This window comes from Mytilus trossulus, chromosome 9 (genome assembly GCF_036588685.1).
Source record: "Mytilus trossulus isolate FHL-02 chromosome 9, PNRI_Mtr1.1.1.hap1, whole genome shotgun sequence".
Taxonomy (NCBI): Eukaryota; Metazoa; Mollusca; class Bivalvia; order Mytilida; family Mytilidae; genus Mytilus; species Mytilus trossulus.
The window spans coordinates 11002837-11074925 of NC_086381.1; the positions used below are offsets into that span (position 1 = coordinate 11002837).

The 72089-nt window shown below is 32.0% G+C and overlaps 2 protein-coding genes across 2 annotated transcripts; one reads left to right on the forward strand and one right to left on the reverse strand.

Moving 5' to 3' along the window:
- Positions 1-15680: 15680 nt before the first annotated feature.
- LOC134683582 (uncharacterized) lies at positions 15681-31091 on the reverse strand. The gene is made up of 4 exons (XM_063542888.1): positions 31017-31091; positions 19338-19417; positions 16836-17141; positions 15681-16626 (listed from the first exon to the last, which is right to left on the reverse strand). Exons 2-4 carry the CDS (start codon positions 19405-19407, stop codon positions 16535-16537), a joined length of 468 nt encoding a protein of 155 aa, XP_063398958.1. The 5' UTR covers positions 19408-19417; positions 31017-31091; the 3' UTR covers positions 15681-16534.
- Positions 22662-24209, forward strand: LOC134684297 (THAP domain-containing protein 1-like). The gene is made up of 3 exons (XM_063543584.1): positions 22662-22844; positions 23438-23703; positions 23942-24209. Exons 1-3 carry the CDS (start codon positions 22662-22664, stop codon positions 24207-24209), a joined length of 717 nt encoding a protein of 238 aa, XP_063399654.1.
- Positions 31092-72089: the final 40998 nt, after the last annotated feature.

A 72089-nucleotide genomic window follows, 5' to 3' on the forward strand; every position in this document is an offset into this window, starting at 1 on the left:
TAGCGGCCATCTTGGTTGGTTTGCCAGGTCACAAAACACAATTTTTAAACTAGATAGCATAATTATGATTCTGGCTATGTTTGGTAAAATTTAGCCCAGTAGTTTCAGAGGAGAAGAATTTTGTAAAAGTTAACTAAGATTTACGAAAAATGGTTAAAAATTGACTATAAAGGGCAATAACTCCTAAAGGTGTCAACTGACCATTTTGGTCCTGTTGACTTATTTGTAAATCTTACTTTGCGGAAAATTTTTGCTGTTTACAGTTTAACTCTATCCATAATAATATTCAAGATAATATCCAAAAACAGCAATATTTCCTTAAAATTACCAATTCAGGGGCAGCAACCCAACAACGGGTTGTCCCATTCATCGTAAATTTCAGGGCAGATAAATCTTGACCTGATAAACAATTTTACTCAAGTCAGATTTGCTCTAAATGCTTTGGTTTTTGAGTATTAACCAAAAACTGCATTTAACCTCCATGTTCTATTTTTAGCCGTGGCGGCCATCTTGTTTTGATGCTGGGTCACCGGACACATTTTTTAAACTTAATACCCCAAAGATGATTGTGGCCAAGTTTGGATTAATTTGGGCCGGTAGTTTCAGAGGAGAATATTTTTGTAAAAGATCATGGAGATTTACGAAAAATGGTTTAAAATTGACTATAAAGGGCAATAACTCCTAAAGGGGTCAACTGACCACTTTGGTCATCTTGACTTGTTTGTAAATCTTACTTTGCTGAACATTATTGCTGTTTACAGTTTATCTTCATCTATAATAATATTCAAGATAATAATTAAACAGTAAAATTTCCTTAAAATTGCCAATTTAGGTGCAGCAACCCAACAATGGGTTGTCTGATTCATCTGAAAATTTCAGGGCAGATAGATCTTGACCTGATAAACAATTTTACCCCCATGTCAGATTTGCTCTTAATGCTTTGGTTTTTGAGTTATAAGCCAAAAACTGCATTTTACCCCTATATTCTATGTTTAGCCATGGCGGCCATCTTAATTGATTGGCCGGGTCAAGAAACACACTTTTAAACTAGATACATCAATGATGATTGTGGCCAAGTTTGGTTTAAATTTGGCCCAGTAGTTTTAGAGGAGAAGATTTTTGTAAAAGTTAACGATGACGGACGACGACGACGGACGACGACAGACGACGGACGCCAAGTGATGAGAAAAGCTCACTTGGCCTTTTAGACCAGGTGAGCTAAAAATGATATCCGACGTATTTAAATTTGAGTATATGTTTAAAACAATCATGTCGATAACCTTCAGAAGCACAAAGACTTAATGATGCAGGACCTCTTTAATAAAATCTCCATCTGAATGTAACTACAAGAAATTCTTTACTAAGTCTGGTTATTAAGACTTATAATATATAAGAATATTAATTGTGATGACACCTAAAAAAAATATTTGTCAAAAAATCCAGTGCAAATAACAAGAAACAAATATACATTTACTACTGTTTACATTTAACTTGATTCATGGTTAACAAAGCTAGAAACTATTGGTAGTATAAGTAGTATCTTTCTATTTACATTCACCAAAACCCCGCGGAAATCTCACATGCGTAGGTGCGTTCTAAAAGTCATGTACCTTCGTACAAAATTTACATAAAAAATTACATAATTGTCCCGAATAAACAGCTGTCATGGATGCAAAGAGCTATTGGAGAAACAATTATTTTAATAGAAATATAAATCTTTGTAAGATCTAGTTCAAATATTTATAGTTTTTCACTTGCTTTCCATCACGATATAATTTTCGAGACGTTTTTTTCAAACACTACCAAATCACCCACCATGACAGCATTTGGTCCAATCACAGAAAGGATTTTCGAGCATGCGTATTCTGTTGCCATGGTTAACCGTCCTTAAGTTCAAAGTACACAAACCGAAACTATACCGACTACGTCGGAAAAAGATCAACACCCAGCCTAAAAAGACTTATGAGACACTGTTATATACATAAAAAATTAGCTCAATCACACAATGTAATTTAAAAAAAAAAATAATGATATAAAGAAAAGGAAATGATAAGAAATCTCGTGTATTTATCTTGCAAACCTGATAATTTAAACGGACTAATAAAAGTTTAGAGTTTTAAAAAAATGTAAGTATGTTAAATACACCTAGTTTAAAAATTGCGTCTAACGACTAAAACAAAATCATGTGTAAAACTGCGATAAGAATAAAACCTTACTTTATTATTATAATTTAAAAGTGATAGCAAAAAGACAAAGTAAATTGAATCAACAGTACATTTAAACCACTCTCAATAATTTTCAAAAACAAAAAATATATTTAAAATGTTCTATCGACATATTACATAAACTATTACAATACATATACTTTCATGATTTTATGTACCAAAAGTTATATCCTTTAATTAATATATATTTTCTTTAAATTATCTTTTTTTTATTCTGATAAAAAGAATAGGCTTTATGGACAATAAAAAATATGTTATAAAAAACTTTTTCTCATGACATAAAATTTGTGAATAGAGTAGGACAGTGTTACTTGAATGTCATTACAAGTCATTAAAGCATTGAACTTGAGCTCTGTACTCATGTTTTCAAAATTTTCAATTCATTGACGTGCCTTTTGAAACAATTTATATCTAATGTCTTCATACAGAATGCAAACCATTAAAAAGTATGTTTCGTGTTCAATATCATTCAATTTACAAAATTTACATAGTCTATTATTCAATGAAATCTGCGGTCTGGTGTATCTCCCTGTCTATACAGCTAAGTGTAGCGATCCACTGCGGAATAATGCCATAGTTCGCGTTACGTTTCTTGGTAAAAGCGAGAGAATATACTGTTCTGTTTAAACACTATGCTTGTAAATACGGTAAGGCATAGGTTGTTACCGTTAGCATTGTTTCTGTCGTCATATAAATCTTTTTCGAAATCAGCCTGGTAAACATTTGTTAGTTTTTCACTTATAAAGGAACCACTAGTGAACGGTAAACGATATTTGGTGTGCAGTTGTAGTAACTTTGTCACTTTCAATTTCTATTGAGAATATTTGGCCCTGCCCTCTCAATTATTTACTTTTTACTTATAAACTTTTGTTACTTGGAAATTTCATAAAGCTTTTGATTAATTTACTATGAAGGAAACCAATCGTCGTAAGTCAATGATGATTGCCATGAAGGTGAAGAAGCATTAGTAAATTTCAGTTCCATCGAGCATATTTGGTCCTTACCCCCCGGTCATATGCATGTTCTATTGACTTTGAACTTTCAACTAGTTTACCTGAATATTAGTTTGTGTTTATTATAATTATGTTAGTTTAAGATACCAGTAATCTATGTGTTAAGGTTTGTTTAAGGGGGACAACTTATGAAAACTCAATGGTATAATACTATTTGATAAGCAGTTGTATAAGTGTTGGCACATCTTCCATAGGGATTGTTCAGCCCTGTACAATCAGTCATGGATCATTGTCTTTGAATATATTTAACATGTTAATGCATTTCTATTTTAATTGTATTATTTGCATTATCAAAATAACAAATAGGCAAAACATGTCTCTGTATTAAAACCTGATTATAAATAAGACATGTACAATTTAAATAAAAATAAGAAGATGTGGAATGATAGCCAATGCATTATAATGAGACAACTATATATATCCACCAAAATACAAAGGAAGAAAGTAAGCAATTATAATTGGGCAACCATACAGGCTTCATAAAATGTTGTATGCTACACAGCTACTATTTCATAGGTACTATTTCTGTACTAAAAATCTGTAGAACTACTTTTTATATTCAGTACTATTTTGTTACTTTCAAATTATTGTAATTTTTAAGTACCTGTATTTTACAGTACTTTATTTGTACTTGAAATTTAGGTACTACAGATTTTTTGTTAGTACCGTTATAATTTTCAGCATTTTCAAAGTTTTTCTATTTCAAATCTCTTAAAATTATGATTTTCAAACATGGAATATTGTAATATTTCTGTACCAAAATATTTAATACAAATCAAGTACTGTAAAATACAAGTACCTAAATATTACAATAATTCTAAAGTAAAGAAATAGTACTAAATATTAAAAGTAAATTTCCAGTACTACATATTTTTAGTACAGAAATAGTACCTATGCAAAAGTAGCTGTGTAGGCCATTATAACAACATCAGCATTTACTGTAACATAACTTGCAAGAAAATTACACCACTTCAGATAGTTTCAGCTTTGATTTGATGATTGTGCATACAATGTAGGTGCACCAGCTGATGCAACTAAAACTGCTAATATGGCATATTAATACTATACACAGCTACTTTTGCATAGGTTGAATATTGTTGAATTAAACCACACACTACTGCTAGACCCCATTATGGAAATTATTAATCTGATAAGAATATTCCTCCATGCAGCTTGTAACTATTAGCAAAACCTACAAGAATACTGCATAGTAAGCTTTAAAAGACAAGGAAATTACAAATGTAAAACAATAAAACTACAGCAGCCTGCTTTATGTACAAATCAATTATGACAAATTGATTTGATATACAGCAACACTCACCAAACTACTGAGTCCTCAATATATATGGACAGGTACACACTCTTCCCTTACATGAGACAGTTTACAGTATATACATGTATGTGCATAATCGCAGATATTAAATATTAAACAAAATAATTGGACATAACTTTTTAAGTGGCAGGATTGGATAGTGAAAACTTAAGGATACAAACATTATTCAATACTTGAGAAATAGCCGAGATAATATTTTCACCAATATTTCAACAATATTCGTCTTAACTTCTGCCAAGTTTGCCTCTGCTTTTTTTACTTAACTGCCTACAGTGCCTTTGGTGCTTTGATTTATCATTAACAGTAGGTTTTTTTGTATAATGATTCTAAATATGAAGGCTTATTGTACAGTGTGTTAAAACTTAAAATAAAATAAACAGCTGCGATAGGAGTGCACGATTGTAAGCCCTCCAAATTCTTATCAATTTTGTTTAAGTATAAAATGAAATATTGTAAAAGGCAGTAAATATTTGTAGAACATCTGATTTATCATGTTTATACATTTTTGTATGCATTTCATAACATCCATCAGTTGACAAGTGGCAAATAGTTATTGCACATTTGCTGCAAGCCAAAATAAATGTTTTTTTAAAGCATACTATTTTGTAAAATGCATAACATTAAATAGAATGGAATAAGTGCATACATATCTGTTGGAACTTTGCTAAATTGTCCTTCTAACATTGACCTGGACTTCTCCCTCTGTCATTTTCTTTTTGTTGTCAGGCATTTAAAAATAGATAATCACAACTTCATTCAAACCTGCTTAATAACTAAATAGAAAAAATAAATGCATAAATTTTCAGCCTTTCATTTACATTTACACAAACAGATATTGTCATAATCTGATAAAACTTTAAAGGAAAATTACAGGCATATTATGATAACTATAGCCGTGTTGCAATTTGGACATAACATAATTTAATTTCAACCAACATTGTGTGATAAATAGTGGGACAGTGAACGTTAATTGCTTGATAACTCAAGTGTCATTCTGTGAACAATCTTGACATACATCATCATATTTAACTGGTTAAAGAGGGTGGTAAAGAGTTATTTTCGTACAACGTGATCGCCTTTTTTTTATTTCACGTTCAACATTTTTTTACTTTTTTATTTGACGTTCATAGTACGGTGACCAGACACAATATTTTTAGATTTAATCGTCAAACATACTATATGGCTATATTATATATCATTGGATTCGAGTAATTTTGAAATATCGATGTCGTCAAAAAGAAATGTGGTAACAGTTTTGCATACAATAAAGGTAAAAGATCAAATTCTGTTATTATTTTTTTCTCCCATATTTTTCAAATTTGAAGATATATACAACAATTTTAGGTTGAATTTCAGATACAGGCTTTTTTTTCAAATTAATTAACAATGAATTATCTCCAAAATTAAAAAAATAATTAGGAAATCGAATTATTTTGAAAAATGGCGTTTTTCAAACATGTGTTCTATTATACAAGATCAACACATATTCTCACGGTTAAATTTACAGTAATTACCTTGCCGCCTGACATCCAACCTAGCTGAGAAATAAATGAGAAATATCATGTTTACAAAAATCCTTCCACCATAAAGGAGTATTTGCATAAGCTCATTCCTGCAATTAATTAAAACTAAAAACCACCAAATACCTCGAAAACAGTTACAATTTCAAAAAAAATCTAATTAAAGAGATCCACACAACAGAATTAAGCCAGGAGTATCTTCTGATTCATCTGTGTAGGAACATGATTACAAATGTCTACATAAAGGAGCAAAACTTCAAACATGTCAGGTTTTGTTGTGAACAAACATGCATGGATACTTCCCTTTACATGAAAACATAAGATACTGCAAGAGTTTGCTGAAATATGTCTTTTAAAATACACGGGATGTAATGAATCATTTTACTCTCGACAACTGTATTGTAAAGATGACGAAATAAGAGGTAAGCAATGTGTAATGCGGTCCAATTTTAAGTTTGAAACGAAGTATATAAAACATGTTGTTTCAGTGCAGCTTCACAGGGAGGTTACCCGACTAAAATTACATCTTTACTGGTGGTAAACAGTTTGCTAACCAACTCCAAACATAGACGAAGTTGTGTCGCATCAAGTAATAGCATGTACAGCAGGAAATATTTTACAAATTGTTGGGGAAAGACATGCACATACATGTAGTTGGTGAATGGGTTAAAATCTTCGCCTATCCTCAATGCTCTTCACCTTTGTACTTTTTTGGCTTTATAACTATTTTGATATGAGCGTCACTGATGAGTCTTATGAAGACGAAACGCGCGTCTGGCTTATTAAATTATAATCCTGGTACCTTTGATAATTATTTGAAAGTCTGCTACAAGGTCATCATTTTTTTTTTTACTTTTCTTAACATCAATACATTGAACTAATGCCATACCATCTCTGATGTAAGTTGTGAGTGATGGTACAAAGAAAGGTAGGGAAAGTGCGCAAGAGACTTCAGATTATAATTGCTTCATCAAATCAGACTTTCTCATGGTTTTGTCATCGTAAAAAAGGGAACTTGGAATGGAACCTTGGGTGCGACAGCACATTTTCTTTTATTACATCATCTCTACATTTTGCCAAAATCAGTGCACGTCAAAATGCAAATTATGGATTTATGTGACCTGAAATTATTTTCCCCGATTTACATTTCAGGTTTGTTTTTGCGGTCATGTTTATCGTTTTGAATTTGATATTGGACTATAGAAACTCATTGACTGACCAAAAGAAAGATTACTAGTGATGAAGTATCTAGACATGTTCAAGCTTCCTCGACAGCTGTGAGCAAATAGTCTTGAACATTTCTTGTAGCATATATTCCAGACGATATATTGATAAGACATGGAGGATAAGTTCCACATCAAAGGGATCTGTCATGGTACATTTAGAGGCTTCACAATGGCAATAACATGTTTTCCATATCTTTTCATTGAAGTTGGGTTTGTTTCCTCGTGTGAATTTGCATTATTTGCAGCACTTTCAGCCCTTTCAAGCATTACACGACTAATGGACTCGTGGAAATGTCTAAAGTAGGGGCCGATCTAACAAGCGCAGACGTTTGATTTGCTATGCCTATCAGTGACCCCTAATCCCTTTTATGCTTTTTAACGGTCTTTTATGTTGCCGTCTAGTTGGTCCATATGCCGTCTAAATGTTTAGGAGTATGTCTAATAGCAAAGTTGCCATGTATAAAAGGTAATCGAATATTCTCAGAAAGTTGAAGCATACCGAGTATGTAAACTGGCATCCACCTTCCGATTAATTAGTACGGTTGGTTACACAAAAAAATAAGGTTATAGTTGAGATGACGATCTCAAAGGAATTACAAATTACCCACTCGTTCTGCTCTAACATTTGACATCAACATTTCTACTGCTTCATAAATATCTAAGAATTTGAATGTCAGAACATCCCATTGCCATTGCGTGTGTGTATCTATAAGGGGCTTAGCGTTAGGACTTGTGGCTTAAATTGCTGAATTAATGCTTCTGAGATAAATGAATTTGATATTATTGATTAATAAAGGTATTAAATATCATATGAATGTTGATTATTTTACATTTTGCGTAAAAACAAACGATAAAATTGAATTGAAACTTAATCTATCGCATGCAAAATATTCGTAGTGTTTATCTTTTGCAAAAACTCTTTTATAACGGATTTATTTTGCAAAACTTTATTTAAAATTGTTTAAATAAGGTGAAACAACAACGTATATAATAACAGAAATCATATCATGGATGTTCTTTTACAATTTAGACCTCAAAACTGGTCAAAGTCGATTTTCCCTTCAAGTAAACTAATGTACCTCAAAGACCATTTCACAAAAAATTTCAACGTACGATTTTTGACGACAAGTCAAAATGTTAAGTTTAACCTTTGAACTACCAATACAGTGATTTGAAGCCATATAGTCCGAATGACAATTAAACTTCTTAAATAAACGACTTTTGCTTATTCGGTCACCGTACTACAAGTCTTTCAACATATACAAGTCTTTCAACAAATTCGGAAACAATTACATTCGTTAATCCTCTAAATATAAAACCACAAACTACAATGAGACAAGGACTGACGGACAAATGAATTCGACAAAGTACTTCTAAAATTACGCCATGAATTAATTTCGCTAATAAAAGAATTTCTAGCTGTTAATTCAGTAATTTTGGACATTACTATGAAACTATGTAAAAAGTACGGAAAAGCCGTATTGTGGATTATGATAAAATTATCACAATATTTCCATTTAAATTTTAATAAATGAAACTCTATCGAGAAACTAAATAATATTTTTCCAAATAACAAAATTAACTAACCTGTGAATATTACTTAAGCATTTAAGCGTCAGCATTGAAAGGCGGCTATTCAGTTAATGAAATACTAAATCTTTATATATATAAATAAGGCGTACACATATTTTCCCGCGCTCGTGCAATAATATTTTATTCTATTTAAAATTGTGCAGTGACGTATATTAGAAATGTCGCCAGTCTCAGTCAATCGTCATAATGAGTATGATTAAACACAAAACGGAATGAATTAATGAATGAAATAAATGAACTGATGAATAACCATTTAATATACAAATAAATACGACGGTGACATATCCCACCACTAAAAAAAAAATCATCCCTGAATTATCGTAGCATGTATGTCGGCAAATACAACATACAAAATATTCATAAATTCCGCACATTTTTATCAATCGTGGCTCCCATATGACGTGCCCATGAGGCACTCAGTGCCTGAGTAGGATGTACTCCATCAACTAACATTAAATAAATATAACGAATTTTACTTTTACACCTTTTAGAACAAAAGCGTGTAAAAAAGGGGTTACAACACCATTTTCTAAATTCCTCTACATACAATATATGTATTCACTGCATATAAAATTGAATTCAATCTCACCTGCATTCTCTCGTAATCAGACTCCTATTTGAGGCGGACAGTTTTTCCAACTAATTTCCTATGAGTATCCCATTTCTGGAAACTCATTGTTGTTATCGTTGCGAAAACAACTTAACATCCTATATTTTTCATACGTTTCTCAACATCTGACATAGTTTCTTTTATAAGTGCAACATGATCCTTCTCTAAGTAAATATATGATTCATCATATTTTTCGTTCTTGATACGCACCAAAGATCATATATATGGAATCCTGGCACCAAAACATACTATCTTAGGATGAACGACACTATGAAGTCGCTTTTCGGCCAAACTACACAACCTATCATAAGTATCACTAATAATAATGTTAACCTGCTTACAAACTACCTGACTCATGCTACTACCACGACTTGACGCAAAAATATAAGAACTACTATACATACCTGTAATGTAAAACAATACTTCTATATACTAACACTTTTAAAATATTAAACTTTCCGTTCGACCTCTCAATATGTTCAGGTGGCCACAACCTCTCTGTGCATATCAAGATTATCGAGTCAGAAAATTCAAGGAAAACAGCAATATATAAAGACATGTACAAACAAACAAAAATTAAAAAAAAAAGTATTTTCCCTAAAAATGCACATAATCACCATTACGATCTGGAATCCTAGAACGTAAAACCGTTTCATTGAACTGTTCCACAGATACATGTGTTCTTTCTAGAACGCTTCTTACCTCGTTGGAAATATCTGAATTCTGAGTATTTAATGGGAATTGCTCATGCGTTAATCTACTACTAGTATCAAGTGTCTCATCAATATGTCTACTAGAGAGACCCGAATGTTTTTCAGGTGTAGAACTAGCATTACCTGTACCTTTACTCAAATTTAGAATATCTGAGCTTTGAGATTGATTCCCTTGGGATCCCGAAACTATTGAACTCAATGGACTAAACTCTTCAGCCAAAGAATTTAAAGTACTTGTAATGGCCTTGTACCGACCTGGTTGAACAAAGGGCATTAGAGCATAATCAGAATCAGAATCGGACTCATATGAATTCTCATGAACACTTCCTGTACATTCAGTATCTTTTACAGATTCTACAATCTGTATCTCATCGTCGACTCTCTGGTTTCCCTTGTGCACGTACTGTTTCTTTCTTTCTTACTATGAGGTACCAATTCTTCGGTTGGCAAAGAATAAATGGGTAACAGTAGATTCCTATGCACTGTCTTAGTTTTCGTCTTACCTTTACCGTACTCGGTTTTTATCACATAAACGACGATATTTGTATCTGGTTTAGATACTACAATGAAGGGCTCTCTATTCCAACGGTTTGCAATCTTTTGTCTACCTCTTATGTGTATGTTCTTGAGAAGAACTATATCTCCCTTCTGCAAAACTGAATTTCTCACCTTTAAATCATACCTGGTTTTATGTCTCCTGCTAGCTTTCTCTGCAACTTGTCTTGTAAGCATACCTCAATCTCTTTTCTAACTGACTAGCATACGATTCATGACTCTTACCTTGAGATACATCTCTAGATCTGTCAACTCATAGAAAAGCGTCGATCGGTAGACGAGGATGCCACCCAAACATTTAAAAATGAGGCCTGATCTAGTACTCTCGTGCTTTGTAGCATTATAGGCATGTACTGAAGGCGGGACGTACAGTAACTCTTCCAATCTAACTTCTGTTCGTCGTTCAAGGTTCCAATATAAGTTATATGGTTCGCTACTGACCCCATACGGATCCATAGAGGGTTAGTAAAATCCATAGGGGGTGAGGCCGGAGGCCGAGTCCCCTATGAATTTTATTCACCCTCTATGGATCCGTAGGGGGTCAGTAGTTAACCGTATAACGAATTTATCGGACGCTGGACTTTTTCTGCGTCGTTTTGTTGAAAAATCAACAACAAAACGCAACAACATTAATAGATGACGTCGCCATTAACGCGTCATGAACCCCCTATGAAACCTACTAACCCCCTACGGTCTCATAGGGGATCACCACGTGACGGCGTTTAACCAATCACAACGTGATATTTCATCTATGGTCCGATAAGCATGCTTAAAAGTGTGGAGTTAAACCTTTCGCACTGACCGTTTCCACTTGGGTGAGCTGGGGTTGTCCTTTATTTCTTTATACCGGCAATTTTACAAAGCTCACTAATGACTCTGGATTGAAAGTTTCTGCCTTGGTCGCTATGTATACGTGCGGGAAAGGAATAATGTTGAATAAAGAACTCCCAAAGGCATCAAGCCGTAGTCTGTGCCGTCTGATTCCGTGTAGGAATTGCCTGAGCATACCTTGTAAAGTAATCAGTTATCACCAGTATATTTTCATAACCACCCTTAGATTGTTCTAAGCAAAGAAAATCTATACAAATCATCTCCAATGGTTGACTTGTCTGTATACCCACTAGTTCTGCAAATCTAATAGATAGACAATGGTGAATTAAACTATGTACCTGAGTGGACCGTACATTTGTATCAAGTGAAATTCAACTGTTTGTTAACTTTTTCATCTTTTGCAGGCCGGACGAAAATACGTGCACTGCACAATCCAGTTAAGTTGTGAATTTTACATTTGAATTCTGTTTATCTAGGGCATGCTATGCTTTAAAACTTTTCCATATGCACAGGTTTATCTGTACTCAGATTACCTTTTAAGGTGAAAATACAGCCATTTTAGCCACAGGGTTTACATGAACCTTAGAGATAACATTCAATGACGAATTGCAGTTTATTTGAATCTAGGCATTTTATTCATATCTCATTTATTCCTTTGACATGTCGAAGTTAAAGCGAGCGACTAAACATATACCTACAATTTTGTTTTATTTATTATACCAAGGATTTTAGCACAGAAATGTTTTAAATTCTGACGAGCATGGCGAGGGAGAATTTCATTAAATCTCTTTTCGTTGAGACTTTCCCGTGATATAGTCATACTTTTTATAAATTCAAAACTGGTTAGTCATTGTAGTTGTATAACGGGGTCTTTTTTTTGTTGGTTATAAACAATATTGATAATATGTAAACGTGAAATATTTTGGTGGTTAAAAGGTGTGGTTCCGTTATTTTATATAAAGAAAATTAATGGGGGTCATTTCATTGAAAGTGTTCACAGTAACTACGACAGTCAGTTTGCAGTTTATTGTCACATAATTATGTGTGATTACAATATCAAGTTTGATTTCAGTCCATTTAAATGTATTTGACTATTTTGTTTGAATTTTTAATATTGTTCTTATAATATTTTGATTTATAATGTTATCAAACATTGTTTGCTAGAATAGAGAGAAAAAAATACTGCAAGCGACTAAATCTATACCTAGAGTTTTGTTTTAATTATTATTCCAAGACTTTTAACAAAGAAATTATTTGAATTCGGACGAACATGGCGAAGGAGAATTAAACACGCAGTTTATATTTTAACAGATAAGAATTGTCATATAAATAAACTTATCATAGATATCAGGACTAAATAATGTATTTACAAATCGCGCATTCCTTCCACAAAAGACTCATCAGTGACGCTCGAATCCATAAAAAAAATAAGGTAAAATAAAGTACGAAGTTGAAGAGCATTGAAAACCAAAATAAAAGCAAAATATTGTTTACGTTTGATCGATACTGTGTATGTCGCGCTTGACCATAAAAGTTAGCTGATACGAATATTAGAGTTCAATCATTATTATATTCTCAGGAAATGAAAAAAAAACCAGTAATACATGTGGAAACTTAATGTGGTTGATTTCTTTAGAATAACGAAGGTTTAGAGAGATAAGAAGATTGTTTTCCACTCTCGAAAAGTAATATTTGTTTTAATTTTATTTTGTTGGAACATGATCAACAATATATGATATCAGAGTAAAATATCCTCGCTTATCTTGTTATTTGATTACCGTGACAGTAACAGAGGGGAAATACATGCCTTTATCCGGATACTCCTTTATAATACAGTCTCATATGTAGGGTGCATTTCTTTCTAACACAAACAATGCAAAAGGCTTAGCGCGCACATGGTTTGATCACTTCTTTCAAACATACGTTTGCAAAGTTTACAGAAACTTTGACAAACTAAGCAAATGATAAAAATGCGTCTGCAGTTTGTCGTTTGTTAGTACAAGCGCTACATTTGTTTCTTAAGTCGGGCATGTCGAGCGTAGCTTGTAACCAAATCAAAAGTCCGATTTCAAAAATGGAAGGTCGCAGACCTCGGACAACCGCTAATTTGAACCCCTGCCTCCAAATTGAAAAGATACAAAAATTTCGTCTTTTAAATCAAAATTGCCGCCAACAGCATGAACAGTGGAACTTATTTGAAGACTACTGACGTAGTTAACTACGTATTGAAGACAAACAATATTCCTACGACTTTTGCCATTTGAGAAATTTTAAGCTACTTGTCTTTAGAGATTTTCGGCGATTAAATATTTCATACATTATTTCTTCGATAGCTTAGCCAAAATATCGGGAGATAATAAACTACATAACGATTCCTAATGTGCCCTACGTCCTATGTGCAACTTCAAAACTTTTGGATAAATCGTTTTTCTGGTCATACTTTTGTAATCAAGAATTAAAAGTATGAAAAAACAATCCAATTAGTTATAAATAACATAACATGCAGCAAAATAATAACAATGGCACATATTATAGCATTTATTGAGTAGAACACAAATCTAGGGTGCCTGCATAAGGCAGATTAACTGCCTAAAAATGATTAATAGCAAAGCAATAATTTAACGAAGTAATGTTCCCTTTTCTCTATAAAGTAGAATATCTTTGTTTCATGTTTAAAACACTGTTAATGGTTATATATTTCTTCTAAAATCGTCTGTGTTCTTTACTGTTTGGTAGTCAAGCTTTCAAGCTGCGATAATTTGAGGTTCAGAAGTTGATCGTTTGTATTGTTGTGTTATAATTCTCCGCTGTATAAAAAACTCAAAACATCATGTTTATTTTCGTTCCTTTAGTGTTTGGTTTGTACAAATCACCATAAATGTATAATTTGTCTCTTACCATACGTACTTTTCTTTTTTTTCTTTTCTTGTCTGTTTTGCAACTGGGTATAAAGTTTTTCGTTGTTGTTCGATTTCCTTTGGAAACTTCTTTAACTCCGAATTGTGTCTCTTTTAATTTGTATCCGTTTTTTTAGCACAATGTCTTTGTCCTTAACTGATACAAGTTTTGCTAATATCGGACGATTACCTCTGTGACCTCTTTTTTCGAATCGATGGACGCATACACAGTTTACTCTTTTGCCAATTTTCATCTTTTGTTTGATAAAAAAATTAAGTTTATCCTCAGTTTTTTTTTCTGGGTGAAATTGGATGCCAGTAAAATGAGGTTGGTTTTCATTGAGCGCCTCTTGAGCTGTATCGCATTATCTTCCATGTTACGCAACTTGAATCTTTTTTTTCACTATTTTTTTCTGTATGTTGTACTACTGCAGTTTCCAAGCTTGTTATGTTTAAAAATGTTCTTTTTACATCGATGTACTACATTATGCATCACATGGCCAATATTTTCAATGCTTCCCTCAATTTATTGCTTCTATTCATTGTACATTCGAGGTGCTTTGCAACATAGTAAACTTTTTCGGCGAGTAAATTCACCGTGAATTGCATAACAGTTATCTTCTCCATTTGCTGTTCAAATTTGACAAATTGATGCTGAAGATCTTGCACAACTTGTAATAAACTGTCAAGTATCGTAGCAGTTTTGGTTTCAAAACAGTATTCAGACATATTTTTTTATGAAAAGTCTCAAATTCAACTAAACAGCAAGTATATGTATATATTTAAATCTGACGCAGCTAACCATCTTTTCCAATTGGACTGAACAATTTATTAAAATATTATAATTTGTGACTTTGTAAATAAACTTTTGTGACTTTTGGTGTAGATAAAAAAAAGATTTATTTAGAAACTAATGAATTATAAAGACACTTTTATAACTGAATGTCATTGTTTTGTCATTGTACCTATATGTTAAATAAATCAATTGGATTGATATTAAATTTAAAAAAAAAATGTTTTTATAATTATAAACCTAAGTTGGAACAGTATATTAAATTGTATGCACATTAAACTTTTTTTCTTCTTTTTTTTCTTTTTTTTTTAATAATTATAGATAATAGCTCAGACATGACATAAGCAAATAAAATGATACTGTGACAAATATCAGACGAGAACGGATTGTAACATTTGATTTATAATCTTTTAGAATTTGAGTGTTGTATTGTATTTGACAAAGTATTTTTTCATATTGTGCTGTATCGATTTCATTGTTTATTGTGTTACTTTTGTGTATAATAATAAACTACCAATAGATCAATTTAAATTTTACGCGAGTTGTAAATATGTGCTGAATTGCATTGTTTACAAAGTTAACCAAAAGGTTTTCAACTTAGTGCTCGGGACAAGTCCCTCGCTCCTAATTTTATAGTTTACGTATTTTCGTAGACTAACCTAGACGCATATGTTGTGCAATTTAGTGATCGCAGCAAGCACTTCGCTCTAATGTCATAGTACATTTCTTTTTGTAGGCTACACGATACATAAAATTTTCTTTATCTTTACAGGTAGCTCTGCTGGGAACATAGTCGGACAAGTAGGATAATTTGCAAACTTTAACCAATGATTTCTTGATTAGTATTAATCAAGAATTTGTTTCATTTTCAATTGCATGGCTTCCTATTTTAGGTATTCTATATACGGATAAGTCTTGGTGTTGTGAGGACTTGCATATGATTTGGGAATTTTTAATAATAGTCTGTTATAGACCTTACATGACACAATGATTCATTGGAATGGTAGAAATATATAATTTCAAAAAGGAATTAAGTTTTCTGTTTTAATTTTTGAAATGAGTATTAGTTTTAAAAATGGATATATTAACATGAGTTTTGGTAAGCGTATTCGCTAAATATTAGGATATATTTTTATTAATCCTTTTTTCATATTCCTCTTTTTTGCATTGATTTTTTCATATATGTTGTTCGTTTTTCTGATAAACATAAATCAGAACATGCAGTTTAAAGACAATAGAAAATAATAATTATCAAACCGATGATTGCAGAAATGGATGAATTATAAATCCTTTTTTCCGTAATTCCTGTGTTGGTACCTGAAAAAAGAAAATGATACAAATATAATATTATTTTTTACGAAGCACAGTATCTTTGATTTTTTTACTTGATATTTGCCCGATAAACATGATTGACATTAACATTATAAACTGTTAAGATCAAATGTAATGTACTATGCTTGATATTCTGTCGAATCAAATAATATTGTAATTTTGCATTTAAAGGCCGAGTAACAAAAAATACCTACAGTAAATACTGTTTCTCTCTTTCAACGTTTGATTTGATGTGTGGAAACCATAAGCACAGGTATATATAAAACTGATGTCACTTTTGTTCAATTTCCTTAAAATCAGCCTGAACCCATCAGAATGCACAATTTCTGTGAACTTTTCAGGAAAGGCAGATACTCCTTCTAAAATCAACACAGTTTCTGTCTTATTTACTGTGCGAGACCATCGTCTAGTGTTGTAACAACAATCATTAAATTCTGATGCATTGCAGAACATATTGACATCATATCCCAAGAACACTGGTGTAACTGCTTCCAAAGACACTGTAATAAAAAAAAATGGGTAAATGTCACCAACAAAATTAGATTCATTTGCTAGTTCTGATAACGTAACGATTGCTCTCCTTTTATTCTTATTATTCTGTGCCCGTGGCACATTTTGAAAAGTCCTGATGTGTTCAATCAATATAAGTGCTTTGAAAAAGTGTCCAAATCATTTGGACAATCCAAGGCTTTAATTTGATCCCAATAAGCTCTTTCAAATTAAAATTCCGAATGTGTCATTGTTAAAAACTGATTTTCAACGTATCAAAAATTGTCGTTACAGTTTTAAATAAACTAAAGTTAGTCAAAATATTGTCAACTTGCCACTGACAATCATGTCTTACATATATGATAATCAAAACTGTATTCATAATACATGCAATTACGATATAACTAATTCAACTTAATTCATTTATAAGATAAACCAAGGAGGTTATATTAGAAGGAGAGTGAACACTCTGCTTGATACAAAATTAGCATCCCCAGGATAGCAGTTCGATCAGAGAAAAATGATAAAATTATAAAGAAACCGACATGTTTATCACCCACTTGACATGGCCCTCTGATGTACCGGGCTGTTACCGCGAGTAGTTCGGACTATTAGATAAATCACATGTGTCACGTGATTGTTATCAGTGACTGGGTCATTAAAGTTCAGGTGTATTTTTAGTTACAGTGCAGTGCATAGGTGTTTATGATTTTGAAAAAGATTTGACGGGCAATTTAAAAATCAACCGTCTGTCTACGGTGAAAAAAGATAAAGAAATGACAAAGTTATGAGGGTTTAAAGGAAAGTTAGTGAGCGATTTTTATTCAACACTACATTGCTTTAAACAAAGATATTTGCTTCACCGGTCAATTCCTGCTTATGAGAATTGGCAGGTAATAATCATAGAAAATATACGAATATGCAAAGTACTTTAGTTACGGTGACCGGTAACGACCGGAAGGGATATTTGCAATTGAAACATAGAGAAATTTATCGGAAACAACGTAAAAGTGACTTTCTGTTATGACTGTTGATATTAACATTGACGTCAATGAGACGGATATTCGTTTTATTTCTATTGGTAATAAGTATACTTTTAACATAAAATTTTAATTTTTAATTACTTAATAAAAAATATCACAAAAAACTGATTAACATTTCAATAATTGTATATCCGGTCAGTTTATGACACCTCGGGTGTTTCCGTTCTTACTCGGGTATGTAATTAGGACAAAATCTCCCTCTGTGACAGAGTCGATCTCAACTAATTAACACCCACTTACAGAAAAGTCGGTAACATTTTATGTGTAATTATCGTCTTTCGTCCTCTCTCCTTCTAATATAACCTCCTTGGATAAACCAATATAATGAAACAGATGTGATTATTTATCTATTTTCCATAAAAGAATTATTGCATCAGTCGGACCCGTATCTTGCTTCCGGCTAAATAACATCACGTGACTCTTCAGTCTGACATTTAACTAGCAGCTCGTGTTGATTAGTCACGCCTGGTAAACCATCTAATCTCAACCAAAATGTTGCCATCTAATCTCAACCAAAATGTTGAGACGGAAAAAAAGTATTCTGGCACTTCTAGTTGAGCTTTACTGGTTCAAAATAATAGAGCATGAAATGAAAGAATTATTTCGACTCTAATAGGACAAATACATAATTTTTATAGGTCGAAGCGCACGAAAATATCGTTAAAATGTTTGGCTTTTCCCGTTTCCTCCCTGAGGAGTATGTGCATTATATTTTATAAAAACTACGAGCAGGGTAAATATATGTTGTCTTATAAAAATATACGATAAAAGTTTATTTTAGCTGCTTAAATGTATATATTTAAAAGGATAACGGTGAGATTAGCGTTAATATACACAGTAAGTTCATGCGCATGTGTCAAACATATTTTGTGCTCATTAGAACACGACTTTGTTTACAAAGCGTAATAAGGACGTCATATAAGAATTTACATTCCAGCGGCGATAAGTACCTGTCAGATTTGCTTTTACAGTTACAGGTTTCAGATATATGCCAAAAACTGTAAGTTTTTAAAATTAGACTCCCTTACTAAATGTCACAGTAGTTCTATCTAGATATAGATTGTGTAAAACGTTTACGATTACAAATGACACCGAGTAAGGAAAAATACTCACATTGCCGTGCTTTTTTGAGGGCTAAAAATGCATATTATACACCTAAATTACCTGTTTGAAAACAGCCCACAGAAAATTTCAAAGCAAAAATGAATAACGGTATAGTCAACCAACTTGTCATTTCTTTAAATCTGTAAAACAAAATATAGATATTAAAATTTTGACATTTTTAATTATCATTTTTCTCAAATATCTACAGTATCATGAGTATTTAAATAATATGCAACAAGCATGCCATCAGTTCACTCTACGAAATATTTTCGAACAATAATGTCAAATGTATAAATGAAAAAAGTAAAAAAAAAGGTCTTTCCACCAAAATCAATGTATTTTAATATGAAAGTTTTAAAATTAAGTTTAAAATGTCATTTCAATCGTCAAATGATAGTTTGGTGTACGCTGATTTCAAAAATATAAGTTTCTAAACAATATTTTTTAAATAAGGGAGATAATTTGTTACTTCCGGTTTGAAAAATGTTACTTCCGATATAATTTGAATATTTAATTGACACTGATTCCCAAAATATCTGGTTCTATATACATTTATATTAATAAAGTACAAAAAAATAACTACTTCCGGTTTACACAAGGTCACTTCAGGGTTTTTTTCAAGGTTAAATGGTTTGATACCTTTTGCCAAAAGTCTCATGGCTTTATCATGTATACATATGAGGTAAAAGCAAAGGTCAAAATCTAGAACGTCAAATTAAGCTATGACCTTGAGATCAATTTCAAGGTCATAAACCAAAGACCTCAAATAAAAAGACCATAGGTCTTAATTATATTTGGTTAATGGGTTATATCACCATACGCGTATTTTTAAATACAAGAGGGGAGAACACTCCCTTTTACGTTCAACGTACCCTTGTTTTCAAAATTTACGTGTTACGACATGTCGCAACTAACAATTAAGAAAATTTAATTTGTCAATATCTTATACTGTTTCTGGAAATGAGTGGAAAATACCAAATTAAAAAACTAGAATATAACCTTGACTTTTGACCTTGACTTAATTTTCATTTTTTTTTTGGACCAAGAGCCTCAAATCAAAAGATACTAGGTCTCTATCACTTATGGTTTACAAAATAAAAATGCATATCACTCATATCAAATGCATAAGGGGAAATAACTCTCATATGGAGCGTTCATATCGCTTAGGTCAAAATAGGACAATTATTGCGAAGGACATAACGATCAATTTTATAAAATAAATTTGTCGTAATCTTTTACAGTTGCGAAGGAGTAGTGGACACATCGAAAACATTGTTTGGGGAGATAACTCCTACAAAGAATAGTATTCGGTTACGCAGGGTAAATTTGAAAAGCGCATAAACTGTTCGATATCATATACCAAATATCTAAGCGACATATTGCGAAACAAATATTTATCGCACGAACAAAATTAGGCGAAAAAAAAAATAATAATCAGAAGAAAAACAATAAGTCTTTCTACAGAAAAGTGGAAAGACCTAATAATCAGAAAAAAAACAATAGGTCTTTCCACAGAAAAGTGGAAAGACCTAATAAATATCAATAATTAAATTTTGGATGTAACGCGTTTACTTATCGACTAACGTCTTTTTATTTATCATATTGAAATAACTGGAACAAATATAGACTCTCCTGACAAGAGCTCGATAATTTAAAAATAATAATTAATGTTTACCGACATTTTCGTGCAAACTTATTTCTGACCTCTTTTTTTTTTTTTTTTTATCAAAGTTGACATTATTGGAAATAATTTGAAAAAAAAGAACCTGATTGGTTGTTTAATTCCTTTTATGACGTCACCTTGGGTCATGCTTGATTCACATTAAAAAAATATGCCAAATTTAAATACAACTTGACCAGTTCTCGATAATGTTAATAAAACCTCAGAATAAAAAGTAAAATTAAAATTAAAAACCAATTGTTCAGCGAACAATTGAAGGTCTTTCCACCAAAAACAGTATTTTCATATGAAAACTGTAAAATTAAGTTTAAAATGTCATTTCAATCGTCAAGCGATAGCTTATTGTACGCTGATCCCAAAAATATATGGTTTCTAAAAAATATTTTTTGAAAAAGGGTGATAATTTGTTACTTCCGGTTTGAAAAATGTTACTTCCGATATTATTGGAATATTTAATTGACACTGATTCCAAAAATATCTGGTTCTATATAATTTCATTTTAATAAAGTACAAAAAGTAGCTACTTTCGGTTTACACAAGGTCATTTCAGGTTTTTTCAAGGTTAAATGGTTTGATACCTTTTGCAAAAAGTCTCATGGCTTTATCATGTATACATATGAGGTAAAAGCAAAGGTCAAAATCTAGAACGTCAAATTAAGCTATGACCTTGAGATCAATTTCAAGGTCATAAACCAAAGACCTCAAATAAAAAGACCATAGGTCTTAATTATATTTGGTTAATGGGTTATATCACCATACGCGTATTTTTAAATACAAGAGGGGAGAACACTCCCTTTTACGTTCAACGTACCCTTGTTTTAAAAATTTACGTGTTACGACATGTCGCAACTAACAATTAAGAAAATTTAATTTGTCAATATCTTATACTGTTTCTGGAAATGAGTGGAAAATACCAAATTAAAAAACTAGAATATAACCTTGACTTTTGACCTTGACTTAATTTTCATTTTTTTTCTGGACCAATAACCTCAAATCAAAAGATACTAGGTCTCTATCACTTATGGTTTACAAAATAAAAATGCATATCACTCATATCAAATGCATAAGGGGAAATAACTCTCATATGGAGCGTTCATATCGCTTAGGTCAAAATAGGACAAATATTGCGAAGGACATAACGATCAATTTTATAAAATAAATTTGTCGTAATCTTTTACGGTTGCGGAGGAGTAGTGGCTACAAGGAAAACAGTGTTTGTGTAGATAACTCTTGCAAAGAAAAGTATTAAGTTACACAGGATAAATTTCAAAAGCACATAAACTGTTGGATATCATATACCAAATATCTAAGCGACATTTTGCAAACCAAATATTTATTACAAGATCAAAATAAGGCGGAAGAAGAAAAAAAATATAAGAAGAAAAACGATAGGTCTTTCCACAGAAAAGTGAAAAGACCTAATTATGATGTCTAATAAATAAACTAAACTTTTTACTGATGATTGGTATCATTTTTTTTTTACTGAAATGGTAGTTTCTTCACAGAAATTTATCATGATTTGTAATGTTTGGAAAATTGTTTTTTTTTTCGTAAAAATGTTCAAAATTCCTTATTTGTTAGACTGTACAAAAACATTGCAGTACCATGGCTTATGAACGGTTCTTAAAAGTTATTCATGTATGCATTGACCCAGAGTTTAATTTTCGAAAATGAGGTTAAGCTAGGCACCGGTTTTATCAATAATGGCTTCTCCAGCATCATCAACAAGTAAACAAAGAGATGAATACTGTTGTGTACCATTTTGTAATGGCAATGTCAGAACTAATAAAGAGCTGAGTTTTCATCAGATACCTTCCGAAAAGAAAATGCTAACAAGAAAACAGTCGATTGTTGCAATCCGTAGAGATGAAGGTGAATTTTTCAAGGTAAATACTAGAAACACGTGCATTTGTTTACACTTTTCATAAAAGCCGATAATGTTGTTTTATATGTAATACCTGTCCCAATTTTCAATAATTAGTTTCAGACAGACTATAAGATTATGTTCAACAATATTTTTTTTAACAATACTTTTATTTTAGCCGTAAAACATATGTTTAAGTGTTCGATGTCAAACTGTTACCACATGTTGATAGAGATTTTTCCTTCATCACATATCTGTAGATATGTGTAATTAATTTATCCATGTTGTTTTTATCACTGTGTGTATGAGACTATTATATAAAAATAATATGCATTTTGAACTTCAAACACGTCTGTCTTCAGGGTCATAGAGAATGAAAATAATGTGATGTATTCGTAAACAACACCAACAATTTCATTATCAACATTCTTTTAAAATTGTAATTTACTTATAAACACATTTGTAAATTGCAAATACTTTTATTTAATAATAAAAAGAATTAACTTCTTATTTTTTTTATAAATATGTTACTGGTCTACATTATAAATATGATAAGTGGAGAACAGTGTTATATAAATACAAGAACGAAACCTATTCATTTGTGTTTGTTTTCAGATTGGAGGAAATACAGTGGTTTGTTCCAAACATTTCAAGAAGGAAGATTACCGCTGGACTCCTAACAGAAAATGTCTCAAACCAGAAGCTGTTCCATCTTTCTTTGATTGGAAATTAACTGAAAGCAGCAGAAATGCCCCCACATCAAGACAGTCCCTTTTCAAGAAGATGAAACTTGACGATCCTGAAGATGAAGATGAAATGGTTGTAGACGAGAGTGTCTGTGAAGTTCACAATTCACAAAGTGTTGATCATGAAAATGACATGTAATTTAAGTTATCAGAATGAATTAATTCAAAAACAAAATATTAATGTACACACCCAAATTTGAATTAAACTTGCATGTTTTTTTTTATGTATATAATTATTTTCAAAATAATTAAAAAGAAACATAAAAATATTTTATAAAATCAAAAGGAACACAGTGTGCTTCAAAAATATTTCCCCCTTTTTAATATTAAGGATATTATACCATTACTTAATACATTTATTTTATTTTGACAGGAGTTGTGATTCCAACATTCATGCTGGCTGTCTTGAGAAAATTGAGAACCTGGAACATGTGGTACAGCAAAAGGACTCTAAACTTAAAGACAAGACCTATGAGCTGGCACGTTTAAACCAGAAATTACAAATGGAACGGTTCGGAGTAACAAGATTTTCTTACGACCATGAAATGATAGAGTTTTTTACTGGATTTCCAACTTTTGAGTTATTTTTAATTTTCTATTCTGCTATCAAGCCTACTGCAACAAGAATGAAAACTGTGTAGTATAAGTCTTCTGAGGAACCCAGCAATAGAGGACGTCCAAAGTCAATGGATCCTATTGATGAACTGTTTATGTTTTTGTGTAGGTTAAGGTTTGGTTTTTTAATTGAGGACTTGTCAGTAAGATTTAACATTCATGCATCAACAGTAAGCAAACAAATATTAACTTGGACAAATTATTTATATTTCATATTGGGTGGCATTAATATCTGGCCTAGTAGGGGTACAATAATAGAGTATATGCCACAGGACTTCAAACTTATGTACCCTAACACGCGTGTGATAATAGACTGTACCGGAATTTTTACAGAAAGACCTTCTTCTTTAGCATTGGCGTCAAAAACCTTTTCATCATACAAAAGTCACAACACCTGGAAAGGACTGGTCGGAATATCGCCACATGGTGCTATCACTTTCATTTCTGCATTATATTCTGGATGTATGTCTGACATAGAAATTACCAAGCATAGTGGAGTTATTGACTTATTAGAACCAGGAGACCAAATAATGGCGGATAAAGGGTTTATTTTAAATAAATTACTTAAAGATACAAGTGTGTCAATAGCTACGCCACACTTTCTTTGCAGTGATGGACAGTTTACACCGTCACAAATTGAAAACAATCAAAAAATTGCATCCTTATACATGTTGAGCGGCATATAAAGCGGGCTAAAGAATATAGACTTTTACAGTATACAGTCCCACTTTCATTAGCTGGATCTGTGAATCAGTTATGGACTGTTGCTAATCTATTGACTCTGTTCAGAAGACCATAAATTAAACAAAAAAACTAAATCATCACTAATTAAAAGTTGACATAGTGTTTCATTTATACATGCATACAGTGACATAATTTAGTTAAAAAAATAAGTGTTGAAAAACATATCAAGTATGTCTTATGTAGCTTCCCAAAATTCACTATCAAAATAAACTGTTTCCAAATGTGAATCATTTTCAAGCCAAACAAAAAAGTCACACCAGTCTAATCCTGTAACGACCATTTGCATTTGTATTATAGTTATCATTTTTTTTTTTCAATTTTAGCTCCCCGTCGATTAAATGAAGACATTTGACGCTTGATAATTGGTCAGTGTTTGGACATTTTATTTCCAACAAACCATGTGGTTGATTTCTATCAGGTGCATATACTTTTCTGTCTGGGGTAGCTGCAAGCCAGTGACACCAACAATTTACAATCACACCACATGGATATAAGTTGACATTGTCATTCATCACCTTGCTACAGACTTGTGCTGCAGTAGCCTCACATTCTATACCACATTTCATAGCTGCTGTCTGAACATGTCTAGTTGACTGCAAGCGTTCAGCAAGTTTAGCCCCATCAGCTCTTCTCTTGGCTATTTCTCCTGCATGTGATGTCTAATTTTATGCCATTTAGGATCATTGGATTGAAGACGTGTTCCTTCCTCAATCTCTTTACCAGCAATGTAACCTTCAAGGAGTCATACTTTTTTAACTGATCTTTCATGAGAACAGTTTCAAAATTGTTAATCATGACATTTTTCAATGGTAATTCTGGAAATGAATTATTATCCATTAAGTTAAGGAGGTAGTCATTTGCCATTTTTTGTTGATTACTGAGAATGCTTCCTTTAGGGAATTTTCCAAATTTTTGAAATTCACTTTGAAATAATTCTGTCCTGTGTTCTGTCACCACAGTGTCAAACAAAATGTCCATATCTTTAACCTGGACCAATAAGTCATTGACATGAATATTCAATATGCCCTCCATTTATCATGATCTGTGAAAGAATTTGAGATGTATTAGTTGAATATTTTGTTAATAATTTTATTATATTCATATATTGATTTATATGTAAAGTTCTTTATTATTGTATGAAATTGTTAATTTGCAAAATATTTTTTTAGGAGCATATATAGTTAATATTTATATTCTATGTTTAGTACAACAAGTGAAATAAAATGTATGCCTACCTTGACATCATGTGGATACTCATTTTTTCTTTGTGATATAAAACATTTTCCTTTGACCAAACACCCAGTATCATCAGGATGCACTGTAAAAAAAAACATACATCTTTTTATACTAAACACCATTGAAATTTAACATATAAAACTATGTAAACAAATTCAATTATCTGTTACTAATAACAAGAGGCTCTCAAGAGCCTGAATCGCTCACCTTATTTTTTGTTGTTAAATCTCTTATCAATGATTATTTTGGCTTTTCAATTTATTTAAATGTTCTTTGAATCGTCTTATTTTCCTCAAAAGCAAAAAAAATCATTTTCACCTTTGCTCTATTTTAGCCATAGGAGCAATGTTTCTTGACATACAAGGAAATAAAATATAAAATTTATACTAGATACTCTGAAACTCATTTAGCCTAAGTTTGGCTGAAATTAATACAGCAGTTGCAATGGAGAAGATGTTTTAAAGTAAGTCAACATGATGAACAAATTGTGAAAAAAGTCTTTAAAGGGCAATAACTCCTTAAGGGGTCAATTGACAATTTTGGTCAAATTGACTTATTTGTAGATTTTACTTTGCTTAACATTTTTGCTATTAACAGTTTATCTATATCTATAATAATATTCAAGATAATAACCAAAAAATGCAAAATGTCTTTAAAATCATCGATTATGGGGCATTATACCTGAAAAACCAGTTACCCAATTCGGCTGAAAATTTCAGGACAGGTAGACCTTGACCTAATAAATACTTTAACTTCTTGTCTTATTTGCTCTAAATGCTTGAGTTTTTGAGATATAAGCCAAAAAATGCATTTTCCCTGTGTTCTATTTTTAGCCATGACGGCCATGTTTTTGACGAAATAGAAAATAAAACACAAACTTTATTGTATACACCCTACTGATCATTCAGTTGAAGTTTGGTTGAATTTGGTTGAGTAGTTTTAGAGGAGAAGATTTTTTAAAGTTAGCAAATATGATGAACAAATTGTGAAAAATTGTCATTAAAGGACAATAACACCTTAAGGGGTCAATTGACAATTTTGGTCATATAAAACTCATTTGTAGATCTTACTTTGTTGATCATTTTTTCTTTTTACAATTTATCTTTATCTATAATAATATTGAAGATAATGACCAAAAACTGCAAAATTTCCTTAAAATTACCAATTAAGTGGCAGCAACCCAACAATGGATTGTTTGATTCATCTGAAAATTTCAGGGCTGATAGATCCTGACCTAATGAACATTTTTATTCATGTCAGATTTGCTCTAAATGCTTTCGTTTTTAAACATAAGCCAAAAACTGCATTTGACCCCTATGTTCTATTATTAGCAATGGCGACCATGTTTGTTGATAGATCAAAACTTCGGATGCAATTTATAAACTAGACACCCTAAGGAACATTATGTTAAAGTTTGGAAGTATTTGGCCTACTAGTTTCAGAGGAGAAGATTCTTGAAATAGTTTACGACGACAGACGACGACAGACGACGACATACGACGACGACGACAGACAACATACGACAGACGACGGACAACGGACGACGACGGACGCCAAGTGATAAATTCAAAAGTTATAATTTGCTGATAAAATAATGGTTTGTGTAAAGACAATATTTCTTACGTGCACCTCGTAAACAAACATAACAAGTGACCTTACCTGACACAGAATGTACGTATTCCTCGCTGTAGTATTTGAATCCTTTTGTCATTTGTTCTTTTCCTGAACTCTGGCTGTGTTTTCTTATAAATTCGTCCACAAAAGCAAATGATATATCTGGTAAATATGAAAGATCTTTTGATGAGGTACTGTTTGTTGTTGATGCTGCCATATTGTTTACAAGTAATTGCCTAGCTTAGCCTCGATTTCGAATTTATATGAATATTCATTACAATCTTATTAGGAACGGTCGACATAAAGCTGGAGGCACAGGTCATTTTTTCCCTTAAGAGATTATTGGGTGCTTTCCTCTTTATGCACATCATTTAAAATCCATGTAGTCATTCAGATGCGTTAATCAGGAAGTTTAAGTTCAACTTTCTCCCTTTAAATCTATTTTATTCTGAATAGTATGTAATTTATATGTATGAAGTGTCATGTTTTGTAAGAGTTGCTCTTACAAGGTCACGGTATCAGTCCAATTATCTCTCTTTGCATCCATATCATCATTATATCTTTTTGTACGTATCTATACAATGCTTTCCTTTGTGTAAAATATCATTGAGATGAATCCAAACATTTGATCTTTTTGAATTTTTTGAAATACTAAGGCTTTTCTACCTCAGGCATAGATTAACTTAGCTGTATTTGGCAAAACTTTTCCGAATTTTGGTTCTCAATGCTCTTCAACTTCGTACTTTATTTGGCATTTCTAACTTTTTGGGATTCGAGCGTCACTGATGAGTCTTTAGTAGACGAAACGCGCGTCTGGCGTATATACTAAATTTAGTCCTGGTATCTATGATGAGTTTATTTAATTGAGAAAAAACACTGCCAACAGACGTATTTGTAAGTAGTAAAGCATGATGCAATAAGGGCAATGTGCAATGCAGTAAATCCCCTTAACATATCCTCATTAAGACAGTCTTAAAACTTGGAAGTCCAAATATGACCTTGCATATCAATAAGCGTCCAATTCTCTACATTTATTTTCTATGTACCAAGTAAGGACAAATTCAATATACATGTAAGCATATGGACTATAGTGTTTTCACAAGAACGTACAACCTCTAAATTGCTTAAGTGCTAATGTGACTTTGACTTTTTCCTTGAAAATCGATAGTTGTTCAGATCTTGCAATGTATCAAAATTGGTCGAAATTTAAAGGATATTGACTGTAGAGTGTTCACAGGAATGGACAACCACTAACCCCTAAACTGTCTAAGTCTTATTGACACAAAGAAATTTAACCTTTGACCTTTATCTGATATTAACTTTAAGGTGTTGACAAGACAAGTTACGAAGGGTTGCAAGTGCATTGGCAAGGGGTTAAAAAAAGTCGGCAACTGATTCTGATGATGCGAACTGGGATGTCATTCCGAAATTCTGTCACCAGGCGCCGAAGAATAAAGAAATTAATCAACGCTTCCGTATTCATAATTAACAGACAACAACTAAATTAAAAAGGACTTTTTAATTTTCTCATTATATCATCAAAAAACAAACTAACGTTTCAACAAAATTATAAATATCCGACATTTATTTAATTCTATATTTAACCCATATAGTGCCTCATATTTACACAAACTTTAAACAAAGTGACGCACCTAGTTAAAATTACTTGATGCAAGCTATTAATATCTACACGCTAGCTCTGTATCTGTAATTAATAAATGCAGACGACAAAATCAAATATATGATAAGTGTGTGATAACATTGTGTGAGGGAATTCGACGTTTGAAGTACCACTGTTCACTCCAGTGTAATTTATGACAATACCACTGCATCAATCAGAATTTTTTTTTTTTGCTTGTTTTTAAAAATGATTTTGCTTTGTTGTCGCGTATTATTTGTGAAACATTCAATGTTTTAAAAAGACGAATTTTCTGTATAAAGTCCATGATTATATTGACTTTTGAAGGCCAAACTTTCGACAGCCTTAAATACGCTAATGAAAGATCCAAAAACTATACCAATACATAACGACATGTTTATGAAATTATTACAAATCTATTGGTTAACAAATTTTTATTCGTTATTGCAAAATAATGAAATTAATATGTCTGACATTTTCTCCCTACCCAGTTTACTCCTATACATTTGTTTGATGTGGACTGGACATTGTTATTGAATCGTATGCAATTTGATTGGATTAAGTTGTTATTAGTTTACCTTCAAATTTGTTTATGCTTTCCATACGTGACTATTGATTAATAAGATCGTGCATGAATGTGTATGGTAACTAAAATGACCTTCAGACTGGACGCTGGACGAGTCAATATTATGTTTTATCAATGAAAGTTAAGGTATGAAAGGTAAGAATTGCCACTTATTCTATTTTCACCAAATTTTCGGAATATACAGTTGAAAGGTTATTTTTTAAAAGCCTACTGTGAAGATTAAAGAGAAAGTTTACAAATAATACGTATTGTTCCATTAAACAATTCATTTTCGTAGGAGAAATGCCAACATATATTTAACGCACGACTACGGCAGGTAAAATTATTATTTATCATAATAAAAAAAAGCATTTTTCAGTCTCATTGGAATATGTTGATAACCATTAATCCCAAACTTAAGAAGTAAGTCAATAAAGTCAAAATATGTCCGATCTGCCTAATTCTGCAAATCAAAAGTCAATACGATCGTTTAAAAGTTAATTTCGTCTACCTCACAAAATCTTGGTAGGCACTTTTTTTTTTATAGCGACCGAGATTACTATAACATGTGTTTAATCTCAGATATCCAGATGTAAACAATGTGTAAAGAGCAAAATACGCTCTTTATTAACATAATGTTATTAGGATCTCTATTTCAAAACTATTTATTTTTAAATTATTTAAATGTATAAATTTTGTTTCCTCTTAGACATGCGCATTGTTTCTTTTCTTATCACATAGCATTCGGATATCACATTTTGAATCTCGCCAATATACTGAAGTCTGCAGGCAAAAATGAGGGAGAAAAATCTCACAAGTATGCATTATTTTTGCTGCAACTACACTGTTTTGGTTAACCCATGTTACGTAGAAAACGAGAAAACGAAAGTAAACAATCGATTAAAAATAATTCCGCTTGCAGCCATTGTTATTAATACTCAATCAATGATATAAATTTACTACTGTTTACTACTAAGATCAATATCATTATGTACACAAAAAATATTATCAATTGAAAAGTTATATGATACTTACTAACAAATACACAATGAACACGTAGTATAGAGTACATGTAATTGCGAAAACGGAAATCTGTAAGAGATTACATATGCATCATCCATTATAAAAAAAAGCATTTTTCAGTCTCATTGGAATATGTTGATAACCATTAATCCCAAACTTAAGAAGTAAGTAAATAAAGTCAAAATATGTCCGATCTGCCTATTTCTGCACATCAAAAGTCAATACGATCGTTTAAAAGTTAATTTCGTCTACCTCACAAAATCTTGGTAGGCACTTTTTTTTTTTATATATAGATAGATATATAATTATAGGAAATAAAATTGATCAGGAGTTGTCTCCCATAGACGTAGTACTATAAAGAATTATGTTATTTCTCCAGGTCACAGTGGCATCCATAACAACTATGTTTTGTCAATAACTTGGTTTATATCAGGTTAATTGGTCCGAGACCACAATTGTCGTCCCTTGATTTTCGTTGTTCATGAATATAGTCCCCAGTGTTAACAGTGGGTTACTTGCCAATAATTTTTATACCCCTTCCAAATTTATTTCTCCATGTTTAATGCCTCAAATTGTAAGTAGGGGGATGAAATTACACTGTAAAAAAATTTGGGTCCAGAATTTTACAGGAAAGTAGTGATTCGGTCCAGCTGAAAAAGGTTAAAAATTAGCACTTCGGAAGCTGTCAAAAGATTTCAAGACACCCTTAACACAAAATTGTCCATATTTTGAGTTTGAGGCGATGAAGTTTTCTATAATTTTGATATAATTTGTCCCAAAAGTAGTACAACACACTGTAAAAATTTCATTGAGAAAGCGCAGGTGGGATTTTTTTAATTTTCATTTATGTTCTAAAAGAAATGCACTACGAATTAATTGTGTTCTCGGACCAATTAGTGTAAATGTGTATTCATGTGTTGTTTTTGTTTTTTGTTGTCTTAATGTACTTTAATCATTCTAATCATTTTCTGTGCTTTATTTTGTAATTCATTCATTTGATTGTATAGCTCAAATTTTGGGCACCATGATTGGTTAAATAAAAATTATCTTATCTTATCTTATCCATGTCATCATCACTTACACTATTATTATGTTGTAGGGGTCTGCATTTGGGGTTTATGCTTTTCTTAATTTTAACTTTCACTGATACTTCTCTGTTGCCACTATATGAAAGAAAAAAATGTTTTCCCGGAAGGCGAAAACAAATAAAATTAAAAACCAATTGTTCAAAGAACAATTGAAGGTCTTTCAACCAATAAGGATCTATTTTGATATGAAAATATTAAGATTCAGTTGAAAATGTCAGTTGCTATGGCTTTGTGATATAAAAATATGAATTTCGAGCAAAGGTCAAAATCTAGAAGTCCAATTAACCTATGAGCTTGACCTCAATTTCAAGGTCATAAACCAAGGATCCCAAATCAAAAGACGTTAGGTCTGTATTATGTATGGTTCATGAGTAATATCACTTTACGCATAATTCTAAATATATGAGGGGCTAAAACTCCCATTTATTGTCTACGCACCCTTCCAATCAAAATTCATAAGTTACGACATGTCGCAACTAACAATTTAGTAAAACAAATTGTTGAAATCTTATAAAGTTAATGAAAATAAGTGAAAATAAGCCAAAATCAAAATTTAGAATTTGACCAGTGTTTGGGGGGATAACTCTTACAACGTAAAGTATTTTGTTACGCAGTTGTAAATTTTTAAAAGCGTATAAACTATACGACATCATATTCCAAATATGTAAGCGACATCTTTTGAAACATCAATACTATGCAAGTAAAAAATTTAGGCGGAAGAAAAAAAAAATAAAATAATAATAATAATAATAATAATCAGAACAAATACAATAGGTTTTTCACCTGAAAGGTTGAAAGACCTAAATATTGACCAAATCAAGTACACCTTTCATGGTGCGCTCGACTTTAGTGGCTCACCACGAGGTATTTTGGAATTAACAAAGTGGTTAGAACTTTTTGTAAACAAAAAATGTACAAAATGACCTATCTCAATTATTCTTTATACATGTAGTTTAGAAACAACTAAAGTTTTAAAAGTTCGTACAAAAATGGCTACAGAAGGGGTCATAAACCTTAACTATTTAATGTCCCTTACAAAGTTTAAGAAATACATACTCCAAATAAAAAATCACAAAATGTATCTGCCTCTAACAAAGCGCAATAAACTGTCATTAAAATATTTCTATAGTTCATCTAAGGTTTTCTTCCTCCTGGTTTTATATTCAAGTTATTTTTCCCTTTTAGGATAGTGATGTGTACTACGGAAGCCGATAAGGGCCATTCAAAAAAAAATATGTCGTAATTACGTAATTTCGATATAACATGTCGGTATTACGACATCGCTATGTCGTAATTTCGACATATTAAGTCGTGATTACGACATCGCTATGTCGTAGTTTCGACATAACATGTCGTTATAACGACATCGCTATGTCGTAATTTCGACATATCATGTCGTAATAACGACATCACTATGTCGTAATTTCGACATATCATGTCGTAATAAAGACATCACTATATAAAAGAGTATGTATTATGATTAGTGTTGTCAACGATTAACCGGTTAACCGGTTAATCGGTCGAACGACCGAATACCGAATACCAAAATCGTTAACCGGTTAACCGGACATTTTTCAATTTGACAGATTTTAAATAAAATTGTATTGAAATCATTAAATAGTTAGGTTTTATTTAATAATTGTCGTCTTGGTAATTAATTTGACAGATCAATTGTCCAGTAAATTGATTGCTACTGTTAATCCTATACACTTGGTTTACATCTTACAGAATTTTTAAATTATGATTTAATGGCAAAAGCTATTGCCAAGTCGGCAAGTAGAGCTCTTGGGTTATTGATCGCAAAATGTAAATCAAATGGTGGTTTTTGTTACTCTACTTATACAAAGCTTTTTGACACACTTGTATGGTCAGTCATCGATTATGGTGCTTCAATATGGGGAACAAGAGAATTCTCTTGCATAAATGCTGTTAAAAACAGAGCGATGAGATTTTGTATGGGTGTAAGAAAGTATACACCAAACTTATCTCTGTATGGTGATATGGGCTGGATTCCATGCAATGTAAAGCAATGGACAGCTGTTTTTAGATTATGGTCCAGATTTTGTAAAATGGACAATGATAGATTGAACAAAAGAGTATTTATATGGTCATATAAGTATGGAAATAAGCCAATTAAAAACTGGTGCTTCAGAGTGATGACTAAGTTTAAAGAGTATAATCTTGAACCATATTGTAACTGTGATATATTGTTAACTAAAAATGTAATTAAGGATATAGAATGCTTATCTATTGATTTATATAAAACTGAATGGCATAATAAGTTGGTTTCGAATGAATATGCCAAACTTCGTACTTATAAATTATTTAAGGTGGTATGGGTGTCTTTCGCCATCTTGGATTGTAAAAAACAGAGAATCTAAGGTCCACATTTTCTATCAAGTTAGCAAAATTTCATGCAGGAATGCAGATATTTAATGTGAATTTTCATTTAAAAGAACCAATTTATAAGAATATAACTTAGAAATATTAATATTTTTACAAGTGTAGATTATTTCCGGTTGTTTTTGAATATTTTCAAAAGGTAATTTAAGGGGAGGTAATTCTAAAACAGTGCATATTCTGAAGGACTCTACATGAAATTTTCCTATTTTGTCTTTTAGTCGGAAAAAACGTACGGTGACCCTATCTTTTCTTTTGATATTCTCAAAGCATTGTCTGAAAGCAATCTTTTCCTAATTTATTTTACAATTCTATCATTTTGTTTAGTTTCTATTCACAAAATGTTGTTTTTTCCTGTATAGTCCATACAAAATTTGTCATTTTGTCACAACCTGTAGCTTGAGAAAATGCGCGGTGACCTATCATTTTCATAATATTTTTGAACATGTATCAATAGATACTACATTTTGACAAAGTATGAACAAATTCTATCATTTTTATTTTAGACTCCCATACCACCTTAAAACAGAATTTAAGGTAGAAAATTACATTTGTATATCTATTAATGAACGAATATGTTACTAAACATCTTTCTAAAGTGTTGACTACTATTCTTTCTACAGTTAAAGATGGGCTGCACAAATATTGTGAGGAGATATATTCTACCAGTGGTGTTAACCAGATGTGGATTCTCAAAAATTCGAAAGATCTACTGCTTAACCTTCGATCACAATCTTTGCAATTTTGCAGCAACATAAAAACTTTTGATTTTTCTACGCTATACACTACTATTCCCCATGCTCAGTTGAAAGATCGACTTCACCATCTCATAAAACAGAGCTTTTTCTATAAAAATGGGAATCGTAGATATAAATTTCTTGTTTTGGGATACAATAATTCATATTTTGTAAAGAATCACACTGAATCTTCCAGAAAATATACTGAAGATGATATTATTAAAATGCTGGACTTTTTGATCGACAATATATTTGTTGAGTTTGGAGGATTTATATTTCAACAGACAGTCGGTATTCAAATGGGTACTAATTGTGCACCCCTGCTGGCTGATTTGTTTTTGTATTCGTATGAAGCAGAATTTATTCAGAACCTTCTAAAAGACAAAAAGAAAAAGCACCTTGCGAAATTCTTTAATTTTACTTTCCGATATATTGATGATGTTTTATCATTGAACAACCCATACTTCAGCCAATACTTACATCTCATATATCCTAGTGAACTTGAAATTAAGGATACTACTTATACTAGAAGGACTGCTTCATACCTTGATCTTTTCCTAAATATTGACGTAGATGGACGACTTCACACGAAAATCTATGATAAACGGGACGATTTCAACTTCCCAATTATCAATTTCCCATTTCTTAGCAGTAACATACCCTCTGCCCCTTCGTATGGTGTTTACATATCACAATTGATACGTTATTCACGTGCTTGTTCACACTATACGGACTTCATATACAGGAGTGTGCTCCTTACGCAGAAACTGCTCCAACAAAGTTATGAGGAGGACAGATTAAAATTGACACTCCGTAAATTTTATGGACACCATCACGAATTGGTGGATACATATGATGTCTCTTTAACCAAACTAGCTAAGGACATTTTTACCACATGGTAGATTGTGGTTTGTCATTATGTCGTCTTATCTTTTAATTACTAAACGTGACTTATTCCCGATTGTGACTGTTTTGCTGAATGTGAATTCGTATTACTATAAGACGTGTTTCTGTACTTGTTTATCCCAAATCCATGTATTTAGTTTATATGTTTAATGTTATATTTGTAATTCTCATCTTCTCATTTTGTCAAATGTGTTGACGTCTTTTTATTATTAGGTGTTACGGATAGAAAAATTAATCACCGCCTTTATTAATTATATTTAATTTTGTACGATTAATTACGTTTGAAGTTGGATTCATAAAAAAACTGGACATATATATATTACAGTTAATTGCCATTAATAAGTATTGCAATATGCATTTTGTTTTAATGAATTATCAGTATTTAGTTCTAATATAATCTTAAAACAATCCTAATTCTAGATCACTTTTAAATTATAGTTTTTCATAGTTATGAAAATTGCCAGGATTCATGTGTGACGTCATGCTGTTTCTAAATTTCATAAATTCAAATGTAGCATAACGTTTGCCTTTTCGCCATCGTACGTGACGTCATTTTTTTAATTGCGTTGACACCTGGACTGATTCTGGTGTGTCTATGCTGTATTGAACTTGGCATCATGTATTCGGGTTAAGTTTTCTGTAATAAGTTAATACTTCAGTTTCATTATGAATATGAAAGATATTCACATTCATTTGTTAAAATTTACTGTTTGCAATAGCATGAATCGTTCTATATAAAATAGTGTTCTTATCCCGGGCATAAAAACAATGCCGTATTTGGCAAAACCTTTTCAACTTTTGATCTTCAGTGCTGTACAACTTTGTACTTTTTTCACTTTCGATCTTGTATATCTGGGCGTTATGTATTCGGGTTTAGTTTTCTGTAATTAGTTAATACTTCAGTTTCGTAATGTATATTTCTTTCATATTCATTTGTTAAAATTTACTGTTTGCAATAGCGTGAATTGTTCTATATAATATGAATGTTCTTATCCTGGGCATACAAACAATGCCGTATTTGGCAAAACCTTTTCAACTTTTGATCTTCAGTGCTATACAATCTTGTATTTTTTTCACTTTCGATCTTTTATATCTGGGCGTCACTGGTGAGTCTCGTGTGGACTAGACGCGTTTTTGGCGTATTGAATTTTAAACCTGATGCTTTTTGTTATCTATTAATTATGCTTTTCTTTGTCTTATATGTTCTCCTTTTTATTTGTATTGTAGTCCTGTAATATTTTGTTTTCATTTCAATGTTATATTTAACTGTGCCATTAAAGTGCGAGGTTTGGCATGCCATAAAACCAGGTTCAACCCACCACTTTTATTCCCCTTTAAAAGTGTCCTGTACCAAGTCAGGAAGATGGCCATTGTTATAATATTGTTCGTTTCTGTGTGTGTGTTGCATGTTAACGTTGAGTCGTTTGTGTTTTCTCTTATTTTTGAGATAAGACGTGGCACGGTACTTGTCTATCCCAAATTCATATATTTGGTTTTGATGTTATATTTGTTATTCTCGTGGTGTTTTGTCTGTTGCTTGGTCCGTTTCTGTGTGCTGTTGCGTTTCGGTGTTGTGTCGTTGTTCTCCTCTTATATTTAATGCGTTTCCCTCGGTTTTAGTTTGTTACCCCGATTTTGTTTTTTGTCCATGGATTTATGAGTTTTGAACAGCGGTATACTACTGTTGCCTTTATTTAGTTGTAATGAAACCATAGAAGATGAGAAACATGTAATTTTGAAATGTCCACTATATGCAGATTTTCGTGCTGTGTTGTTTAGTCATGCTAATTCTTTTTGTCATGATTTTAATAGTATGTCAGATGATGATAAATTTGTATTTTTATTTAGTGATGAAAATGTTTATTTTTACACTGCCAAAATCTGCTATGATATTTTACTGAAAAGAAAATGTTTATTATATTCTTAACATTTGTTTACTTTTAAACTGTTTTATGTTATTCTTAACATTTGTATACTTTTAATTTGTTTTATGTTTTATGTATGTATATATATATGTAAATGTATATACCATTTTTTATAGTCTCTCATAACTCTTTTTAGAGTGGCTCTTGTTTTATATTGTAATATGTAAATTGTAATATTATGTAAATGTTTTAGAAGAGGTGAGACTCAAATAAAATATTGTCTTGTCTTGTCTTGTCATAAAAATAAAATTAATTAATTAATTAGAACTTGTCTCTCAGCTCGGGTCAGGATCTTAAAGAAACATAATTCGTATATTTGTTTTTTTAACAGTAACTCTAAATCAGTAATGCGATTAAATTTTACGATTTACTTCATTACTTCGCTACTGATCTAATAGTGTGTAAACCTACACCTGAATGTACAACATCCGTTCTGTGTCATTTCAATCTCTTTGTGGAGAATTGTCTCATTGGCAATCATCTTCTTTTTTATAATTAATCATTTTAATTGATACACTCCACATTATTTTCGGAGTCAACAAGTGAAAAGAAAAGAATAATCAGTTTCAGACATATTCAATTCTACGAGATCAAGAAGGTTTTTCTATTTTCAATCTGAAGTTGGTACAAACGCTATAGTTGATACGGTGTAGTTGATTATTAAAAGTCAAACTTCGACAGGAATCCTCACACACAAGCCTTATAACAAAGAGGACAAACTTCAATTATAAAAGCGTAAATTTATGACTTGGATGAAAGGTTGTCAAATTGACACTCATATCACATGTGTAGGGTACTATTGATAAGGCTTTCCAGCACAAACTCAAACTACCGGTTAACCGGTTAATCGGTCGAACGATTATCCGAGTAACCGGTTAGGCAAAAGTGTACGATTTGACAACACTAATTATGATTGGCAAGAGACTAAATGACACAGAAATTAACAACTACAGGTCATTATAATGCCCCCAATAATTAGAAAAGCCCCGCATAGTCAGCTATAAAAGAGGGAGGAAAGATACCAGAGGGAGACTCAGAGTCCCCGAAATTTTGTGTGGTAGACAGTGTTATTATTAATTTGATTATTAGCTCCCTTGGTAAAACTCCAAGTGTCATATTTAATGTATTTTATTGTTAAATAATTTACATGAAGCTTAATAAGTAAATATTTGTTAATTGCATAGCTTTTGCTATTTGAATTCATAAGTCAAAGATTTCTATTTATATTGTAAAGTTTGATATTTGCATCGTTGCGAAATTTTCTGTTACCTTCTTTGGATACCTTCAGTGAGAAACTTATATATCCTAACATTTATAAAAATCGTGTAAGGGCTGTATAGCCAGTCAAGGTCATACCGCAATAGATATTTGTTGCAAGTTATGATAGAAATAATTTAGATATATTGGAAGAATGATATGTGAAATTATTAGAGAACTGAACTTGTGAACTTGAACCTACCAAGGCAAGCCAAAGGGTAAATTGAAGTATTGTTTGCTCTATTTCTACTTTCAAACGTTGGCCACGATGTTCCTACAACCCCTATGATTTAAAACAGAATGTTCACAATTTCGTCAGCAAAACAAAATAAAAATGTTAGAAAACACGAACCAATATTTAAACAAATTCAATATATGTTTTGAATTATGTTTTTACAGCTCTTGGTCATATCCTTAGTAATATCTACTATATTTGAGGATTAAAATAAGAAAGCTATGTGAAAAACGGATGTCCAACGTTACATTTATGAAAAACTGTTTTAACTATTATGTATATATATATAGTGATCCTATTTCTTATTCTCTGATCTTCTTCTTGGCAGGAACAACGACATGCGTCGATTCTTTGTGGCGTTAAAGGCGTTATTTTACGAAATTTTATTTGACCTGCACATTGAGCTGGAATAAAAACTGTCCGACGTTTTTCGTTAACTCAACGACTGAAAGTAGATATAGCAGAAAATGAATAAAAAGAGTAGAGACAATTATAATAATATCTTCCAAAAGTACAAATGTTTGCCTGATGTGAGTAGGGGCATTAATGCCTAGTTTTGGCCCAAGAAAATAAAATGTTTGATAACCATTTCAAATTGGCACATAATGTTTAGAAATGCATAGGGTAAAAAAATATAAATTAAAAAGAGATAGATTTTTATCTGATGACGTCACAATTACGTCATAATATGTATTGGTTTCACAAAAACGATGAAAAATACAGAATTAATGCAGTTTTCTATCATTATTTCCGTCGAGGAAACATCCTGCGCACCCGAGAAACAACAAAATAATTTAACAGAAGCTTTATTATAACTATTGGCATGATCTCACCAAATATAAAGTTGTTTCTTGGGTGCGCACATACTTTTTCAATCTAAAATATACTTAAAATTTGATGAAAAAACAAGGAAAATCACGAAATTAAACAAAATATGCAAATTAGGTCATGATTCGTTGCCATGGTTACTTGTTTGATGTCAAATTTGTTTTGTTTTTCTAAGCACCTTATACCTTAGTCAAGTTTTCAGTAATTTAAAAACATGTATGATAACTTTTAAATTTGCAGTATTTTTTGGGCCAAATAAGGGCCTTATTGCCCTTACTCCTTTGCTGATTCAATAAAATCTTCTTTACACAGTCGCTTTTCAAACGGTAGCCATTTTGTCCAAGTTGATATTTCATTTTCAAAGCAGTTAATGCGTTTTTTTTTTTTTAATTGATCAAAACAAAAGTTAGATACACGAAGATTAAAAAATGCCACGATTATTTTCTTATTAACTACATATTTGGGTCTTAAAGTAATAAAATGCTTCCATACATTACAAAACGGTAGCCAAATTGTCCAAACGTCTGAAAACGTCTAAAATTCTAAAGACGCTAGTTTCAATCATATGTTCATGATAATTAAAACAAATCGTGTTATGAAATTGGAAAAAGAGGTTGATGACTGCTGCCGAAAAAAAAGAATAGTGCATGTTGCTATAGACTCCGCCCGGGAACACAGGTTAAATTTTTATTAATCGTATATAGCTTTTAACGAGTCATTTAAAAGAATTTGGACATGTTGGAAATGGGGAAAAAATCCCATTACATGAACTTCGTCCAATTTTTGCAAAGACAAATTGGAGACACCAAGACAGTCCTCTAAATGTAAAATGCGAATTGAAATTTATGTTACGGAAGTACTCCGAAATAGATCATTTAAAGTCGTCACTTCAGTAACTTAAAGGTGCAATCACCAATATTAAAAGACTTAATACCAGTTCACGGAATGTTTTACTTCACGATTTGTCCTGCTATTCATGTTATAACTGTCGTGATGAAAATAATTCCTGTACTAGCGAAGCCGGAACTTTTTGTCAATATAAACTTGTGCATGAAATGGCTGTAATTGAAAGACGAATCCCAAACAGCGGCGACGAAACCCGTTTCATCCAATTAATAAAAACTCGGAATTATATTTGCCGTTTTCGCGAACGATCCAAGAGTAGATCATTATATTTTAAAATGTATATATCTGAAGATGACTTGGTATATGATTCTCAAGCTAAGGCCCAAGTAATTGAAGGGGTGTATCTCGACAACATGTGTGCCAGGGAATATACAATGCTAATTAAATTTAACTAAGGGTTTATATGTCCACAGAACATTATTTAACAAGTAGAAATTAATACAACCATGTTAAACTGTACAGTTCTTATAGATATTGCCCAAAAAATGTTAATATTCATTTAACATTATGTGGAATCTATAAAATATATAATTTTCTCACTGAAGTTATCCAAAGAAGGTAACCAAATATTTTGCGACGATGTAAATATTAAACTTTACAATATAAATAGAAATCTTTAACCAATGAATTTAAATAGAAAAGCGATGCAATTAACAAATATATACTAATTATTAAGCGTCATGTTTATCATTTAACAATAGAATACATTAAATATGAAATTTCGAGTTTTACCAAGGGAGCTAATGATTAAATAATAACACTGTCTGCCACACAGCATTTCGGGGACTCTCCTTGAGGCTTCTGGTATCTGTCCTCCCTCTTTTTAGCTGACTATACGGGGGCTTTTCTAATTATTATGGGCATTATGCTGACTTATAGTTGTTCATTTTTGTGTCATTTAGTCTCTTGCCAATCATAATACATATTCTTTTTACAAAAAGCGATGTCGTTATTACGACATGATATGTCGAAATTACGACATAGTGATGGCGTTTTAACGACATGTTTTGTCGTAATAACGACATGTTATGTCAAAACTACGACATGCTATGTCGTAATTACGACAGATTTTTTTTTTGAATGGCCCTTATCGGCTTCCGTAGTGATGTTCCTTTTACACCGTGTTTATATATCACAACTCTTTCGCTATGCCTATTTCTGTTGTGAGGTAATGACACATACAGTTTACATGTAAAATGAAGGGGTCGTATCTGATACAGAAACGGTCTGCTAATCACTATGACGTTACGCACGGTATTCGGTCTATGTTTTATTTGACCATTAAATGATGCATAATTATACTATGACAAAAACAAATCAATTCTGCGTATTATGAAATAATTGGTTGTCTTAATTCATCATTTGAATCGAAATTGAATAAAATCTTATTTTAATCAATTTAATGTAATGTATATATTATAACTTATTTAAGCAATAATGTAAGGCGTAACAACAATATCTAACCATCCAAATATAAACGAAGAAAAAATAAAAACTACTGAATGGATTTTGATGAATTGTGTACAGGAGGGATGTAATATGATCATATTCATGGCTTGAAACGGTTACGATAAAAATCATGTCAGTTCAAAATCTAGCGGCCATTTTCAAAATTCCAAAGGGTTGCAAGATTTGAAAATTCGAATATACAAAAGTGAAAGCAAGCATTACGATTTTACAATATTTTCACAAATATTAAAGAAAAGGTTCGCCACCACTACATGCAAATGTGATTTTATTGAATTTTACGAAGACATTTTTATTTCTAACACATCTTCTCTCATTTTTTTCAGTATTTTCTATAAGAGCCACGGTTCAAGATTTTTCAGTATCATGATAATTTAGGGTATTTTAAAGATGCTAATTATAGTACATGATCATACGTCACATTATTTATTTTTATACCTTGAACAGGTATTCCTACCAAAACAAGGCCAATACTATTGACTTTTTCATACTAGTATTGCATTTGTTTAATTGTTAAACCCCTTTATGCGCATAAGGTACCTATCACGTAACTTGTCAACAAGCTAAATAATATCGAACAAATTCAAATTGGATGCTGTTTTTCTCATTTTGAATATATAAATATCTGTATGTGTCTTTTAATGTTTAATCGTCTATAAGATAAGATAAAATAATATAATAGTTTAGTTTAATCGGTGAACATCCTACATCAGTTGGTCATAGAACACCTTGTGTACTAAAACATGTTATATAGCCTTTTATGGCATTTTAACAAACCACCCCTTCGTTGTGATACAGATGCAAAAGCTTCTTGATGCTTTACCTACAATCACGATTTGTAGTGTAGTTGATTTGTTCTGTGGTGTTGTTTTATTTTCTGATGACTTTTAGACCGGTGCAAGGACGGTGGTATAAATGTCATTACTACCGTATCTACATGTACACAGACTGACAGTTCGTGAATTTGTGACAAAACTGCTGTTAACTGCAGCATTTGTTACACATAATACTATATTCAAAAAAGGTTTAGAATATTGTTTGTGTTGTTTTGAAACTTGTATGCAATTGCCTCATTTTAAGTTGTGTGTATATTACACACGCAGCATTTGGGCTTCATTGCTATATAATAAAGTATCGTGTTATTGGTTATGTATGAAGAGTATGAACAGTCATGCATGGGAATGCACACAGTTACGATCACAATCACGAGTTACATCATAGTGGGTATGCATTTTGCAACAAGTGACATGATTGGGCAGTGACACATATTAGAAATATAAAATTGCAATAATTTCAGATTATGAGGAAATAAAGTTAATTTGTCAAAAATATACAATCAGTCATGTTTACGGTCTATTAAGCAATTACACCTCAAAACGCCAGCTGTTTTAAAAATAGTTCCAAGCGTTAACGTTTTTTATCATATACTTAGCATTGGTATGATAGCTTTTGCATATGTGTGATGAGCGGAAGTACACAGGCCATAATTTCCCACCCGGGCTGATAACCCATATCAGGTGCATCTCCTGCAAAAAAAACATAATAGTGCCTCTCGTGCAAGTTACTTCCGGTGTTTCCGGTATCGGTTGTTTACTTTTCCATTTTAACGTCAGTTTTTTTTTTTATGACGACGTCAAAATTTACCGGAACTTTTGTGGGGATAGTTTAGTACTTCCTAACAAATGCCATTGACAATTATGAGTCGTCAGGGTAAATGTTGAGTTTCCAAATGAATTGTCAATGCCTAATTCATTTATTAAGCAGTTTATGTAATGAGATTTACACACCAAAACGATGTTGTTTGGGGCTTCATCTGCGAGGACAACAAAATATATGTCATGGGGGTAGGACAAGTATTTTGCAACATTTGAGTCTTTAAAGATTGACTTAGCATGATTATTGAAAGTCCCATTTAGTGTCTGAATTCGGATTTGTAGCAACGACCTAACAGCCTTAATCCATTCGGAAAGAGTATTTCTCGCGTTTAGCCCATTGCCTGTTATAATCCTCGACTGCATCCATCAGTATTTTGAAGTTGTATTTCCAATTGATGATTTAGGCTTACGATATTTCGGGTCTTTAAATAACAAATTTCGCAAGGAGGTGTTTTTGACAAGGTTGAGGTCTCCGGTAATAACGTGGACAGCCAGATAATATGTGAATTGGGAACGAGGACAGGTGCAATCAGGAGGCTTAGACTTGAAGTGTCAATGTTGAGATCCTGCAAAACGTGTTTGTAATTTTAATTGCAATTGGTTTGAAGCCATCGAGACCTCTGTTGGCAAAGGAGAGTTTAAGAAAAGATCCTTTCTCTTTTCCTACATTTTCAATGCAAACTGGTGTGACTTGTTATATCCGAAATGATAGTTAGAAGTTTGTATTGGTTTGCATGAGGGTTTGTTACAGTGGGTTCCAAACATAAATTAAACAGAGAATGCAGTTTTATGCGAATGTAATGAATACCTAATGGCTTTTGTATAAATGGCAGCAAGTCTTTAATACAGACGTAATGCAAAGTATAGGGGATGTATAATGACGATTTCCATGACTGCGTCTACGTCGAGGAAAAGAGTGGAATATACTAGTATTCATCACATCGACGAGCTACAAAAAGGACTTGATAGAATATCTATACCATAAATTTTGTCATTGCCACTTTAATATGGTGTCGCATTTCCCAACTGTCGAATCCAGTAGTCTTATTTTTGTGTACGGAGAGTCGTTGTAAGTTGAGGATTGTTAGTCTTGTGGTATATTATTTTATAGAAACGATGGAATGATCTGGCTGATTAAAATGCTGGTACAGAATGTCGGTTGCATTGAGATTGATATCTGATCTATGACCGCACATACGTTTGTTTAGCTTTCCTTTCGTTTCACCGACGTATACCAATCCGCAAAGGTTACACTATGATCTGTAGACGTTTTGTTGACATGAATATCAATAATGTGGTCATTTTTTATAAATTTAATGTTTACAAAACTTTTAATTTTTTCGAAAAACTAAGGGTTTTCTTATCCCAGCATAGATTACCTTAGCCGTATTTGACACAACGTTTTAAAATTTTGGATCCTCAATGCTCGTCAAATTAGTTCTTGTTTGGTTTTATAAATATTTTGATATGAGCGTCACTTATGAGTCTTCTGGAGACTAAACGCGCGTCTGAAGTACTAAATTCAAATCCTGGTACCTTTGGTAACTATTAACACCACTGGGTCGATGCCACTGCTGGTGGACGTTTCGTCCGCGAGGGTATCACCAGCCCAGTAGTCAACACTTCGGTGTTGACATGAATATCAATAATGTGGTGACGTCATTTTTATAAATTCCCTGTTTACAAAACTTTTAATTTATCGAACAACTAAGGATTTTCTTATCCCAGACATAGATTACCTAAGCCGTATTTGGCACAACTTTTTGAAATTTTGGATCCTCAATGCACTTCAATTTTGTAAAGAATCATTCCTAATGGTATTATATATGTATTGTAATAGAAAAATGTAGTTTATTTTAATTCATATGGTTTATTAGTTAATGTATATAAGTTCTACTTTGTAAACTATTTTACATAAAATTATTGTTTAAATGTTCTATACATTTTTCAAGCGTAGGATACTTCAAATATGTCAAATAAGCACTTTTATAAACTATAGAAATTGTCTGGACAATGAGACTGCAGCAGTTACCAAATTATATATATGTCTAGTAAAGTTATAAAGAGCATCTTAAAGGTTCGGACAACGGTCAAGCGACGTCAGCAACTTTATTTGTGTATTATACATTTTGTCGATAACTCATAAACCACACATTCTTTTGTTTGTTACAGTCAGTTAAGGGTTACTAGGACATTCAGAACTTAGTATATAAACTGATCAAGCCGCTATAATATCAATAGAGAGTTTCTTGATATTCTAGGTGTCAGTCGATCCCGGCCTGTCTCTATATCGGCAGCAATGCCATGTACCATCATTGGCATTGTCACAGCTAGTTTCCCCCACACTATGTAAAGATAACAACACCAGCTCTCACACATGTAGTTCGTGTGTAGAGAGGCTAAGGGAAAGGAACAGTTAGCTAACCAAGATACCGTACACGGATATCAATCCAATTTCATGTTATAATATATGATTATTTTACTCATGATGTTGTTAAATTATATGATCATGTTATGGGTAATTAGTTCCATTCAGATGCTTAGCAGCCAAAAAACAATCACTACTATAGAAACAACTATATATCAAAGATATTTGATATTTTTCAAGGGCATTATTTGGAATATATACACGTATTTTAATTGTATACCCTACAATTTATTTACCTACACGTAACTAACATAAATTGCTATTGCTAAACTTCAACAGCTACATTTATGTCTCCATAATATATACACATGTGTGAATTTAAACGAAATTTTACGAAAATAATCAAAATGATACTAAACCAAAGTGAAAAAGAAAGTTGAGTATGGCATAGACTGTACTATAACCCAGATACATCAAAGTATATGCATAAGAACATATTTCTCCTTCTTTTTCTTTAAAATTACCTTGTTTAGACATGTAAATAAATTTGTAAATTGCACAATTCAAAGGATAATTATACTGCTCGCTCCAATTTTAGAGCACCCACCTCCAAGGTTGGCAAAAACCCGGGTTTTATGAGTATTGCCCAGCCCAGTGGGAAATACTAGGAAAACCCGGGTTTAACTGGGCAATACTGGGTAATATAAAAAAAAAAATCTAAATTTTATAGAGGATTTAGTGATCAAACACAAATGTAGTACATTTAAGATATTTATAACTTGTGTTGTTTGTCTAGATTTGTCAAACTGTAAATATAAAGCAAAAATTATTTTTTTTCAAATAAGTACAACTAACATTAAGAATTAACAATTACATGTAAGAAAAATTACATTTAAATAGGGTATATGTGCTGTCACTAATTAAAATAAGTAATTATTCAGATTAGAACAAAGATTTGTTTATGTAACAATAATTAGTCCTTTCAATTCTATAAATGTTATGACATGACCCCTTAAGATGTTTATTTAGCAATATGAATGTATAACAATTAGAATAACAATTTTCTTGAAAACAATGCATTTTTTTCAAGGTTGGGATTATTGAAATCATGATAATTAATAGAGTATCCTGACATGTGCAAATTTTGTATTTTGCCTACATAGAAAATTGATGAAGAACAGAATGAAATTGAATTTTTTATTCTTCTAGAAATGACTCAATGGTTATCTGCTAAAAAGTATATACTTAGTTGTAATACTATGAAACTACACCAAGTCTTAACTATTTTGAGTCAAAATAAGCTTAAAAAATCATATTGCCCAGTAATGCCTAGTATAACCCATTTTTGGGAGTACTGCCCAGCCCGGGAAAACACCCGGGAATTCCCGGACGGATAATACTTTGCCAACTCTGCCCATCTCACCAAAACTCATTTTCAAGAAATATATACAATCAAAAACATTTCGCTCGCTCGCCCCATATTTTTTTGACCTTATATCCAAAGAAACTATAAATCAAATTGTTGTGGCCTTTAAAGGGGTGTTTTGGTGATCACTATGAACTCAAAATTAGAAAAAGGGTGTATCCTTATGATATCATATTGACAACCATTCAAAAATAGAAGAAACAGAAATACCACTCTTTTATGCGTTTTACAACAGACTGAATGGTAAGGAAATAAATAGCGATGACTATGTACATGTACAACATATGTTTAACACATTTAACTGTAACAGTAAGCAAAACTTCCACAATTAATATTTAGTTTAAACAATATTGGCATTGGCTACGGTTACATCGAAATGTAACAATAATAAAAATATTATTGTTACATTGGAGTCTAATTGCGGGAATGGAAAGTTGGGTAAGGAACCGATTAATTACGGATGTAACAATAATTATTGAGGCTACGGTTACATTGAGTTGTTGTTACATGAAAAACAGCAAGATTCAGATTCAATATTTTATTAAAGTCTCACCACATACAATTACATATATTTACACAATAAAATATTCATACAGGTACATAAAACATACATGTATAACAACAAACTTTAAATTCACATTGTATGTGCCAATCTTAAAAGGTTTACGAGAGACTGTATAATCAATATTAATTAAAGAACAATAAAATTTTGTACATATTATATATAATATATATTTGCTTATGAATATCATTAAAATACAGCATAATCAATTATATAAAAAAAACATTCCTTCTGATTAAAATACTATAGCAGGTTCTGGCGACACTGTCAAAAACTTTATTTTATTGAATAAAAAAATGAACTTTTCATTATCTGATAAAATGTTAAAATCCACATTAAAATTTGAAACTTCATAAAACAATATATGTCTAAGATCTTAAGATAGTGGACATTTCAATAAAACATGTAGTTCATCTTCAATACTATCATTACAATAAAAACATGTTCTTTCGTGTATTTCTTTTCTTTCATATCTACCCGTTTCTATTCTAAGGGAAGCAACTCCACATCTAAACTTAGCAAAAGAACTTCTAAATTTAAGTGGCATTTTATACTTTAAGAAAGGTTCAGTTCAATAATCATGTTTAATAACTTATAAGTTCTTAATTTATTACCTTGAGCATACGCAGATACTCTATTACTCCATTCTATTTTATATTTTTCAAACATTATTGTTTCTAATTGTACAATAAAACTCTTATTTAATACATTAGTTTCATAGTTACAATAATTATCAAAATTATGATTATTAAACATTTCAGCAATGTACGTACGCTAGATTAATCAAACTTAAATCTATAATTGTATTACTTAATTCTTTCATATGTACTAAATAATACTGGTAATAATCATGATAATGATACATAATACATATTATTTTTCAACAAATGGTGTGTAAATAGTTTTACGTATTTATGGTTTTACCTACGCGTCGCCAGGTAAACTAAATTTGCGATGTGGTAAAGTTACCGATGGATGTCATTAAAGATTCAAAAACAATACAGTTATCCCTTAAATGGTTTCACTTCTTTCACTTAGTATTTAACTGCACACATACTCTTATTACTGTCATTATACTTTTAACAATGGATGAAGAGATTCCTATTACCAATTTTGTTTAGGGTGAAAAATTTAAAACTTGGGATGCGTTTGAAACGAAACTGAAACAATACCAAGACACAAACTTCACACAGCTATACAAACGCAGTTCTAAAAAAATATACATTAAAAGCAAAGTTTGCTAACTGTGAACTTCAATACTGGGAATTTCTGTATACATGTGTCCATGGAGGACGTGAGTTCGTTCATAAAAAATGTGTAGGACTTAAACATGCTTTAAAAACCACTTACTGGATACATATGAAGAAACTGTCATTTTAAATAAAAATAAATGTCTTACACTTTTATTATTTAGTACATATCGTACATTGCTGTTTTTCATGTAACATTAACGCAATTTATCGGTAATACGTATGTTTTCCCTTTGATCTTACTGCCTAATATATTCGAGTATCAACGTACTGGCTGTATCACTGAAAATATTATGCAATACATTGTGTGACGTCATAATTACAGATAAACAGAATAATAGGTAGTTTCGTTTTTGATACTGACTATATAATGTGGAATATCTTAAATCTCCCCAACGGGCTCGTCTAGATATTCCACATGATAAAGTCAGTATCAAAAACGAAACTACCTATTATTCTTTATGTAACCGTAGCCTGAATAGTTATTCAATGTGTTACATTCGTAATTAATCAGGTCCTTACCCAACCATGCATTTCGGTAATTAGTCTTCAATGTAACAATAATATGTTTATTATTGTTACATTTCCATGTAACCGTAGCCAGTGCCAACAATATTTATACATTATGATACAATTGAAATTGAAATAATAATCAAGATTCAGAAATAAGAAAATTTGCTTTTACCAATCTGTCTCCTTTTACACAAATACTACACTAATTGAACAATACATACATTTACTAACCTGTCCGTACATTGTTTTTACTGTTATTCAATGTAAAATAAGACACCTGGGACAATCTCTCGTTTCATACAGAATTTCTTTTGTTCACTTAATGTGCCTCTAACTTATTTACAAAGTGCTGATCTTTAAATTGAAGTTCAATTGAGTGAAAGTTAATCGGGTATAACTTTATTAGATACGCCCTCTTAAAATCAGGGGGTCCGAAATAGGCTCCGGAAAAAACACCCAGCGAAATAATATAATTTACATTTTAGAAAATCTTTGATCCAAAGTGCTTTTGATTGCTTTAATATTTCTAGTCAATAATCAAACGTTATTTTAGTGGAAATAATAGCTGTACCAATCCGGGAAATGCTGGCTGCAATACGAATTTATGTACAAAAAAAACTTTATCTCATTTATTTATAAATGCCGTTATTGATTGTTAATTCATGACGTTTTGTTTTTTGCATTAGTCTTCCGTCGAGAAAAGAGGGGAAGTGATAAAATAACTGACGACTCGATCATGGTTCAACTAAGGTATACGTTTTTATATTAGATACACATACAATGGAAATAGCTGAAGATTTTGATGAAAATCAAAGTTGCTTTGAAATAGTTAAAAACATTTAAAGATGACTCTGAATTCAGTCCGACCTGCAAATTCTAGCTTGCCTTTTTTTACCTTGATTAATTAAATCCATAAATTTGACAGCAATACATCAACCTTGCAAACAACCTGATATCCTGTATGATCAATGTAAAATTTAGATAGCTGTAGAGTTGCAAGAAAATACAAGTTGATTTGTTTTTATCCCTTAAATGGTTTCACTTTTTTCACTTAGTATTTAACTGCACACATACTCTTATTATTGTCATTATACTAAGTTATAGAAATAATTAAAGATGAAGATCTGAATTAAATCAAAACTGATTTTGTTTGCTTTTATTTTTACCTATTAGTTAATTTTGTTTGATTTCACAGTAATGAACCAAACTACCAAAAAATGGAATTACGTACGATAAATATTTTAATTAGTAAGATGGGCTGGTTCAGATTAGTGAAGACTTAATTTGAAGGTCAAGACTAATCGAGACATGAGACATGTAGAGACTGGTCGCGACTAGGTCATGACGGAGTTGAACTGTTCGAGACGGAGTCCAGACTGGTCGAAACTGATTCGGGACTGGTCAAGACTGATCGAGCCTTTGTCGAGACCATATTAGACTACAACAAGATTATGAAGTACTGTATCAAACTTATTAGTTAGTCGAGACCAAAGTCGTGTACAGTCAATTACAGTTACGTGTAAGAACTGTCAAGATGATGTCGAATCTAGTCGAGTAAATTCTGTGCTTGACTTTACTGGTCGAGAACAAAATATGGTCGTTTTGAGACCCTGAGCAGTTTGTATCGATGTAAATATGACGTGCAAGTTCACAGGATATCAGTTCGGAGGAAGATACATTACCATATCCAAAACCTAAATCAAACAACAATCAATGGTGTCTTCTGGCTATTCCTACATTTTGTATTTTACTATTCTGGCTATTCCTACATTTTGTATTTTACTATTCTGGCTATTCCTACATTTTGTATTTTACTATTCTGGCTATTCCTTCATTTTGTATTTTACTATTCTGGCTATTCCTAAATTTTGTATTTTACTATTCTGGCTATTCCTACATTTTGTATTTTACTATTCAGGCTATTCCTACATTTTGTATTTTACTAATCTAGCTATTCCTACATTTTGTATTTTACTATTCTGGCTATTCCTACATTTTGTATTTTACTATTCTGGCTATTCCTACATTTTGTATTTTACTATTCTGGCTATTCCTACATTTTGTATTTTACTATTCAGGCTATTCCTACATTTTGTATTTTACTATTCTGGCTATTCCTACATTTTGTATTTTACTATTCTGGCTATTCCTACATTTTGTATTTTACTATTCTGGCTATTCCTACATTTTGTATTTTACTATTCAGGCTATTCCTACATTTTGTATTTTACTATTCTGGCTATTCTTACATGGGGAATTAGTGGAAGAACAATACATGTTATTGCAAAATTTGTTGTTTTAGTCATTTGCGTTTATTTTGGTCAAAGGTAAATTTATCTGTGGAAATTAAATAAAAATTATTATTTATATGTAAAAAACGAGATTTTTGTGTTTCAAAACATGCATAAAGTAATACATTTAAGTATTTTAATACCATGGAATCTCTAAAAAAAATAAAACTAATTGAAGAAAAGGAGGTAAAAGCATTGGAAAAAAAAGAAAAAGTAGTAAAAGCATTTTTAATGTCTGGAAAGTCTGAAAACTTCAACTTTCAACTTCAGCCTCAAAGAATTTGTTAATTTCATTGTTTTAACAAATTATGATTTTTAAAAATGAATATGATATCAAAAGTACTTAAAAATATCATAGATAAGTGTATAAATTGGCCTAATAGATTAAGTAGACCCAATGTCTTTGAACATTGATTAGCTTTGAACTCTATTAACTCGTGCTCAGTGTCAGTATCCAGTACTGCCACTTTTACCACCCTATACAATTGAAGATGATTGGTTTAATGCACTTGAAGACATCGATGATTCAGATACTACTACACCAACACTTAATTTTACTGACGATGCAACCAGCTACTGGGTAGAGAAAACCCAAAGTCTGTGGAATCACTATACAACAGAAGGTCCAAAAACAACATACCATTTAGAAGGTTTGGCATAGTAAGATAAAGAAGTAAGTAAAGGCAGCTCATCCAAACATTTTTAGTATGATTAGTTTGTTAAGACAAGAAGAAGCCTTCCATGCTCTTACATTGATCCAGTGCAGAGCTGGCGGGAAACGAATCCCAAGAAAGTGGAAATACAGGGAAATAGATAAAAGACTCCAAACACTTAAAATAAGGTTATAGAATGATGAATAGAAATAACTTGTATATTTTTTCAGGATCTCGAGGCAGATGGTAACAGACAGTGATGTTTCAAGTTACATGTGACCAGCATAACAAAGAGTTTTACTAGATTGAGCTCTCTGTCTAAGTGTACTTTAAAGGTTATTTGCACTGAGTTCAGTTTATTGATATTCGTTTACCTTCTCTGTGCATGTTTAAGGTGTAAAAACAAGCTATTCATACCTACATGTCTATAAAATAAAATCTAAGGTAAAATGATTGAACATTTTGCATTATGTATCACAACTGGCAGCACATGGTGCTACTGAAGCAGTAAATGTTCTCTCTAATTTTTCACGGAAATTAAAGGATTAAGTTTTCATTTTTCAAAATTGACAATTTAATCACTGTCAGCTTTGATCTAAATGCTTTGGTTTTTGAGTTATAAGCCAAATACTGCATTTTACCCCTGTATTCTATTTTTATCCGTGGCTGCAATCTTGGTTGGATGACCAGGTCACCAGACACATTTTTTAAACTAGATACCCAAAGGATGATTGCGGCCAAGTTTGGATTTATTTGGCCAAGTAGTTTCAGAGGTGAAGATTTTTGTAAAAGATAACTAAGATTTACGAAAAATGGTTAACAATTGACTATAAAGGGCAATAACTCCTAAAGGGGTCAAATGACCATGTTGGTCATGTTGAATTATTTGTAAATCTTACTTTGCTGAACATTTCTGCTGTTACAGTTTATCTCTATCTGTAATAATATCCATGATAATAACCAAAAACAGCAAAATTTCCTTAAAATTACAAATTCAGGGGCAGCAACCTTACAACGGGTTGTCCGAATCATCTGAAAATTTCAGGGCAGATAGATCTGGTTGAAAATTAGCACTTCGGAAGCTGTCAAAAGATTTCAAGACGCCCTAAACATAAAATTGTCCATATTTTGAGTTAGAGGCGATGAAGTTTTCTATAATTTTGATATAATTTGTCCAAAAAGTAGTACAACACACTGTAAAAGTTTCTTTGAGAAAGCACAGGTGGGATTTTTTTTATTTTCATTTATGTTCTAAAAGAAATGCACTACGAATTAATTGTGTTCTCGGACCTAAGAGGTGAAATCTGTAAATATAGAATTTGTACTCTGGCAACTTCCCTAAATTCTTTGATGGTGTCAACTTGTCAAATAGCATGAAACTAAAGGATTTAAACTTTTATTTTATAGAATTTCTGCAAAAATTACAAATTTTGGCATTTTATGGTCAAAATAGGCATTTTATAACTATTTCAATATTGATGCATAAATGGCATCCTGACTTTCTATCTGGCAGGTTTTCATGTGTTAATATTTGTGTTTCTATGCCTTTATCTACTTCTGTTACTTATTTATGAACTCTGAATCTACAGAAAAGAAGTTTATCTCAGACAAAATGTGCAAAATGTGTTATATAAATGACCCTTGTCTAACGCCTTGTTTGGATGAAGTCAATAGTGGGGAGCTTGGTACATAAAATTTGATGTCCATATTGAAGACCTCACTAAATTTGTATCAAATGCACTTTACAATGTATATTGTACCTGTTCCATTTCACATAATATCTTTCTTTTCTTCTGTAGGATAGCAAGTGGTTTAAATATAAGCCTGTTGAGAATAAATTGCATGCAAGTTTTTCCCTAAAAAGGCAAAAATCTTTGTATCAGCCCATACTGCTTTTAAGAAAAGTTAATTGCAAGAGTCTTTTTGTGTTCAGATTTGTTGTATCATGTCACATGAGTATAGAAATGATAAAAAAGACACAAATGTTTATTTCTTATAGTCTCAATATGCATTTTTTAATGTAAATATGTGGCACGGCCTAAATTGACCCTAAATTTTTTCCACTCTTAGTTAGCCCATGACCCTTTTAAACTAATATGATATGTTATTTGTAACTTTTCTTTCCATTTAAAGTACTTTCAATACATATGTAAGGATTATTTTTAACCAAAAAGCTTCACAAATTTAAAATTGGTGGAAAATATTACATCTTCATGTAAGGCCCCCCTTCATTGAAAAACCTCAATTTTTAGGCGCAGGCTCATATAAATTTGACTTTTGAATAATTATGCCAAGTCTTATAAATCAAATGAGTACTCTATTGCTTTAAGTACACGATAAGTTATATATTAAGTCATTTAAAAAGTATTTTTTTGCAATATTTGAATTTTTAAAGCCCCAAATGTTGATAGTTGAAATTTTTCAATTTTAACGTCAAAATTTTACACGCAAAGAGGAGTAAAGAATTTTACTTAATGTCTATAATATACATCCTATTGTCATGAAACTTTGTAAGCAGTGTTATAATTCATTAAGCTTTGGTCATACCAAGTCTTTTTAAGATTTGTCAACTCTTTATACCCTATTAGGTCCGAGACCACCATTGTCGTCCCTTGATTTTCGTTGTTCACAAATATAGTCCCTAGTGTTGACAGTGGGTTACTTGCCATTAATTTTTATACCTCTTCCAAATTTGTTTCTCCGTGTTTAATGCCTCAAATTGCAAGTAGGGGGATAAAATTACACTGTAAATAAATTTGGGTCCAGAATTTTAAAGGAAAGTAGTGATTTGGTCCAGCTGAAAAAGGTTGAAAATGAGCACTTCGGAAGCTGTCAAAAGATTTCAAGACGCCCTAAACATAAAATTGTCCATATTTTGAGTTAGAGGCGATGAAGTTTTCTATAATTTTGATATAATTTGTCCAAAAAGTAGTACAACACACTGTAAAAGTTTCTTTGAGAAAGCGCAGGTGGGATTTTTTTTATTTTCATTTATGTTCTAAAAGAAATGCACTACGAATCAATTGTGTTCTCGGACCAACTAGAGAAATTCTTAGTGAAATATAAGTTTAAGAAATATTTAAGTTAAGATGTCTTATGCATACGGACTCAGATTCATACAATGTTGATCTGAGGTGCTTATAACCCTGCAACACATTTTAGTAGCTGCTGTGTAATTACCATTGAGGCAATGACATTTGAGATTTTTGTTTTAAGCCATTTATTTGATAAACTAGTAGTCATATCATGTGTTAAAAAACGACACATTGTTAATTATAGGTCAATCTTAAAGAATCATACTGCCCCAGGAATAAAGTGTGGGGATAAAAAGTTCTGGATCCGCCACTGCATTTTTAAGCATCAAGAAAGGACAAATGTTATTTAAATCATTTTGTATTTGGCAAAACTTTTAGGAACTTTGGTCCTCAATGCTCTTCAACTTCGTTCTTTATTTGGACTTTCAAACTTTTTTGGATTCGAACGTCACTGATGTAGACAAAACACGCGTCTGGCGTATATACTTAATTTAGTCCTGGTATCTATGATGAGTTTATTTACAACCACTGGGTCGATGTCACTGCTGATGGAGATTTATTTCCCCGAGGGTATCACAAGCCCAGTAGTCAGCACTTGTTGTGCTTGTGCTGACATGAATTGTCATTGATATGGTTATGTTTATAAATTTACTGTTTAGAAATTTTAGAATTTTTTAAAAAAAATAGGGTTTTTCTACCTCAGGCATAGATTACTTTAGCTGTATTTGGCAAAACTTATAGGAATTTTGGTCCTCAATGCTCTTCAACTTCGTACTTTATTTGGCCTTTTTAACTTTTTTGGATTCGAGCGTCACTGATGAGTCTTTTGAAGACGAAACGCGCGTCTGGCGTATATACTAAATTTAGTCCTGGTATCTTTGATGAGTTTATTTAATAATTTCTACAGCACTTGTCTTTTGCTTGATCTCGGTCTTAATACACTGAGCAATATAATATTCTAAGAAGTAGATGATGACTCGATTGCTTTTAAATTATACGGATGCTGTTGTCAGTTTGATCTACTTGAGAATGCTGAGCGTCGAGTGAAGGTCCTTATATCCACACATGAATAGGAAACAGTTAGTATTTTAATACCGGAATTAAAAGTTTTTAAATGATTTTTGGCATCAAAATTTTCAGATCGATGTCAGTTTGACAAAAACAATGCATTTTTCTATTAAAGCCGGTATTTACCTTTACTCGTTCTTGGCATGAGACATAAGCCATATAATTCGATTATTTCCGTATCACCATGGTGATACCGTATCACCATAAGTCAGAGGCTGGACGTCAGGATCGGGTAAATCTGTTAACGGTATTTCATTGGTTATAAATACTATTTAATTGATTATTTAGAAACAACTGGTCAATGTGCTGGATAAAAATTGCAATATGTTATGTTTTTAAAGTATAACATCAGAAAAATAATGTTAATTTCAATTCTAACTATAGATAGTCCAAATGTCATATATATATCTCTGTACAGATTGTATAATCATAATTTATTATTCATGTATTAATAAACTACAAACAAAATTATCACTTCCTATATATTTGATTGTATTAAAAAAGAGAATATTTAATCAATTGTTCTATCCGGAAAGCATAAACCAATTAATCATAGTAAACACATGCACGTTTAAAATGTCAATTGTTTTATCAATTTGTTATATTCAATACGGAAATTATCATCAATTGTGACATTTTTTCTGGACAAAACTGCGAACTTTTCATTTAGAGGTAAGAAAAAATTCCAAAACATAAGATAAAGGTTAAGTGACCAGCTGCTTATTTTTTTTTAACTACAATTCCATCTGTATATATTATATAAACATATGTATCCGTCGAATTCCCTGAATCCTGGAGTCGATTTCACAACAAAAAAAACTTAAGACTTAAATTGATCGAAAGTCATGAACAATTCAGTATACTTACGACCAATCTTAGTCGTAAGTTTTTTTTTGTGAAATCGACTCATGATCTTTTGTAAAGCATATAGTTTCGCGCGACCTATTGATGCTTGTGAAACCGTGGTAGATAGAAATTTGACGTGATTTTCCCTATGAACTGTAGTCTGACTACAAATGTAATGAACTTATAGTTGTAAGTTGATACAACTTTGGGAATCAAAAGTTGTAATTTAAAAGACTGATTCGCGATACCAAAAATATACAACGAATGATAGTGCAAAGGTCGGAGAATCAACAGTTTTTTCTTTGAGGAGCCGATAAAGTAGTGATTTTTTCCTTTGAAAAAATATAGAGAATCTTTAAAAACATTTTAAATAGCTGAGATAATATATTAACTTTAAGAAGAACATAGTGATTGAACTTTAAGTGTGGTAAAATTAACAGGATTGAAGTGAATTCTACAGATCGGTGATTTTTGTTGACATTGCCGCCATTTTTTAACTTTTGCAAAATATGTCACTAGCAGGTAAGAATAACAATATAGCAACTTGACCCCAACAAAACTCGACCTAAAGTATGTCAAACAATGAAAACGAAAATTGGAAATGCAATATGTAAACATAGCTTTACAGATAACAAGGATAAAATTGTCCAATGCGAGTATTGCAGTGAATGTTTCTGCAGCAAATGTTTGAGTTTGTCCAAAAACCGAGTATGACACGTTTAAAAACCCATTCTTACATTGGTTTTGTCCTAATTGCGAGGAAAAGGTTTTGAAAAATTTGAAATCAGATCGAGAAATTGAAGTAAGATGCGCTAAATTTATGGAAAAAATGGAATGCAGACTAGTAAACCTTGAAACGGAAATGAAATCCAAGGTAAACACTGAGCAAGTAAATGACATTGTAAAATCTTTGATAGGTACATGTGGTACAGGCAATGAGACTGTTAGTGTTGATATAGAAAAATCAGTTGAAATGAAAATGTCTGAAATAAGAGATAGTTCAAGCAGAGAAAAAAACATTATTATCCATGGGGTAAAAGAAAGTACAGAAAAACTTCCTTCTGATCGTAAGGAAGCAGGCAAACACTTCTACTCAGAACTTTTATAGTATCTGCATGCAGATAGTAATTGTTTTAGCAAAGTTGTTAGAATTGGAAAGAAAACGGACGATAATGAAAGTAAAAAGAGTGTAATGAAAAACCTTTCAAGATTAAAAAACACAGGAACTGAAAGTCAATTTCACAACATAAGTGTGACCCATGACATGACTAAAACAGAGAGGGAACAAAACAAAGCAAAACTAAATGAGGCGAAAGAGAAAACAGAAAATGACAAATCGGGGCATTACCACTTCATAGTACCACTCCCAACCCCTGGGCAAGAAGAATAGTAAGGGTATTAAAGGAAGAGTAATACCAAAAGATGACAATGTAAATAATTTTAATTCTTTTAAAGTTATTGGTGAACAGCATTTTAACGGCCAAAAACACGCAAGTGTTTTATCTGAACTTAAGTGTGTTTATACTAACGCAGATAGTTTTATAAACAAATTTGATGAGTTTAAAACAAGATTTATTAATGGAATTCAGATCCTGACATCATAATTATAACTGAATTTCTTCCAAAGAATAGTAGATATCGTATTTTAAAGGCAGAATTATCAATTGATGGATATGATATCTTTCCTAAGAATTTTCCAACAAATAGTGTTCGTGGAATTATTATTAATGTAAAACAGGAACTTCTAGCAATTTCACAACACAAGTGTGACCCATGACATGACTAAAACAGAGAGGGAACAAAACAAAGCAAAACTAAATGAGGCGAAAGAGAAAACAGAAAATGACAAATCGGGGCATTACCACTTCATAGTACCACTACCAACCCCTGGGCAAGAAGAATAGTAAGGGTATTAAAGGAAGAGTAATACCAAAAGATGACAATGTAAATAATTTTAATTCTTTTAAAGTTATTGGTGAACAGCATTTTAACGGCCAAAAACACGCAAGTGTTTTATCTGAACTTAAGTGTGTTTATACTAACGCAGATAGTTTTATAAACAAATTTGATGAGTTTAAAACAAGATTTATTAATGGAATTCAGATCCTGACATCATAATTATAACTGAATTTCTTCCAAAGAATAGTAGATATCGTAATTTAAAGGCAGAATTATCAATTGATGGATATGATATCTTTCCTAAGAATTTTCCAACAAATAGTGTTCGTGGAATTATTATTAATGTAAAACAGGAACTTCTAGCAATTTCACAACATAAGTGTGACCCATGACATGACTAAAACAGAGAGGGAACAAAATAAAGCAAAACTAAATGAGGCGAAAGAGAATAACAATATAGCAATTTCACCCCAACAAAACTCGACCTAAAGTATGTCAAACAATGAAAACGAAAATTGGAAATGCAATATATGTAAAAATAGCTTTACAGATAACAAGGATAAAATTGTCCAATGCGAGTATTGCAGTGAATGTTTCTGCAGCAAATGTTTGAGTTTGTCCAAAAACCGAGTATGACACGTTTAAAAACCCATTCTTACATTGGTTTTGTCCTAATTGCGAGGAAAAGGTTTTGAAAAATTTGAAATCAGATCGAGAAATTGAAGTAAGATGCGCTAAATTTATGGAAAAAATGGAATGCAGACTAGTAAACCTTGAAACGGAAATGAAATCCAAGGTAAACACTGAGCAAGTAAATGACATTGTAAAATCTTTGATAGGTACATGTGGTACAGGCAATGAGACTGTTAGTGTTGATATAGAAAAATCAGTTGAAATGAAAATGTCTGAAATAAGAGATAGTTCAAGCAGAGAAAAAAACATTATTATCCATGGGGTAAAAGAAAGTACAGAAAAACTTCCTTCTGATCGTAAGGAAGCAGGCAAACACTTCTACTCAGAACTTTTATAGTATCTGCATGCAGATAGTAATTGTTTTAGCAAAGTTGTTAGAATTGGAAAGAAAACGGACGATAATGAAAGTAAAAAGAGTGTAATGAAAAACCTTTCAAGATTAAAAAACACAGGAACTGAAAGTCAATTTCACAACATAAGTGTGACCCATGACATGACTAAAACAGAGAGGGAACAAAACAAAGCAAAACTAAATGAGGCGAAAGAGAAAACAGAAAATGACAAATCGGGGCATTACCACTTCATAGTACCACTCCCAACCCCTGGGCAAGAAGAATAGTAAGGGTATTAAAGGAAGAGTAATACCAAAAGATGACAATGTAAATAATTTTAATTCTTTAAAAGTTATTGGTGACCAGCATTTTAACGGCCAAAAACACGCAAGTGTTTTATCTGAACTTAAGTGTGTTTATACTAAACGCAGATAGTTTTATAAACAAATGTGATGAGTTTAAAACAAGATTTATTAATGGAATTCAGATCCTGAAATCATAATTATAACTGAATTTCTTCCAAAGAATAGTAGATATCGTATTTTAAAGGCAGAATTATCAATTGATGGATATGATATCTTTCCTGAGAATTTTCCAACAAATAGTGTTCGTGGAATTATTATTAATGTAAAACAGGAACTTCAAGCAATTGAGAACGACATTAAGCATGAATTTAAGGAATATGTAGTGTTTGCTCAAAGATAAACCTAGTGAATAACGATTAATTATCCGTAGGTTGTATTTATAGGAGTCCATCTTCATCTGAAGAACAAAACAAGGCATTAAAGGGGCACTAGCTGTCAAATTCATGTTCACCGATTTGACTCAAATGTTCATATTTTATTCATAACAATGTAAAACATTTATCCAAACTTTCAAAAGTGTGAAATAAGCAGATTACAGAGCATAGGATCAATAATATGTAGTTTCGTTTCGTGTATATTTAGTCTAGACTTCATCTAATTAGATATTGAGTTGACCTCAGATGACCATATAAGTGATGTACACATAAATATACTAAAGATTAGTTATAAATAGATTATGCCAACACGTGCATTTGAATTTTTATGAGTCTGTTCAATTTATTTTATAGATTAAAATATATATGTTTCTCGTCGTTTTTACATGTAGAAGAAAAAAATTTAGTGGATCGAATAAGTCATCAAATGATTTACCTTTGTTTCACTTTCAATGTAGACATTCCTTTCCTTTAAATAAACAGTACACGTACAAAGCATGCGTTGTCCATCTCTAACAAGGGGTTAAATTGAAGTTCACATGAATACGGATTTAATGAGGTCGACTATTTCACTTGCAAGTTTGACAAAATTGAACCATTTTGGCTGCTAAAAGCGAATTATCATTTCACTTTTTCACTTTTATTATTGATTAAACAAAAACATATCATACTTTAATTTTGTATGCATCTCGTAGCTAGTGCCCCTTTAAACGATTTACTTGTGAAAATTAGCAAATTAAAAGACTCATATTCACATGTGCTCTTGACAGGCGATTTTAATTTTCCTGATATAAACTGGGAAACGTAGTCTGCTGAAGATAATATTAGTACTAACTTTTTAGAATGTATACGATTGTTATTATTAACAGATGGTAGATAAACCAACACGATATCGTATAAAATAAAATAAAAAATCACTGCTTATATTAGTAAATGATAAGAACTTTATCCAGAATATTGAATATCAAGACCCGTTTGGACACAGTGACCATAATGTTTTAGTTTTTAAGTGCCAGTCTTTGTAAGAATCAGGCAATTTAGGGAAAAATCAAAACATGATCAGAAAAAACCCACCGAGCTAATCATGCTATTTAATACTAACCATCGTCCTGAGTTAAAAATAATTGGTCTTTCGTTTGTGTGTGTCTGGTAATATCAAATAACTTGGTTAGAAAATTGGTTAGAATGATAGCAAATTATAGCAAATTACAGAGTTATCTCCCCTTATTCGTTAATTGCTAGTGCATTTCAACCAAATTGTATCTTCTATTACCAGAACAGATAATGGAAATAAATGTTATTTTTGTGCATAACTACATTTTATGAACTGAAATCAATGTCAAATTGGGTGGGGTTTTTTGGTCATGTTTTCACCACTGCCTGATTCTTAGGCAGACTGACACTTAACTTTAAATGTTATTTAACATATGAGAACTCGAAAAGCGTAAAATATAACTATTCTAAGGCCAATTACGACGAGTTAAAGGATATATGAATGTTAACTTGGAAGAATTACTAACTAATAAAGATACAGAAGATATGGTTAGCATGTTTATGGACAAATTATCGGATGCTATGAATTTACATATACCGAAAAAACATATATCAAAGAAGAAATTTAAAACACCTCTTAGTGCTGAGGCTAGATTGTCAATCAGGGAAAAACACAGAGCATGGGGAAAATGTAGAAACAATAGAGATATTGAAAGCTAGAGGGGGTATACAAAAGCTCGAAATAAAGCAAAAGCAACATTTGCTAAAGAAAGGAAAAATCGGGAGAGGTCTATAGCAGAGTCTGCAAAAACAAACTGTAAAACTTTTGGTCTTATGTTAATGTAAAGCAAAAATCTAAAAGTAGCGTATCAGAACTTGAGGTAAAAAAAAGATGGTAAAAACTTTATTGCAAGTACAGATACAGATAAGGCTGAGGTACTGGCTGAATTTTTCACTTGTGTATTTACTGTAGAGGACGATAATGATGATACATTTATTGAAAATAAACCATATATTGAAGAATCTACTAATGATATTAACTTTAAAACTAAAGAAATCAACAAATTTCAAAATTTTAAAAAATACTTCAAAATCACCAGGACCCGATCAGGCACATCAAAAAGTAGTATTTGAACTGGCTTAATTTTCAATAGCTCATTCAAAACCGGTGGGGTACCTAAAGATTGGAAAATATGCCAAATTACAGCTGTCTTTAAGAAAGGTGACAAAAAATAAGCTTGAAACTACAGACCCGAAAGCCTGATTACCATTATATGCAAGCTGATGGAGAAACTTTTAAGAAAGAAAATCGTAGACATATGAACCGGTATATCCTTTTTAGTGATAGACAATTTGGTTTTATTGGAGGTAGATCAACCTCATTACAACTATTGAAAGTCCTAGATCACTGGACCAGTATTTTAGATAGTGGTGGGTCAATAGATGCAGGTTATACCGATTTTATTAAGGCTTTTGACAAAGTCACGCATATACGACTTATCAACAAACTTATATCATATGGTATGAGTGTACAAACATGTAATTGGATCAAGAACTTTCTGAGTGACCGCCAACAAATAGTACAAATAAATGGAAATTTTTCAAAATGGCATGCTGTTACTAGTGGTATTCCTCAAGGATCAGTTTTGGGCCCAATTCTGTTTGTTATCTTTATCAACGATTTGCCGTCGTGTACAGAGTCTGATGTATACATGTTTGTCGATGATACTAAACTATATAGAGCTATAAACAACGAAATTGACAACACCGTAATGCAAAATGACATAAATAGTATGTTTAAGTGGAGCGATAAATGGCTATTATGTTTTCATCTGGACAAATTTAAAGTACTTCCAATTTCTATCAAATCCAATTATGGACATGATAGCACTTATATTTAGATTATAAAAGCTTCTGTCTACTTTTTAATGCATTAGCCCGTCCCCATCTTGAATATGCTAGTAGTGTATGGAACCCCCACAAAAAAAAGATATCGAGACAATTGAAAATGTCCAACGTAGAGCAATAAAAATGTTACCCAACCTTAAAGATTTGTCATACGAAGAACGCTTAAAAATTCTAAAAATTCCAACTTTAAAATTTAGAAGGCGACATGATAGAAACATACAAGATAACAACAGGTGTATATGACTCAAAAGAGACAGAAGGTATGTTTACTCATAATACCAGCTCGACAACAAGAGGCAACTCTATGAAATTGGTAAAATATAGAAGCAGACTAGACATTAGAAAATACTACTTTACTGAGTAGTGGAAGTATGGAACAGCCTACCAGACATCGTAGTGACCGCAAAGAATGTAAAGATTTTTGGAAATCGCCTAGACAAGCATTGGAAAGAACACCCAATGATTTGTAACTTTGACACTGAATACACCTATAACACCGGAAGTAGCACAGGTGTAGTTAGTGACGATGAACCAAAGCCAAATATAGAGGTGCAAATTGATCTCCTGCGTTTGGAAACACTTAGGTAGACTTAAGTAAAGGTATTGCTGCGTAGCCCGCTACATGAAGGCTGGCTGATTTGGTGCAGAGGAGGGAATTATTTTGGTTAGAAATAGTAATTATTTTTACGGCTATGATCTGACTGCTTAGCTATAAATTCCTCGCAATGCAGAGAAACAAAAAAAAAACTCGAAATTTGTTATAGATCATAAAGAAAAGACAATTCTGCCGAACAAAAACCAATTCAGATGTCGAAACAGTTATAAACCAAATTATATATAGGATATATATACACATAATTTTAAATATTCGACATCAAAATTAAAGTTTGTAGAAATCTTATTTACAGCTGGAGACATTTACTTGTATAAATGTATTCTATCAAGTTTGTTGTTGTGTTAGTAATTTCAATAAACAGCAATATAGACCATCTTATTTGTCATTATTATAACTCTTAAAATACTCGGTAAATTTCTATGATTTACAATAACAGATTTTTTTTTATCGTCGTTTAGGTGAAAGGCAGGTTAGGACAAGAACCAACTTTCACACTGCAATATGAACTTTTAATTTCAGATTTACATGTTTCATTCTTTTTAATCAGATTTCTTTTATTCTATTTTATTTTAAGTTGAGATAATACAATATTTAGGAAACAAATATATACTGCCAATGACGTCCATGTCTAAAAATAGCAACACTCAACATTCAATCTATTTAAGCGTGGATCAGTTCGTGAAAATAAACTGATACAATTACTGAGTTGAATTTATATATATATATATACAACTCGTCTAAACATCAACCCAACAATGTTAGATCTGTAAATTTGCTTTCGCAACGACCACACGACCACCTGGGCTTCACTAAAATAAAGCTTTCAATGGCCGTGTGTTACCTTTCATCGTCAGTTTTAATCAAGCGGCGTACTACAGTACATGATATATAAGACATAGAGATGTTATTGTTACAGATCAGCTCAACTATCTATAGTAAAGGATCCTACAAATTAATGCAAGATACAGTCACAGATAATAATCATATTTATAAGTACGTCTGAGTCAGTGACAACTCTACAACAGATGTATCAAAACTATGTATATATTCTCTGTGACTGTATCTTACATTAATTTGTAGGATCCTTTACTATCGATAATTTAGCTGATCTGTAACAATAACATCTTCATGCCTTATATATCATGTACTGTAGTACGCCGCTAGATTAAAACTGACGAGGAAAGGTAACACATGGCCAGCGATAGCTCTATTATTGTAGAGTCCAGGTGGTCGTGTGGTCAAGCGGGACGGCTGCAGTGCAGGCGATTTGGTGTCACGATATCACAGTAGCATGGGTTCGAATCCCGGCGAGGGAAGAACCAAAAATTTGCGAAAGCAAATTTACAGATCTAACATTGTTGGGTTGATGTTTAGACGAGTTGTATATATATAAATATATATATTCATTAAATAAAATAGTAAAATAAGTTAAAAAGTTAACAGTTCCATTCAATCGATTTCATCCTTCCATTGGGACTCTTCATGATAACTGATGTGGCGTCGTTATGGGCGACGTCGTTAAGGAGGTGGTCGTGTGGTCTAACGGAACTGCTGCAGTGCAGGCGATTTGGTGTCACGATATCACAGTAGCATGGGTTCGAATCCCGGCGAGGGAAGAACCAAGAAAGCAAATTTACAGATCTAACATTGTTGGGTTATGGTAGATCTGTAAATTTGCTTTCGCAAATTTTTGGTTCTGTCAAATATATACATATTAAAACTGACGAGGAAAGGTAACACATGGCCAGCGAAAGCTTTATTATTGTAGAGCCCAGGTGGTCGTGTGGTCAAGCGGGACGGCTGCAGTGCAGGCGATTTGGTGTCACGATATCACAGTAGCATGGGTTCGAATCCCGGCGAGGGAAGAACCAAGAAAGCAAATTTACAGATCTAACATTGTTTGGTTGATGTTTAGACGAGTTGTATATATATATAAATATATACATATTAAAACCGATTCGTAACTACAATCCCCTTCCCTTTCATGAATTTGACCTACCGAATTAGACTATTTACTGGATTTGTAATCACATAAGCAACACGACGGGTGCCGCATGTGGAGCAGGATCTGCTTACCCTTCCGGAGCACCTGAGATCACCCCTAGTTTTTGGTGGGGTTCGTGTTGTTTATTCTTTAGTTTTCTATGTTGTGTCATGTGTACTATTGTTTTTCTGTTTGTCTTTTTCATTTTTAGCCATGGCGTTGTCAGTTTGTTTTAGATTTACGAGTTTGACTGTCCCTTTGGTGTCTTTCGTCCCTCTTTTATACAGCTTAGGTGTAAGAAATAGGCCATTATGCGTTTTCCAAATGATAAACATACGTATATATTTGCTTGCAGTTGATAATTTCTGGTTGCATATCCTTAGAATGCTGCGTTTTCTTACACTGTTTGGTAAGTATTATACACATAATAGAGCTTTTTTTTTGGTTTTTGACATTTTCAAATAATCGTCATGGAACTTTGCAATTAAAGTTTTAGTTTCACATTAATTGAAAAAAACACTTGATCACAAAATCTGTTTTCCTACATTTATTTCACATTGCTTTTTGAAAACATTGTAGCATCCTTGTTTTGCAAAGAACAAGTTATTTTATTAAAGTGTCACGTATTGATTAACATCTGAACAATTTACAGTAAAACATATACAATATTTAAAATAATCAACACCCAGCCAAACAAATTGACTTATGAGGCACTGTAAAAATATATTACAAAGTTATAAACATGTATACAAATGACCATTTATATTGCATTGAACTGTTTCATCAATATTCTTTCTAAAATTATACTGGGTAGAAAAACAAACTTTCAGGTTTAGAATAAACATTTTAAAAAGTAAAATATCAAAAATATGTGAATGACAGAGTATTTTCATGATAAAAATTCATAGATTAGTAATTTAAATACTAAACAAGATCAATAAGTTAATAAAACTATGCTGTTTACTTTTGAATATAAATTCTTTGATAAAAGGTTGTTTGCAAAAGTTTTAGATCAGATATCTACATACAGTTTCCTTCGAGTGAAAAAGTTATGCAGTTGTTTACACAATAGTTTTTGGATATTTTGAAAGTTAACAATATGTTTGGAGCTTCATAAAAAATGTCAAATCTTAAATCACTGTACAAATCACATGTCATTAGAAAATGTTTTTCGGTTTCAACTTCGCTTAAATTATAGAATTGATAAAGTCTGTTTTGAACTGGTACTGGCGGCCTGGAGTAACGTCCTGTTTCAAGCGCTCACGGTAACGAACCCGCGCGGAACATAGCCATAAGTCTTCTCTGCGATTTCGTTAAATTTTGCCGAACATATGGTTCCACAGATACATTGTTTTTGTAGAGTCTGTATGTGCGCAGTTTTTTGCCGTTTATCTCGTTGGCTTTGTCATTGAATAAATCTTTTTTCCACTCCTGATTATCCAATTCTAAGAGTTTTTCATTTGTAATTTTCATCACTAATTTAGTAGATAGCGTAGTGTCTTGTACCAATAAGTCCATATCAATCTTGTCTATCGGTTTGTTTACCATGAATATCCATCATTTGCGTCGACGGGCCGAATATTTCAAATTTTTGCTCGACATTCACGTTTCGTCCAATCTATATAACTTGCACAATATACGTGTGCAGGACTTCCTCTGTTTGGTTTCACAAGATGTTCAACCAATATCCCCTCGAGAGGATAAAGAAGTGTTTTACCGACGGATAGAAAATATTTACACGCACGGTTCTGTACAGTTGTTATTTCACTGAAAGTCTTTGTTCCCCATAATCCACTTCCATACAAAAGTATCGGCTCAACAACTGTTGAATAAAGCTTCGTATAAACGCCATGTGTCATTCCACCAGCAGCCACAACTTTACCGCACAATACACCTAATGCTCTACTGGCTGATTTTAACAGTTCTCTCGCGTTCTTCCGAAATGTTAGATGCTCGTCTAACCATATTCCAAGATACTTGTATGAATCTATTTTCATTCTGTTGTGTCCACTACGTACATTCAAAACTATACTCGGAGATCGCTATTGATTGAGGACGAAAATGAACAACTTTTGTTTTATATGCATTAACGGAGCGTTTCCATGTTTCACACCATTCCGTAACAACGTTCAGCATTTGCTGTAGACTGTTTTCATTCGGTGCTAGCAATGCTATATCATCAGCTTATAGTAAAATGCTCAACATAGTAGCGTTTATACGTACACCACAGTTCAGCGCGTTGATATGTTCTGCTAAGTCGTTTATATAAACGGAAACAAGAGTTGGTGACCGAATACAACCTTGTTTTACTCCGTTCGCTACGTTAAACCAAGGGGTTAAGTCATCATCTAATCGGACAGTGCATTTGACGTCAGTGTAAAGTTACTGTTTCGCATTAAGAAAGCTTCCATGTGTTCCCAAGGCTCGTAGTTTATGCAATAGTAGTGTTCTATTTACGGTATCAAACGCTTTTCGCATTTCGATAAAACATACATGTGTGGACAGTCGAGATATTTTTCTATCGTTCAAAGTCAGGTATAACGCTTGGATGTGTTCTTCACAACTTCTACCCTTGCGGAAGCCATTTTGTTCTTCGCATAAATGATTGTTATCTTCTAACCACTTACTAAGACGTTGATTGAGAATAATGGAGTATATTTTACATGGCACTGATATCAATGTTATTCCACGGTAGTTAAGTGGTAAACATTCATCGTCTGCGTTCTTTTTCAATATTGGGTTGATTATTCCTCTTGTCCATTCTAATGGGACTTTTCCGAGCTGAAAACATCCACTTATTATTTAGTACAGTAGTTCTATTGCTGTGTCATTTTTAAGTACTTCCGCGGGAATATCATCGATACCTGTAGCTTTTCGGATAATTGCTCTGGTTACGGCCGTTATCACTGACATTTTGACTTTCTGTGATTGTGGAATCGTTTCTTCGTTGTTTTCATCGGAGTTAAATAGTTGTCTAAAGTCTTCCGTCCACCGATCCAAAACGTTAATCTCGATGATCCATGTTGAAACAGTACTCATAAAAGAATAACAAATAAGTATGAACCTTGTCGTTAAACAATTAACGTACTTCAATAATTCAATAATGGCATTCAAATATTAATCGTGAAACTCGTGCTTGAAAAATTTCGACGGTAATATTTGTACGACTTTGCCCCCAGCAGAGCTATAGAAAAACAGTACATTTAAGGGTGTTACATGGACTCTTTTTATATGATACACGGACTCTTTTTATGAATAGAATCACTCGTGCATGATCAGTGAGTTCATGGACACTTTCAATTAGATTTGAACATTTTGGTTCACCGACATATTTCCTGTCTTTTTATTAAACACAAATATTAACGTTAGCATCAATATCTTTTTTCAGTAAAATACTATTCATATCAGTACACTATTTTTAAGGTATTAGACGTTCGACTTCAAAAGGAGGGGGTATTTTTTTTTCTCCTAAAAAGATATTTGAAATTTCTAAAATTTTATGAGAAAAAATTTACTAAGGTCAAGCAGATGACAAATTAATGTTTTGCATGATTCCTGATTTTCCGAATACAGTAAATAGTGCTAATCTAAACAAAAAATATTTGGGTGATGGCGTTAAAAAGCAAATAGCTAATATGCTAAAAAAATATATACCGCCGCCTTTATGAAGCAAATTATTCGGTCAATAAAAGTTTTCTTCAATATATGGACATGAATAATAGTATTTTGGACAATGCTGAAAGTAAAGAAATGATGATACCGACGTGTATACGTATCAATAAAAATAAGACAGGAAATAGGTAAATAAAAATCAAATATAATCAAAAGATAAAATACCTATCAACTCACCAATCAAATAGCAGCAAATCTAAAAGAAAATCATTCAACTTATGTCATCAATTTTGGGCGGTAAGCTACGATTGGATCATATAGTAACACGTGTTTATTCCCGATCAACACTTGCAGATCTAGAGACGAGCATGAATTTAAAAAAAAATCAAAGTATATGTTTGAAAATATATAATATTAAGACAAAATCCATTTTTTCCTAAACATTTCATTCACTAATGAAGTAGGACATTCATACATTTATTAGGTCTTTCCACTTTTCGTGGAAAGACCTTTTGTTTTTCTTCTGATTTTTTTTTTTTTTTGTTTTTTTTTTGATTTTTTTTCTGCCGTCTGAGATGCTATTTTGTTTTACAACATATCGAATGGATGTTTGGCCGACGATGTTCTTTAGTAATGGAGGTTTCAAAACTCACCATGTGTGACCGAACACTAATTCTTATGGGAGTTATCTCCCCACGTCCCCTTTTTCTTGTTATCGCTATATCTCTATAACCGTATAAGATTTTTACAAACTGTTTTCACCAAATTGTTCGTCTACTCTTAAGAATGATTTGTTTTACTTTGACTGAGGTGATCAGAAGACATATTATGGTAGTTATTTCCCTTTGAAAATTTAAAATAAACGATCTGTTTGGTTAATTCATACAGTATAA

Excerpts from the sequence above, each read along its gene's own strand:
- LOC134684297 (XM_063543584.1), top strand. The coding sequence starts at position 22,662 with ATGGCTTCTCCAGCATCATCAACAAGTAAACAAAGAGATGAATACTGT. Across the intron at positions 22,845-23,437 it reads ATGAAGGTGAATTTTTCAAG|ATTGGAGGAAATACAGTGGT; the intron begins GTAAATACTAGA and ends GTTTGTTTTCAG. Across the intron at positions 23,704-23,941 it reads GTTGATCATGAAAATGACAT|GAGTTGTGATTCCAACATTC; the intron begins GTAATTTAAGTT and ends TTATTTTGACAG.
- LOC134683582 (XM_063542888.1), bottom strand. The coding sequence starts at position 19,407 with ATGACAAGTTGGTTGACTATACCGTTATTCATTTTTGCTTTGAAATTT. Across the intron at positions 17,142-19,337 it reads TGTGGGCTGTTTTCAAACAG|TGTCTTTGGAAGCAGTTACA; the intron begins GTAATTTAGGTG and ends TTTTTATTACAG. Across the intron at positions 16,627-16,835 it reads AGAGAGAAACAGTATTTACT|GTACCAACACAGGAATTACG; the intron begins GTAGGTATTTTT and ends TTCTTTTTTCAG.